The sequence below is a fragment of the Colossoma macropomum genome, unplaced genomic scaffold, assembly GCF_904425465.1.
Source record: "Colossoma macropomum unplaced genomic scaffold, Colossoma_macropomum, whole genome shotgun sequence".
Taxonomy (NCBI): Eukaryota; Metazoa; Chordata; class Actinopteri; order Characiformes; family Serrasalmidae; genus Colossoma; species Colossoma macropomum.
In genome coordinates, this window is record NW_023494799.1 from 11,099,699 (window position 1) to 11,171,458 (window position 71,760).

Sequence of the window (71,760 nt, forward strand, 5' to 3'; positions counted from 1 at the left end):
AAATACTTTTTTGCCTTCTGTTGTGAAGTAGCCATTCAGGAAATACTTGTTTGTTTTTTAGACAACGACAGTATGCTCTTAAAAGAGAACTGTTCTTATAAAAGCGTGCAAATCTCATTGGTAAGGTAATTGGATTTATTTCTGTATCCTCATTCATATTCTTTTAAATTGTATCACTTTGTAGTGCTCATGTGGTTTCATTAGAGGTAGGAACTGACAAAGTTAACTTGTAAACTAACACCACGAGAATTCTGTTTAGAATTAAATATTCCAAGCATCTTGGAGCAATCACATATATAGATATTATGCATAATAATGCTCTCCCAGACAATTACCAACCCAAATCTGTGTCCTTGAGCTTAGTTGTGGACGAACACTGGCAGAGCAGCGAGGCTGCTATGTAGGAGTGGTGTTTCGCATCTATGATACTCTGGGTCTCTATTTCCATAAACCAGTGCAGGTAACATTCCATACTGCACTCCCAGCTATTTCATAGTAATCACAGACTCTCTTAAAGTGATTGTAATAACTCATCAGTTACATTATACCGTATTATAATAATTGTATTACCATTCATAAAGAGATTTAATGATAATGGTAATTACGTTGTAAATGAAGAATGACAAACGTTGTAAAGTACGCTGTAAATGAGAAATGAAGTGTTTCCTAGTGAACAGTACTTTTGGCTGTACTAAGTCATGTTGCGAAAAGGTGGTATTAAAAGTTCAATAGTGAACATCTTACCTCATCTGACAGCATGTGATTGCCATTCATTGTCAGTTACAGTGTAGCTGCAAATATTTTTTTAACCATTTTTATTGTGGTTTTGTTCATGCATATTGTGATGTTTTGTTACATTTAACTTATTTTGATAGTACTTTATTATTATGTAATTGAAAAAATTGCCTTGAAGTTATTTTACCAGATTGTCATGAGTGATATTGTGATGTCTCTTTATTTACTTACTAGCATGCATTTGTAGTTTATGTGTATATAATATGCCTTATCTGCAATTACAATATCAGGAATGGAATCCATTTATCCCCTTACAATTTTGGACACATTATAGCGTAAATAAAGTAAATTACATTATGTTCTGTGGATTGTGCAAGTAGAGCTAGTTTGTGTTTCAGGTAGAATTAATTTATTAACTAAATTAAACTAAATTCATTTTTTTAGTGAATCAGATTTTGGAGTATTTAACCAATTTTATTAAGAGTTAGAAATTGCTTTTTGCTGTTTTTTTTTCTTTATTCAGACCTGCAGCTGTGCTTGGATGTTCTGCATTATTTTTATTTGACAGGAGCGCTTCTGTTTTTTAAAGTGTGGTATTTTTTATTTATTTATCTAAAGTGTTAGCCATTTAAAGCATTCACATTGCATTTGCAGCATGAGCAGTGTTTCTGTGTATTTAAAACTTCCCTTATTCAGTTATGTGTGTACTGATTAATAGATGGCCATGCTGTATTTTGATCGTATTTTGGGAGGACGTGAAAGACCATGACACAAATAAATGTCTCAGGAACAAAACATTTGACGTGTTGATTTCTTTTATGTAAAAAAAAGAAATGCAAGTTTTATGTTAGCCACCATGTCCAGCAGTGAATGAATCATAACACTGAACCTGCTTTACGGTATAGTAGTACGTCTCGGACTGATTTGTGTCCGCTTCAAATAATTATATACAGAAATTACGTCAACAATCACCATGACTTGCAATTTTAATGCAAACTTGTATCTAAGCTCATTCAAATGTATTGTGTGTCAAAGTATTTGAAAAATTGGGCAGCTTTAGAAAAGAACTCTCAAGCAAATGCTATCATGTTATCTGTTCCCTGTCAGAAAAAAGAGTACTGTCCAGGTAAACTTTAGTCTCTCAAAGTACAAACAATCTCAATGTACCCTCAAAGGTGCAACGGGGTCCTTAATGTCCAACTATGTACCTTAATTGAGTTTTAAAGATCCCAGGGGAAAAGGACATGCAGCGTGTCTCAAAAGGAAACACTCATATTAAAATGAAAATGGTTTGGCAGACAGTGATCCAATTTTACACACCGTCTTTGGGGGAAGAGGGGAACCCTTTAGGCCATGTCACCAACATGGAACATTTCTTGATTTCTAAAACTGTCTGCGAAACCATCTTTTTATTTATCTTTTTATATGGGTGTTTCCTTACCTTTGAGACACGCTGTATTTTTATCTTTTTATAACTTACCTTTTTATGTAGAAAAATAAATAAACAGCCTGGAGTCAACTTAAAAAGAATATAACCGCAACACGTGACACATGGTAAAAAGAATGCAAGCACCATTTTCTTGTATTTCTTTATATATAAAAAATCGATTGCATTACCATACATAATAGAATCGGTAATTGCACTATATTTGAGCCAAGAACAGTCGTATCACTTTAACTCTATATAACAGCTTGTATAACTTATAAGGTGTAGATATAGTATAGATAGATAATGAACAAGCTTGAAGTACAGAGTTAAAAAGGAGTATACTTTGGCATATAGATTAACAGTCAGGTCAGAAGACATCTAAATATCACAATCTTGCTGGGATAGCATACTGTTTGGTAATGAAAGTTATGGGTCTACATACTTTCAAGAAGATAGTGACAAAGATGAAAAGGCTGGAGTGATCAGTCGTCTCTTCCTCATCGTTTACTGGATCTAACGAGAAAGACGATAATAATGCACAGATTATGTGTCATTATTTCAATATTTAGAGCACATAAATAACCTTAAAAAAGGCCTTGTTTTTAAGAGGCAGCAAGGCCTATTCAGACCCACAGGCTAAGCAGATGGTGTTCCACGGCTCAATTTTGGTCTCAGCTGGGTTTCTTTTGGAAGACTTCATTAACGGTGAGGTATTGAAAATACCTGGGGAAAATAATTTCTTCAAAGTCTCAAATGGTGAGAAGTTCTTCAAAAGTACCATTAGTACCATATGTACAATCAGCTAGATTCAAGATTCCTCAACAGGGACAGCACAGTTAAGGAACCTTACTTCTAATATCGGAAATATGCAATGCAATTGTACATGTCTTGTGCCAGTGACTATGCCTGAATAAAGCATTGTTTGAGATGGATCAGTTTTACCAGAGGATGTTTGGGAAAGTTATTTTGTAAGGAATTTGGCTAGCCGATTCATACAGGATGACAAATCTGGAGAATTTTTCCAAATGATATCAGACAGCCTGGATCACTGTTACATGACAGGTGAGAAGCTCAATAACAATAAAAACACGGAGCATAACCATGTCCATTACCAGCCTTTGTTATTAGTCTACCATGAGGTTGAACAGGGCTACTTTTACTGATTGAACTTTGGGCTCTGAAAATTACAAAAAGTAATCCACTCTGGAATTACTACTTTTCAGACTTCAATCACTTACATTACAGCACCTCCCCAAGTAAAGTTAATCCAGCTCGGACAGGGATTTACATTACCTCCGACATTACAGGCAGATTCCCGCGCGGATGGAGCCACGTGGTCCTGTGGGCTTTGCCTCTTTGCCTCTGGACCAGTTTCCGTAGTAACCTCTTCACTTTCTTGTCCCTGGGGTCTGCACACTTCACCGCCTTCTTGGTGTACAATCTGCCATGATTCACACAAGCCAGGAGAAAACAATCGAGTCAGGCGAAAGTAACCCTTGTCTCAGCTTACTTATTTCAAACACAACGCATACTGATCCCTCAATCCCGTATGGTTCAAATCAGCACCAGAAAAACTGGCCCTCACAGGGAACAGTTTGGGTATTGTCCACCGAGCCTGAGCGCATTCTTGAGCTGCACTTGCCTCACAATTACTGCGCTCAGTAATAAAAATACGACCTGCAAGGATGGCAATGCCTGGGAGATTTAATAAGGCATAGTTTCCATGTATGTGATCGCTCCAAGATGCTTGGAATACTTGCATGATGGCTCGTATGCTGCAGTCTGGCCCCTCTGTCTGCACCTCAAACTTGAGAACATCTTTGGTCCGCACTTTCCCCTGCGAGTACTGCATACAGCACTGGACGTCCCTCTGCATCTGCACTCCCTTCCCTGCCGGAGAGAGACACACTCAGCAGAAACTCAAACACAATTGGCCGGTTTCCTAGACCCGGGTGCCAGAAAAGAGTTCTTTGGAATGATGGCATAGAATAGGGTTCTTTAGTTCTGGACCTAGGGGGCAGCACAGTTTGGTGATTTTCCTGCTCAAACAGTCCTGTTTGCCAGGTTGAATAGGTGTGTTTGAGCAGGGAGATCACCCACCTGTGCTGGACAACGGCCTTCGAGGACCGAAATTAAACCCTGCCATTGAAGAACCACTTTAGGTTCCCTAAAGAATTCATAGATGAGCTGTGAAAGAATGAAGACTCTTTTTAAAGTATTAAGAACCTTGCACATAATGTAAAAGTTGTACACTAAACAAAGACAGAACTATTGAAATATACATCTGAGCCAAGAACCATTTAGGAACCATGTCCTAGAAACCAGCCCAAAGAGTACAACGTGGTAAGCTTTTAAAAGAACCTCAAGCACTGATTTGTCCACCACTACTATTGGCAACATATGCAGGCTACATTTTTCTGTTAGCCTATAACAAGACCTGAATGGGGAAAATGAGAGATCCTGATGATGTAATGAGGAGGCACAATAAAGGACAAATGCATTATTCAGTAAAGGGAGTTTTTTTCTACATCCACGTGTGTTTTGTTATTGCTGGAGCGAAACACAACATGGCCGATGTAGACATGTGGATTATGACATGACCCATCCTGCAGATATTGTCCTCAGTACCTTGCGATATTACCTTCAGGGGAAGGTATCAGAAGCAAGCGCATCCTAATGACATCACCTAGATTCTCTTGAATAACCCAGCACAGCCCCTTTCTCTCTCATCAGCATGCATGGCATCAAAAAGCTCATCACAGCAAATGGATAACAGACTCTTCTCCCTCCACCATGCTGCCTCCCCTCGACATAACACTAATGCCAAACTCCGGAGCCGCTCAGTGGAACAGTGCCGTTTCACCTTACCTTCCAGGGAGCCGAAGAGAACAACGGTGACGGAGAGCACAGAGATAGTCTGCAGCAACATGGTTCGAGCTTCAGACGGGATTTAATCCACCGTGCTGTCTGCTGTACCTCCGTCTCTTTTATATTTCTCCAGCCTCCCTCACTCCCTCCCTCTGCCTGCTTGCCTCTCTCTCTCTCACTCGCATGCTAACACACCCACATTCTCCCTCATCCACCTCCTCCTCCCTGCTCATGCTTGTGTGTGATCCTTGTTCACTGGTACCTCCTGTGTCCTCTCTCTTCTCACACAATTCACACTGAGATGATGAGAGGACTGACAGCAGAATTGGATGTGGAGGAAGAACGTCTCATTTTTGCACCTGCAATCATTGACCAATTTATTGTTAACACCTCTCATAGAGGTGCACTCTGCAGGTATACAGTTGCTGACAGAAGTTCATCTGTTGCTGCACAGTTTATCACCTTCTACCCCATATATCAATGGAAAGGGACCACCACTCGACAACGTGCTGACTAGATATTATTTGAGTAGTGGACCATTCTTCGCACTGCAATGACACTGACATGGTAGTGGCATGTTAATGTCTTGTGGTGAAGATGTAAGGATGTATCAGACACAGTGTTGCAGGAATTCTTGAACATTGAGAACACATACTGGTCACTTTATTGAAAACACTTACAGGCAGGTGCGAATGCAGATGCTTCCAGACAAGTGTACTGCATGATACAATTACGCAATTAACATCCTACCATGCTCTGTCGCATGTAGAAAAATGCTGAGCAGGCCCCGTTGACCTCAATTTTGGACTCTGAAAGAGGTTCATCATTGGGGCACGGATGGCGCTTCACTACCAAAGGTCAGAAACATACTCAATGCGAGTACGCGAACGCAAATGACAACACCTGGCCTACACATTGCAGACACACTGCGCAAACTCTACGTGCATTTTTACATTACTGTACAGTTAAAACACTCAGTATTCATGGAGGTACAAATCAGAACATCTGTAGACAGGATCTACTGCTATTCCAACAGCCAATACAAATAAGCATGTCGACAGTAGAAGACTTAGTGCTGCTTTACTTCCTCTATTGAATTGAATTCCACTGAATTGAACTGAATTGAATTGAATAGAATAAATTTTATTTGTCCCCAAGGAGCCCTGTCATGGACTGGCGACCTGTCCTGGGTGTTTCCTGCCTTCTGCCAAATGACCACTGGGACATGCTCCAGTACCCCCGTGACCCAGAAGGACAAGCGGCTTAGATAATGTGTGCGCATGTGTGTGTATCCGAGGAGCAAAATTGGGCACAATATGACATAAACATATAACATAGAGACATCTACAGAGAACTAAAGACAAACATCTTCACACATAACATAAATAAATAAAATACATAGTAAGCACATGGCTCACCATGAATGATCACTGATCAACCATCGAGGGCAGCAATAACAGTGGCCCAGGGGCAACAACTCAAAGGCAGAGTGGTGGACATGTGACAGGTCTTTAATGATGATATGGCCTTTTTTAGAGTCTGTTGTTTATATAATAAAGCCAGTGACCTCAGTGGAAGATTGACAATTTTGGCTCTGTAAATGTTTCCTATTTTTACACTCTCTACAGACCATCCATTAATGTGTGTATAATTTTTTAGGGGTGGAAAATCCACAAGTATGTACCATCTTCTTGATCTGCACTAGAAAACAGAGACAACAAGACTGTCATCTGCAAATATGCCAATTTTCATTAACTCCATTGTCTCTCTTGTTCTACAGGACAAAAAGCAAGGGAGACAACATACACCCTTGGGGTATAAGAGAGATCTGTAGAGCTTTCATTGACATGTGCCCTTTGAGATCTTATGGTCAGAAAATCTTAGACTAATGCAGTCTAAAAGCATTTAAAAGTATGCCAGCCAATAAAAAGGGCTGCATTGTGTTAAAAGCAGATGAAAAATCCATGGATGAAATTCTGGCCTTGGTTTTAGTTCTCTCAAGGTCTTTATAAAGTGAATCCAGCAGATAGAGCTTTGCCTCATTCTTCCCACTCCCAGGGTTATATGCAAACTGAAGAGGATCTAATTGACTTTGAGTGACTTTAAGAATGTGAGATTTTAACAACGTCTCATTACCAAAAACGTGGAAGCTATTGGTTGAAAATCATTTAAAGCCTTAGGAAAGGATTTTTAGGCATTGGTACAGCAGTTTAACGTTTCCACATCTGAGGAGCAACACCACTGACCAAAGATTTTTGAACAATTGCTGGAATACAACTCCAAGATGGTCAGCACAGTATTTTAGTGTCCTACCGCAGATGCCACCCAGACCTGCTGTTTTATTTACATCACCAGCATTACAACACCTAGAGACACTGGCTAAAGCAATGATAAGAGATTCTCCAGAGCTTACGTCTTGCTTTCCAAATCAAGGGAACCTATAGCATCTTTTTCAAATCTAGTAAAAAGTTAAAAGTACCAGGTAAACTGTCGTTGTCCGACTATGTCTAATGGAATCTCTGTCCAAAGTAACTGAAGCCATATTTTTAATACCCTGCTAAATGAAGGATTTCCTGTTTAAATTTTTGTTCAACCTTCTCATTAATAATAGCTTTAAGGTCTTTTGTTGCCAAAAGCTTGTTACTAGGAAATATAGTAATAGATTTAAATATTATATTATACTCAACACTAAAGGTAATGTCAACCTGATCACTAAGACTATATTCTGGGTTTCAAAACAGATCCCATGAGATACTTTCAAAACAGACTCTAAGATTGTCAATACCACTTTCTAACCAAAGTTTTCACCACCTTCGTTAGCAGCCCTTTTTACAACAGGTTTGCAGGCTGGTGCCAACAGGACAGAATGAAAGGAGGCAACATAATAGATTTGTAGGCAATAGGAACAGATTAACACATTTCCAGCACCCTATTAAAGTGCCATTGAAAGCATTTATTCAGTATTTTAAATTGTCCTGCAATGTCTATAAGATATGTGACTTTGGTCAGGGTGAACAATGCTCAGATGCACAAGCATTTACATGCACATTTACAACTCTATAATTTAGTCCTAAAGTGCAACAAGCTGTTTTCCCTAATTTGAGGTGCTCATGAATAATTTGATGAGCTCTGCTCTGATTTGCTGGTTTACAGCAAGGCACTCTGATGGCTCGCACAGAAGCAACATGTTGAAATAGACCGAGGCAGGAAAATAAAATGAACCTCTAAGTAAATAAGCTAGGTTATCATGCTATGTAGTTAGCTATGCTAGTTACTTGGAGCTTGCTAGTAGCTAATGTTACCTATACTAGCTACTTGCCCTTGATCTTGACAACACAAGGAAAATTAAAGTACGAACCTAAGCACAACTGCCTGGAGTGAAATGTGCAAAGCAAACTAACAAGTCTGAAATAAAGTTGTCCAGGATCCTGTTAAACATGTGGCTTTCTATTTGCTAGCTTGTTTTGTGAATTTTCTGTTGCACCTTAAATGGTACCACAGTTAACGTACATTATGTGTTTGTGCTGTACTTTATGGCGTCTATATAAACTGTAGCATTTAAGGTGGAACAGAACATTTGATTGAGAAGCTGGCGAAAAGGAGGACAACTTCAGCCTTGTTTGAAGATGAACACCAGCCATGCCTGTTGACAGTTCAGTTCCTAAGAAACGGTATGAAAAGTGACCGACTGTTGTTGCTGGTGTATGTAAATTTTGGGGGCGTAAACGTTAATGGGTCAAGACTGCTATGCAACAGTTTAGGATTTTGAATTGGCCAATTTCACTGCCCTCTTTTGCGTATGCGAGATCGAGTTTGAAGGAGGAGACAAAAGTGTTTGACTACTCCAATACAGTTATCCATTCTATGGCACCTTCAAAGTATGTGGGACACATAATATACTGATAAAAATTCTTGAGACTGTCCACGGAACAATGATTGTCACCAAGAACTAACTTTGGAGAATCAGGAGATAGAAGGTCTGTGGACTGTGTTAACAACATGATCTGAGGCAACAGTTGCATTGGCTTTAGGATGTGTATATACAAGTAAAAAACAACTGGGGGAATTGCCTGGGGAGATAAACAGGCTGAAAAGACACAGAAAAGAGTTCCATGTATCATATGAACTAACCAGTTCTGCAAGAGACTGGTCAAATTGGTGGTCTTCAAGAAATGTAATTGGAAGGAAGCACACTTCTGGTACATGTCGCAACTGTTTCTCAGGTGATTGAGAATGTCAATGCAGGATGTGCCAGCCAGAACAATCTAGAACATTGTTGCAAAAACCACAGGCCCGTATACAGAGATGTGGAAAAACGTGATCAGATGAGTCACACACCATATACACAACATGGGGGAGTGCATGTGCAGTGTACACCAAGAGGACAGTACAGGCCTGAATGCTTGACATCTACAGTGAGGGGGTCCAGTGACTTTGTCATGCTGTGGGGGGCATTTTGCTGGCATGGTTTTGGGTCCACCTGTCCTCAGAGGGAAGAGTCACCACAAATCAATACAAAGTTAACCTGACTGATCACCTTTATCCTGTGATGAAATATTATCCTGATGAGAGTTTTCTTTTTCAGAATGAACATACAGTGGAATATATTCCAGGGTGCGCTGAAGCTAGTTTGGGGCATGTGGTGTCTTATTAAGACTTTGCTTTATGTTGGTCAGCTTCTGACCACAGGCTGCTGCAGTCTGGAATTTTTTGGTTTGCGGCATATTCTCAACGAAACAGTGACCCTGAGGTGTTTGAAAACCCAGCAACACTGCTACACCTGATACACTTATTGTAGTGCACACATCAGTGTCTTTGCTGTGCTGAGAATGGTCAACCACTCAAATAACATGGTGATCCCTTTCCATCAGTGGATTGGGACAGAGGGTGGCTGACAAATGTTGTCCAGAAAAAGATGGGGGACACCAGTACAGTAGTTCCTAATCCTAATCCTGAGAACCCTGCTTTGTACATTTTTGTGTACTTGAAAAATCACCAGAGCACATGAAGTTTCTTGATAATTGATTGAGTGGAATCAGGTGTGCAAAATGAATATTGTATATCTGCACCTACAAGGTAGGTTCCCAAAAACATGGCCTCCGAGTGCAGGTACAAGGTAGGTAGACCTAATTAACTGGCAAATTGGTGTGTAGTGTTAGTACTATAAAGAACTATGCTTTCTACAAGGTAGTGGTTCCCACCTCTAGGTTCTAGAGTATCCCTCCCTTGCACATTGTAGTGCTTGCCCTGCTCTATCACACCCACTATTTGGTATTTACAATTTGGATCAGATGTGTTAGAGCAAACACCTATTTGCCTAGGACAGGGGCACTCCTGGGCCTGGCGTTGGAATGACAGCTGAATAGCAATCAACAGTTTAACAGCATCTGGTACGATCCCTGCCCTCCTATAGTAAACAGAACTTGGGACCACAACTGTTCAGCTGGGCCACAACTTTTACTGTAGGTACTAAGGAGATCATACTATGGATCAGTAAAAAAAAGGCATGCAACGCAGAAGCAAATGGAACTCATTTATGGCACCTTGATCCAGATGGGAGTACCTTGAATATGAAAATTGTGCTCCCATCATATTAGTTGCTCTGACTACAGCAGTGTAAAGCATAAAGAAAGCTGTGATCATTTTAACTTACTACTTAATGTAATACATAACAGTTCAGACAAAGTCCCAGAACATGCTTTGAATTGGATGCAGTGTCAGTATGTAGAAGATAACAGGAATCAATATGACCTCTGTACAGAAATTCAGATGGAAGTCATCTGATTCATGTGAGTAAGTTAGGATGCTGGGGTGATTTGCTGCATACCTGAGGTCAAGGGACTGAAAAAAAATCTGTGTGTGTGTGTACGCTACATGGGGCGGGTATGGAGCGCCTTGCGAGAATTCAGGCTGGAATCTTTCAGCTGCAAAAACATACCTTCCCCATGACTTCAATGTGTCCACGAGGCAAGCATATTTCCTGCATACCTTTTTGGCGATTAGGGGATCACTGAACAGCGTGCAGACAAAAACATGCCAACCGATGTTGAAAGAAATCCGTACTAATTCCCTCGGATGAAGTTCTACATCTTCATGGGAGACTGTAGTTATTAGCAAACTGAAATGACCCATCAAGGGTAAGATTGAGCAGTCGCACAAATAAACACAGCATTTTTATGCAATCTATGATTTCAGTGAACACATTTAACGCCAAGTTTAGAGCAGCATATCTTGGGGTGTGTTGATGGAATTTCAGATGTAAAATGTATTCATTTCAAGTAACTCCTCAAGGAAGCAACCAAAGCAAGGTTATAACAGTAAGGTTTTCCTGTTGTTCCTGGTGGTCCTGGACACGATCTCGTATGGCTCTGTGCTGGATTTGAGCAAGCATGCCGTGGATTAAACAGGCCAAACCCAAAATATTTTTCAACATTCTGGCAGAGAATTTATTCTCCTGGGTGGTTGGTATCTTGTCCGAGGTAGGACCACCAAGGCTTTCCACTCTGGAGAGGCTCTTTGTCACTCAGACCATGGTTTTATTAATCTCAAGTAAGGCCCAAGTTATGCGGTTTTGATTATGGGCGTTCTCTTCAATTCTCTCTGACATGGAAGCTTACAGAAACAGCAAAACAATCCAGACATAATGGCATGTTAAATATAGTCCTTAAGCTTTTGGCCTAAAGACCAAAACAATCGCAGATATTTGGAAGGAAACAAAGAGGAAATGCCCAACTTGCCCCAGGCACTGAGGTAGACAGTCAGTCTGTTTGCACAGACTATTCTTAAACCACTGTCTTAAAAAAAATACAAGATTACAAGGATGTGTCATTAAGTTCTATCATTTATGGCAAATTTGCAGCCTTGCCTATCCCCTTCACCTTCACTGGAGAGCCTGACCAGACAAACAACTCACCTATATAGAAATCAGAATTTATTTCCATGTGTTTAACAAGAGACTAACATATTCACAAGTAAAATTGGCACATCACACAAAAATCTGCACAAAGGTTGGTCAATATATTCAAAGCTGTACATGTTCATATACAAAAATGATGGAAAATAATCCTGTTCGTCTTGACTGTTGAGATCCCCAACCCCAGACTGTACAGAAGTAAATAAAATAGCAGTCTTTTCTTGTAGAAAGAGTATATCATACTTATGAGCCAGCAGTTGCCAATCAGTCCAACGTACCTGGAGAAACATAATTGAAAGACAGCAGTTAAAATGATCAATTCCTATCCAACTTGCAAAAGACAGATAAATAAAAGAGCTACTAGCCTAATCATTTTTCCAAACTGTCACTTCTTCAAATGTCTGGGCTCTGTGGCTCATACCAATCTTGGGTATTTGAGTTAATTTTAGGAACTATGCACTTGTGAAAGATAACGTGAGCAACATGGTCTGTTTTCACTGTACTGCCAGCTCAGGTTGCAGGTGTAACGCAGCAGGTGCAGCACCAAAGCACGATTGTGATAATTCACATCTGTCTTTGTGAACTGGTGACCTGCATTCTTCAAAATAGGCAGAAGATGGTGAGCCTGGTTTGTATTACAATTCTCTGAACAAAATGATTCCATTATATGGTGAATTCTTCTACTTTTTCTTGAAAGAGATAACAGGTTTAGGACCTAGATTAATGATCTTTTTTTCAGCAATTTTTTACTGGCTTTCTTTTCAGTATGCCTTCATGATGTGCAATAAAACGTGATTCCTTTTTTTAATAAAAGAACAAAGCATCATGACTTTTTACTGGAGGAATTCTTCAAATAAATTTAACAAAGAGTTTTGGCAACTTTGGTCTTTTTATTACTCCATAATTTATTTTTTTGGCTGGCCAGTCAGGAGTAGACATTACCAAATAACTGAGCCAAAAACCTAAAACAGCTCCATCACTGTCAATTTAAGCTGAAACAGAGTGGTTACATGTGCTGTAGCTGAAAAATTGTAAACTGGCCTGGTCGGAGACGATGTGCAGCAGCACTTCACAACCTGGCAGCTAAACTTTACTTTTATTACTCTATGTGAACCTGCATTGTGCAATTATTATCTTACTCCATGACGCATCCACATATGGAGTGTTGGTTTATGAGAAAGTTAGAATGCATAACTGGACAAAGACAGGTTTATATCATCTTTAGAGATCTATATGTAAAAGGACTGTAAAATGAACTACAAAATAACTAATTTTCTCCTTTTTTTCCCCCTCATTTTATCCATTTATTTTTAAGGCCTTGGGAGCTTTTTAAATGAGGCACAACACAGGGCAGCCAGTCATAACAGAGCTCATGTGTCAGAATATCAAACTCTTTTATTTAAAAAGATAAGTAAATCCAAAAATTCTGTTCCAAAATAAGGTGCAGGCCACACAACCCAACTACAAAATGAGTACGTCAATATGGCTGCACAAAAAAATCGTATTAAAATCAGGATTTTGATTTGCTACTCAATGCAATTCATTTAAAAAACATTGTGATTCTGCAGCCCAGAGATGAGCTCAGAGGATCACACAGCACTGCGATGGTAGCATGCAGACCATGATGGTATGTCATTGTGATATCCAGGCTTTTTTTTCCCCCCCATGAGAGCGCAGCCAAGTGAAGCACATTCTAGATCAGAAGTGGTCACTACAACACTTCCCCACTGCACTAGCCAAATGCAGCAAGCTTTCTGTATCATTTCTTCTGTAAACAACAGCTGAAGGGACTCTCAGAGCTTCAAGTTTGCCATGAGCTGTCATGAGAAACAGGTAAAAAATGCTCCCATGGCATTTGTTACTTGCATTCCGCTTTGCTGCTGTGTTGCGCGGCATTAATCAAGCTCACGTTAGCCTCATTTATGCTGTTCGTATTATATGTTCAGCAGCAAAGTGCGTGCAACAGACTAACTGAAGTTTAACTAAGTTATGCCGATTTAGGCTTATTTGTAAATTCTGTCTATGAAATATAAAACAAATATTTAAAGTTTTGCTTTCATACCACCTTAACCTATTCTGAGTGTTGAAATGTGGTAAGCCACCGCGGCAGCACACTTTGAGTGGACTTCACAAACAATCTGCATTTATGCTTTTGTTTACAGTTTGTAATGGCTATTTGTGTTGATCTCTGCTTTTAAACTTGTTACAAGGTTTACTGTGTAAGAATTTAGTAAATATACATATTGTTCTTCATAAAATTTGTTTGTTGAAGAATCAGAAGTCAAAACTGTGATCTCAATTCCCTGATTCTCACTTGAGAATCGTGCAGCCCTATTTGTCAGTGACACATTCAAATTTTCCATTTGATTAGAAATATCAAACTTCAATTTAGCACTTAAACTTAGTCACTGGGTTACATTCATTTTTGGAGTAAAGCAAAAGTCACAAAGTTAGATACAGATAACGAGCCATCGCTGATTCTGGAGGCAGGAATAGATATATATATATAACGGTTATGAACATATATTTTCTGACACAGTGAAGTGAAAATAAAATTTGTTAAAAGTCTGTTTCACTTTAAACATCCATTTTATTTTGCTAGTCACTGGGACAGATAGATTAGTATCATTACTTAGTATGATTGGTTTACTTACCCTCAAGAAATGCAAACTCATCTATTGCCTCAATTGCATTGTCTGTGAGAAAAAGATACACAAATAACTTTTGTGGTGATCAAAACCAGGAAACATAAAATGGTATTGAACTTGAACGAAATGTTTTAACTCACCTAGATCTTTCCTCTGCAACGTTTTCCTTTTTCCTTGTTGTGCATAAACTAGCGCATCCTTAGCTATCATTTCCACAAAGAGCTCCTTTAAAGACAAAGACAAGTCATTATTCTCTTGGGTCAGGAAAAGAAGGCTCGGGCAGATCATGACTAATGACTTTTCTGACCTCATAATGACCATTTACACATTGCATTAACATGCGTTTTTTGTGATCGTGTCACATGCAGATTTCAGTTGTCTGAACGAAAAGCACAGCATGGACACATTCTAACTGGACTACAATCGGATCGTTCAAACCACATTCGGGGGAGGTCAGAGACAGAGATGGAGTAAACGCATGGCTGGAGTTATTCCCCAAACAAAGTATCTTCTTGCACTCTGGGCCAATGAAAGTGTTCAAGCCAGGCTTGTTCATTCATAGCATAATAGGGGAAAAGTAAACGGAAGTAAAACTGAAATGATGTATATGTTGATGTGCTTTAAATTAAAGTAAAATCAGATTCGATCTGGTCACACTGGGGACTCATTTTAGTGAAAGGTATAAACATAATCCAGCCAAAGTATAACCATATACTATCCGGATATCTTAAAGGTGAATTTCACGGATTTCTCAGTCAATTCAGTCGTCAAGACGAAAACAAAGTCACAGTGCTCTGAGCTCAACTGGTTCACTGTAGATAAACAACTCAGATTTCATTACAGTGGTGGTGATGGGAACCAGGCATCACAATATCTACAAAGCAAATATAGCCATTTTATTTACTACCCAAACTGATCAGTCAACCTACACTTCTTCTGAGTTTTTATGTGTAACACTGATAACAGTAAAATAGTAATAAATCTGGGAGAAAAAAAAAAAGTTGCCATACAACGTCCTGTTTGTTTCCATAAATGGATTTAAGATAAAACCCACTGTAGGCCAAAACTATTGCAAAATAATGTCTCAGGCATCATATTTGTAACCATTTAGCGTAATGACTTTCTGTGATGTAGTTTTAAGAGGTATTAACCATAAAACATTCTCCGGGACTTCTGGTTCCTATCACCACCTCTGTGAACGATTTTGACTCAGTAAGTTTCCCTAGAACAAAGCATTTCACATCATTTTATATCTCAATGACTGAATTATTCTGAAATTTAGAAAAAAATTGGTGCCATTCAACTTAAATGTGAGGTGTAAACAAGCTTATAGTGTAACTGTACCTACCTGATTGGGTCACAAATTTCACCAGTCAGCAAAGTGTAACGTTATAAAATATCAAACTGTTTATTTAATAGTTAACTACTTGTCATGGAGAACAACAATGTCTGACACTTAGCTAGCTAACTTAGTTAATAAGCCAGAGCAAAAGTGATGTGTATCAGTCAGCCAGCTAACAGCATGAACTACACTTCTGATCAAATCAGTTCTCAGATCAGTTAGACAAACACCTTTCAGTCATATTACCACGTCACACAAAAAAGTGTCCCTACTAAAATCTTAGCCATGGTCCCTGTTTGTGTTACTTTTACCGGAGGGCATGATTTTGGTTCCTTGGACTATCAAGAGAGAGCTGCAGTTACAGCTAAAGCAGTTTAACTAACTTTGCCAGTAGTGATGGCTAATTTCATTCTCTGTGTTAAATATCCTATAATAAAAATGATTATTATAGAGACCTTTGAATTAACTTGTCAGAAATGTAAAACATTTCTCCTCCACAGTTCTGGGCAGACTAAAGAGGAATTCCACCAATTTTTCAAAATGTCTGCACAATTTAATCATTGAGATGTAAACAAAGTCATTCAGAGTTGTTTGATGTGAAACAGTCTGTTCTAGCGAAACTTACAGAGTCAGAACTGTTCACAGTGGTGGTGACAGGAACCAGACTGAAGTGTTTGATTCCTGTAGAAGCTCCCTCACAAAAAGTTATTAGATGAAATGATTATTAATACACTGCCTGATCTCTTAGACATGTTCAAATAGTCCTGAGAGATGTTTTTGGCCTAATATTTATATTATTTTAATCCATTCATGGTGAAGAAGTACATGCAGGGTGTTGTAAGGCAAACTAGTCCCCAAAAAATTTTATTTTTCCAGATGTATCCCAATTATGTCAACATCAAAATTACATATAAAAACTCAAAAGGTTCACTGGTGGTTTTGGATAGTAAATAAAATAGCTATTTGTGTTGTGGACATGACCACTGTAAAGAAATCAGAGTTGGTAAATTTTCCTACAATGAGCCATTTCACATCATACCACATGTGGGATACCATAGCAGCCATTCACAAACAATTTTGAAAGTTTTAGTCCATTAAATCTATACGAGCACAGTGTAAAACGAGCTTAAGCTTGATGTTTATCAGCTCTCTGGCTGTGATGCTTCCTATGTAGTACAGATGCACTTTGTACTGCTATGCAACACTACATGTCCAGTGTGTGGTGGCCTTAAGGGTCTGTATGTGGGTCCACAATTCAATACCTCATTCTTGTAACTACATAAACTTATGAGAGTAGTTATAGAAATAATAAGGCTTAAACCAGTCGTTTGGTGTTATAAACTACTGAGACACTTTGAAAAATTGGTGCAGTTGCACTGTAATTTCCTGAAACTCCTTAATGTCCTGTTTCTATAAACACAACGAAATGTCAATGTTTTAGTATTACTGAAGACTGAAAATGCGAATGAAAATGTGCTGCTGCACAGAAGTTACATATATGTGTTACTAACCGCTCATGAAACAGAGTTATGGGGTTCATCCAGCTGCTGAGCTGTCAGTAACCTGGTGCTCCTCCGCTAACGTTGCTAACGCTAATGTTTCGTACCTGACGTAGCGTTAGCCACGTTAGCTAACGTTAGCTGGTGAAAACCAGCCCTGAACGAAGACGGGTCACTCACCGTCGCTTTGGCTATGATGAACACAGACTCCTGGCTCGCGAGGCTTACGTCCGGATCAGCCTTCATAAGAGCTTTAATGCGGGACAGGGGCAGTTTGGCGAGCCGGCTGTGTGGCCCCGTGGGGCTGCTGTTCTGAGCTCCGTCCTCGTCTCCTCCGTCACCCCGCGGCTCCTCTTCAGCTCCGCTGCGGTCCAGTTCACTCTCCGCAGGGGGGGCACTCACTGCTACAGTCGCTGCCATTGTCGCACCGGTGCCCAATATTCGATGGAGGGAATCGCAATATAAAACATGCGATTGAAAAAGTGAAAACACGGAGAAGCGCTGTAGGGACCACGCGGTGCTTTTCTCCCGCCAAATCGGACTGTAAACACGGAGTGGGGGCGGAGCAGAGGAACATACGTCACCAGGTGACGTAAAGTTTATAAGCGCCCTCAGAACACCTTCACAAGAACTAAAAAACAATCCTAAAAAAACCTTCACAAAACTACAAATTAACAGTTATATTTAACGTCAAACTTTTGCAACAGTCAGATGCATATTGGTTTTTCACATAACACAAAAATATTGATATTAATTTCACTTAAAGAAACACATATTTTGAGAAAAATATAACAGTTTATCTGCTCCTGAGTTAGCCATGAAAATAATATACAGCAGTGATGATGAGTCAGTGACGTCATTTAAGCCTTCAGGGGAACAAATTTCAAAAAGTTCAAAAGCGTCTGAAGAGTTTAATCTTTATTGGAAAACCTGTATTTGCTCAGAGTAATATGTAATAGGAACTAAGGAGACCAAAAAAATATTTCTTGACGTGAAAAAAAAAATCAAATTAACACGTCCATTTGGTTCGTACAGTCCAGTATAGTTTCCACCATAGCACCCATTAGTAATTGTTTAGTAACAGTTCAGAGGGGAACCTTCAGTGTTCAGAGAAGGCCTGACGATTTCTGGGAAAAAAAAATGTAATTCCTTTTTACTTGATAGAATCATGTTTGTATTTAAACATGACAAGTACTGCAGTGCTTCATTATTAAGTTTTGGTTGGACACAGTAGGGTCAAATTCTTGAAACACCCAATAGCAAATGACACAATCAGAATTAATTAAAGTGTCAGAACATAATTAGTAAGTGACAGTTCACGTTTTGATTTACAGCCGCAGGATCAATTTTGTGAGAAAGAAGTGTCTAAAAAAAACACTCTAGGTCTTCTGGAAGTCCCAGATATGTCACTGACCTGTATGAGCTGTAGTCTACCCACTGGGTTTCTGTCAAATGGTAAATAGCCACACATTCCAGAGCTCTTTACTGAAAGATTCACTAGAATTGTGACATACAGGCTTCAAATTAAACATAGAATGTCTTTTACAAGCTTCAAATGTTTAATTTAATCTAGAACTGCCAAAAAATGTTCATGTGAATCATTGCTAGCTTAGCACTAACATACCATAATCCCATAGGAGCGCTAGCAGAAATTAGCATTATCACAGAGATGTTTTCCAGGCCTTTTTAGACTGTGTTTTGATTTTTATGGCCCAAACTGAAGGCCTAGATGTGTGGTTTTCATACAATCATTGTTACATAACAATTTTTACCCACAGGAATGAATGGAGGCAAAAATGAGTACACTCATCTTAAATCATGATGATACAAGTCCACTAGAAACACTCTATTAACCATGTGGGATACCATAGCAACCACCTAGCAACACTCTAGCAACCACCTCGGAAACCATAGCAACCACCTAAAATACTATAGTAACCATTCGGCAACAACCTAGCAACCACCTGGGAACTGCTTAAGCTGCTCAATCACTCTTTATTTTCTTCAGGAGATGCACTTTTCTAGTTTAGAACGTTGGCTTAGGAAAAGACACAAAAGAAGTACCTGAAAAGAAGCTGAATGCTAACATTTGGAATTTACGTTACTGCTAATTGCTGTTAGTCACATACATATGTAACAAACATAGGCTATTTTACATTATTCATTTTACCTCCCTCAGTCATGCTTCACAGTGTAGGTGCTGCTGCACATGGATAAAGCTTGTCTGCAGTGTTTCCACAGGCGTGCGGCGGCTCATTTATTAATACATCCTCCTAATTGGATTGAACACTGGTGATCTACAGAGGTTTAGAGACAGAGCGCCTCCATCCTCAGTGTAGACGGCTCTCTCGCACAGGTACTAGGATGAAGGACCCTCAGCTACCAGGTAATTCTCACATTTGCTTACTTTCTACATACAAAGGAAGAATATAATCAAATGTTGAGGGCCTGTTGAACTGTTTATTTCTGTCTTGTGGCTGAACGCTTGTTTATTTTTTGTTTTTATCTAGATATCATTAATAGTTTGCCTGTGAACAATGTCTGCCACGTTTATGCTGAAAATACTGTACTGATGTGGCTTGTGCTCAATTTAATAGTAACTTTAAAGGGTTTGCTGACTTTGCCAGCAGGTAAACTCTTTTGATTACTCAGTTTACCAGCAATCAGTTTATCAAAAATTAGAAATAAAGGTCATTTCTACTCTTTTATATTAGGAGGAAAAGAAACAAAAACACATGATTGAGGAAATAGAAAATAGATTTGTAATTTGCTTAATTCATCTTAATTTGTGATCATTTTTAGAACGGGACAGTTATAAATAATTATTGAATCTAACAGCAACAAGTCTACATGTTCTTACTATTCAATAAACTCAATATTCAATAAATTTGAAATAAAAATGAGCTAAAAGTTAAAGTTGAGCATGTTAAACAGCGCTGCAGCATGCGCTGAAAGTAGTTCAGTGGATTTCCTGTAATCTATAATTAGAAATAAAGCCAGTCTGCAGCCTGTGATTCTAAAACTGGACAATAATCCTGAACTGCTGCAACATCGTTTCCCCTTCAGTGATGCAGTCCTGCCCACGCATGCAAAAGATAAATTAGGATTACGGTGGAAGCAATGGAACATGATGAACTATAAAAATAAAAGGAAAGCTTTAAAATGCAACTTTAAGTACGAGTACATATCAAAGCTTGTAATATTTAGCAATCTCATTTGGGTTTGATATGAAAACTATTTGTTTTTATTTAAACTAATATGTCTAAAATCAAAACATTGGAATCACGGCGCTATAGCTAAGTCACTTTTCATCATTTTCAGTAAAAATTAACTGCTGTAGCTGTTTGCATCCATATGAAATGACATAAATCTTTAAGATGATCCATTTTAAATACAAGATCCCTTTATGTGATCCATTCCCTGCATAAAACACTCCATTGAATCATTACTAGTAATAAGGAAATCTCTGAAGGCCTAGTGCGAAAGGTTAGGGGTGAAGTGAATTGTGTTTTGCTGGGCTATCCTGACCTCACTGTTAATCCCTCAGACAGATGGCTGCTCCTTCAATGCTGTCACGCTCATCCATATTGACCCAAGCTGTCTCTAATGGATGGTCAGTCATTCAGATGAAGCAGTCAGTAGCTTCTGAGATAAAACAATCAAATTGGCAATAGTTGGTCAGTTTATGGAGCTTTACAGACTCTAATGTTTAGTTTATTAGTCAAATTTCAAAATGATTTAAAAATGTTACCATACATATCACATTTATTGCACTCAAATGCGAAAATGCAGTGTTATCTTTTAAATACGAGAATGACATCAGTATGGAAGCCTATTTAGACCAAGTAGGGGATGAAAAAACAGAAAGGTTTTTCTGTTCCTGGCAGCAATATGTCAAAAGTTTGACTTAGCATATCTAATATGACTTATTTTTAAGAGGTTTGAGTTGGTAAACATGAAATTTCAAGATGTCGAGATAACAAACTATTAAATTTAGAGAAAGCCATTACTTCAAGGTAAATAAGTCATTTTTGAGAAACAAAGTCAACTTTTGAGAGACTAAGTCATTATTTCTGACATACTAAGTCAAAATGTTCAGAAAGTAAGACTTTAATTTGAGATACTATGTCTGTTTATTAAAAGAAATGTCATTTTTTGATGAGATACTGGGTCAAAATGTTAAGATGAGAAGAGATACTGAACATTTTGAGAAATTAAGACCTTAATTTAAGATCATCATCTTAAATTTTGAAAAATTTAAGCTGACCAACGTGTAATAATATAGGACATTATAACAGTACACACTGCATCTGGAACGCTACAGTTCCTGTGAACTCCAACAGTTGACACTGATACAGGACTTTAAGAGTGTGGAAAGACTGATAGATGCTAATCCCATCATTGTTGTTCCACCTGAAACTCCAGAAATAAGTCACGTAAAGTCGAAAGGCATGTAATGAGCCCTTTAACAGCATTTAGAAATGTAGAAATAGTGAGTAAGTTTACCAAATACATGTTTAAACTGTTTGCACTTGCAGATATATGATTAACATACACGAGATGATCTGTGAGTGACCCACACTGACTTAGTGATGGGCAGCATTAGGCTAGGTCATCCTCATGCTTCCTTCAACTGTCTTTTTGAGTTGTTAAACACAGAATTCAAAGATGTCAAGATAACAAACTATGAAATTTAGAGAAAGTAGTAACTTCATAGCAAATAAGTCATTTGTTTGAGAAACTAAGTCAAATTTTTAAGAAAATCTGTCATTATTTCTGAGCTACTAAGTCGAAATGTTAAGAAAAAAGGCTTTAGTTTGAGATACTACATCAATGTTTTGAAAGAAACATCATTATTTGATGGGATACTGAGTCAGAATGTTAAGAAAATAAGCTAATACTATGAGATACTGAACATTTTGAGAAAATAAGGCCTAAGGCCTTAATTTGGTGCTCCTATACTTCATCAGTGTAACATAAGGGAATCTATCTAACTGTATTTAAAAGCATCCTTTGCTCTTAGTGTTAAAATAGAGAACACTATAAAAGCAGTAGACATTTCAGGTGCAAGGCCACAGTTCCCGTGAACTCCAATATTTGGCACTGATACAGGACCTTAAGAGGGTGGAAAGACTGATAGAGGCTAATCCCATTATTGTTTTTCCACCTGAAACTCTAGAAATAAGTCACGTAAAGTTGAAAGGCATGTAATGAACCATTTAACATCATTTAGAAATGTAGGGATAGTGGGTAAATTTACTAAACATATGTTTAAACTGTTTGCACTTGACTAGCATGAGATGATCAGTGAGTGACCCACACTGACTTAGTGACGGGCAGCATTAGGCTAGGTCATCCTCACGCTTCCTTCAGTACAGCTAATACTGTCTGAGCACTTTCATTCACATTTGTCCTCACTGACGTTCTTGGTTACTGATGAATGTATGACTCTCTTTGTGGCACTGATTCATAAATAATAAACTAATCTGTATCTATAGTGTCTCCATATGCTATAATGTAAATATACTCCAGGAGTTGTTTAACTTAATCTGTATCTGAAGCACCTGTAGAACATGGTTGATTTCTATGAACAATAATTTACCCATTGACTTGAAATAAACATGTAATAAAAGCCAATCAGAAGGCCTGTTTCAGAGTATATGGCCCTGGATTGACCAATGACTTTTACTGACCTCACATCTTTTCTTCTCAGGAACCAAATTCCACAAGGTCTGGCCAAAAAGGCATGCGGATAAGAAAACAAAGAACGAAATGGCGGTCAAAACCACCAGACCTGCACTGCCGGCGTCCAAAGTACCAGCTTTAACAGCAGAGCAACAAATGAAGCAGACGCCATTTGAGAGGGTCGTCTATGACATGTCCCACAATGAACGAGTCGTCAATGACATCATTCTGGGCAAACGGATAGCCTTCTACGAACTCCGAGGGGAAATAGGCACCGGCAATTTCTCTCAAGTCAGACTTGGCGTTCATGCCTTAACTAAAGGTGAGAACTGTGGCATTTTATACTGTAAAGAGTGCTAAAATTACTCAAGTTACACCTGTAGTCAATCAAATTTGATTCTAACAAAATAATATTGTTTTCAAGGAACTTGATTGATGCTTTCATTCTTAATGCACTTAATCCGTTTAGTTGCACTAGAATTAACTAAGTAGAAACCAAAATACTGCCTTGTGGCTCCTTCTATGCGATTGGATGTGATTTGCAGTGGTGATGGGATTGGCGCCGCATGTTAAAACACAGGAACATCCATGCAAATCTTGTCTTATTTGTACAACAGTGCATTTTTAGCAGTATACAGTCTTGAAAGCTGGTTGTTTATTTAACTTTCAGTCAAGCAGCCATTAAGCACAAGCTATTCATTTTTCAATTGATATTTCTGTGGAGATTAGATTATCTGCTTGCATAAGGAAGAGGAAAGCCAAAGGAAAACAGGAACTTCCAAAACTGGAGTTTAGGCTATTTAGTAAATATGGCTCCTAACAGCCATGCAGACCTGGTAGACCACCAAAACTCACCATCAGATAAACAGCACTTAAAGCTTTCATCTTTGAGAGAGAGGAGAAAATCTGTGGATCTGAGGAAAATGTGGATCTGAAAAATTCCACACATCCATCTTTCCACTGTGAGAAGATGACTCAACACTACTCAGCACAGAAAGGTTGCACAGCTGTCAAGAAGCTGTTACTAAGGAAAAGAAATAGACAAAAAAGAAGAAAAAGGAGCCGCTGTTTTTTTTTCAGAACAATGGACTGACCACCCCAGAGTCCAGACCTCAACATCACTGAATGTGTTTGGGATTACTTGGATTGTGAGAAGCAGAAAATGCAACCAACTTCTTAGACTGAACTTTGGAAGTCTGAAAAATTTCCCTGCAGATTTATTTGAAAAACTGAAATCAAGACTTTTGAAAAGAATGTGAGCTGTAACAAAGGTAAAGAATGGACACACTAGATGCTAAAAATATTTGATATGATATTTAGCTATTGTTACATATAAGCAGAGGTGTGGTTAGGACTTACTAATGGGGTGGCCAGGGAAGCCCCAGAGATATTATTGGGGTGGTGCACTGCTAGGAAAAAAATAGTGTTAATGTATTAAAATGACATAAAAAGTGATGCATTATTTTTTTTTCTCTGTTTATTGCATGCATCAAAAAAGTTATTTATAAAAAAGTTATTATAAAGCCAAAAGTAAACTAGTAGACCAAACTGTGTTGTTGATTCATATTCTAATCATTCATTAGGAAATTCTGTTATTGCTAAATTACAACACATGCATGCAACTGTAAAAAGTAATTAGCATGATAAATGATTATAACTGACTAATGTTTGATAGTTAATTAATCTTATCATCACACAGCCTACGTCATAATGTAGCTATGATATATTATGAGCAGCACTGCCTGTTTGCTCAGGAAATTAGCCAATCACAGCAAGATATTAATGAAGCATCATCAAACTCTTACAGCTGATTGGTACCCTGATGGCAGGTTTGCACTATAAAGCAAAACTGATGTTTTATTAATGATGTCTGACTGTCACACTTTCACTTGCTGGGGTGGCCAGAAGCTAGCTGGCCATCCCTGGCCACCCTTTGGCTAGGCCTCTAAATCTAAGGGTTCTACTATTGCACTGATGCTGAAAAATGAAAAACTTGTGCTCAGTGACTGGAAATTACATAAATGACAGGTGGTCTCTAATGTTTGGACAATACTGCATGGAATATGTTAAGCACATTCTGCTGTTTAACCTACTTTAAAATTGTGCTTATAAAGAGTTTGGAGTCCCTCTGGTTTACAGGCCCTGACAATAGTCAGTACATTTCAACAGCAACAGCACATATCCAGGACCAGAGGTGATCTGCTCACATAAGCGCTTTGTAATCACATCAGCTTTGCAGGACCCCCTTAGTGAACGCAAACATGTTTTCTACATCTCTTTAATCTGTTTGGAGGCACTGTGCAGATGCCTGGAGGAAAACTGGGGGAATGCGGGGGTCCATGACTGCAAACCCCTATTAGGCACATAGTTTGCTGAACTTCATATTAAAAATTGGAGAAGATTCCAGTTAAATTGGCCTTGTGCCCCCCCCTCATCATAACTCTCTCTACCATACCTTTGTATAATACGGTCACTTGTTTTCTCTGCTAATGTTGCCCCCCTGCTTCTCTCTCTCTCTCTCTCCCCAGAGCGTGTTGCAGTCAAAATTCTTAATAAAATGCGCCTGGACAAGAAGACACAGACTTTATTTGCTTCTGAAATCTCCTGCATGGAAAGACTGCTGCATCCAAATATTGTGCGTCTTTATGAAGTGATAGAAACAGGTAAGCACTTGTACCTGGCTATGGAGTACGGCAGTGGAGGAGACCTCTTCTCACGGATCAGCACCAGGGGGCGCCTACCAGACCTGGAGAGCAAGCTCATCTTTGCCCAGATCATCTCTGCCGTCAAATACATGGTAAGAAAAGCACAGTACTCCCATAAAATGTTTAAACATTTAAATCCTGACACCAAATGTAGTATCAACATGGTTAGTGCCTAAAGTTTGCCTTTATAGTTTTGCCCCAGATCTATGAGGCCAATGTAGCTAACAAGTAATGCAACACCAGTTAACATTGTGCCAAACTGAGTGCTTAAATCAGTCACATTAAAGAGTTAAGTGATCTCAAATAGGCTAGTTTTTTCCTGATACTGATTTACATACTGTTTTCCATGATAACTGACAAAATAAAGACAAAATTCAGATTTACAGGAGCGCTGTGGCCAAAATGAAAAAATAACACATCAGAATCCCAGGTTTATTACATACTAAGGCTTATTATTCAGTAACTACAGGTGCTTCAATGTAAACTGGCTCATGTATTCTTAGGTTATAGAAGTGTGAAATAACACTTTGGGCCTGCTGGTGGGCTCTGGCCTTTTAAGGGGCTAACTGTTGTAACTATGCTTACTCACCTCTTACAGTCTTGTGAGTAAGATTTTCCAGTTTAAAAACTAGAAAAAACCCCTTCAGATGATGTGTCTTGAAGGTGGGGGGAGATTTTGCATTGTTTTCATGCTAGCTAGCTAATGCAGAAGTCAGATGGCTAACTTTATTTGCCTGGATATCATGTCTGTGGGGGATTTCCAATGCGATGCTGTGATAAAGAACATACATAACTTAGCAAACCACATGTTAAATGCTATTTTTAGGCTGCAGCGCTCCATTAAAGGAGTACTTGTAGATAGATTAGATAGCAATATGGAATACAGTGTCAGAGACAAGAAAAGCAAGTGTACTAGAGATTATTTAACAAGTTGATTCGGTTCGAGGCAAGTTGGATGATGCTAATTGGTGGGGCATATGCTTTTGCCACTCACTGGCTACGTTAGCCTTTATAGCTCCAACACAATACCAAGGAAAGCAAACTTTGGAAGAGAATTAGGTTACAGGGAAAGTAGTGTAAAATTAGCCTTTAAGGGGATTATTTCACTGCTACTGACCAGAAATCCTTTACAGGAGAACAGACTGACTACAAATCCTTAACTGAGAGACGGGATGTCAAGTTGTAGTCAATCTAGACTAATGATCTTTTAGTTAAAGTGCACTGAAATTAGTAATAAATTCTTTTCTCCCATTCCAGCACGACAGCAACATTGTCCACCGTGACCTGAAGGCAGAAAACATCTTCTACACCACCAGCTACTGCATCAAATTAGGCGACTTTGGCTTCAGCACAGTCAGCGGGCCGGGCGACATCCTGACCACGTTCTGCGGCTCTCCCCCTTACGCAGCACCTGAGCTTTTCAAAGATAAGAGCTACATGGGCCGCTATGTGGACATCTGGGCCCTGGGAGTTCTGCTGTACTTCATGGTGACTGCTGTCATGCCATTCCATGCGGACAACCTGGGCCGACTGAAGCGCTGCATCCTGCAGGGGTCGTACACCATCCCCCAGTACGTGCCTGAGCCGTGTCAGCAGGCCATCAAAGGCATGCTGAGGCCTGTGCCTCCTGACCGCAGTAGCATTGCCCAGCTAATGACCTGCTCCTGGCTGAGTGGCATCGACTACCCCAAGCCTTATCCCACCCTCAGCCTGACGCCCGACCACTTGGTAGACCCGTCCCACAATCTGTGTGCAGAGGAACAAGAAGTGACAAAAGCGCTTAAGGACTTGGGCATAAGCAGCTCACACCTGCAGAACAACACTTGCACAGACTTGCGGAGCCCCATCACGGGAACGTATCGCATCCTACTACACAGCGTTCAGAAGCAGAGGTCAGTGGAGGCGGTGGGATATTCTGCACTGTATCCCGAGGACTTCAGGGATAGCAAGCACTGGGACAGCAAGCACGACCCGTCCGCTGTCTGCACTGTGCTGTAGTGACTGGCTTCAGTGATGCATTATGGTTAAGTAGGGTGTGTTTGCGCTGTCCTTGTAAACTCGTAAATTTCTGAGGTTACCACAGGATTGTGCTGAGAAAGTCATAAATATACATGTGGTGAAATGGGGCAAGTTCCACATTACTCACATGTTGAGACATATCACCAGCCAGTACATTCGCTGATAGCACGTAAACACCATTTCTGGACTGTTTCTGATTATTTGGGGGCCCTAAGTGTCATTCTACTTCTACTAGGACAGTTTAAAACTGTGTTTAAACACTAAAAAGCATTACCTTGCAGGGGCTCCTAGTGACTTGCAACTGCCCATAGCAATTCCACTTGTGGCAAAAAGCAGCCCTGTGAAAAACGTGAACTAAACTGAAACTAAGACTGGGGTTCAAGTCCCTGCCCAGGCAAGCACACCACCCTTTATGAGTCCTTACCTACTGTTCACTTCCAAAAAGTACATATGTGAAAGCTCCAAACGCATTTTCTCATGTATCTGCAAATTCAGCCTAAAGCAGTCAAGCTCGCCCATTCATGTTGAAGTTATAAGGAAAACAGCACAATACAGTCCAGCCAATCAGAGCAGAGGTCCTTTACATATTGTCGCTTTCCAAAGAAAAACAAGTATCTCCAAATTGGTAACTTTACAAGATAAGTGTGACAGCCAAGAACTCTCTCTTTTTGCCCTGTGTCTGGACATTTATAAGCAACTCTAATATTGTCTATATTATTACCCTAATAACTGTCTGTAAACTGAAGTCTTCAAAAAGAATTAAAAGAATCAAAGAATATCAACAAAAATGAAAAAGGATAAAAAGGAATGAAATGAGTTCTTGTGGAAGGAAGGAAAAGGCCTTCGCTTTATTGAGCATCACATGGCAAGTTGGTTCCTGGTCAACCACAATGAAAAGAGCATCTTAAAACGTCCCTTTTTATTCCCCTCTGGGGTGATGAGGTGATTTTCCCACCCCTTTTACACAGTTCCACACCATTTTAGTCCCCATCATATCCAAACCTTACACTTTTTTTGGTAACCTTTAAACCCAAACGCGTCTGATGTCTTTTTTTTAAAAAACGCACTCTGGTCTGACTCTTACCAGATTGTTCTCTCCTTACAGGGCCCTCTTGCGCAACTCTCCATAGGGCCATCTTACACAACTCTCCATATGCATACAAGAGTGAACCTCAGCTATAACTTAAACTGTCATCTAATCCCTTCTGTGAGCTCAGACGTTCACCCCCATTAGACGGTCCAATGCATACAGTCCATAGTTTGCTTCCCTATATTACCTTTTTAGGAGGGCTCCAAGCTCTCTAGTCAGCCAATGTTTCATTCGGTCTTTTCCATCACAAAGCAAAAATGTTCTTATCTTTTAATATCAGTGTGAAGAGGTTTTATTCCAAGCACTTTTTTGAGCATTTCTGTTCAACCATTCTTCATTAAATTTCCATTTCATTTTATTTTGAACACAAATGATGTAGAAAATTAAAAATCACAAAAAGTTGAGAAAATTGTTTTCTTTTGTTTTTGTTTGACAGTGACAATATAGCAGTCTGAAAGGCACGGTAAGAAAAACAGCTTGTTTGTTAGGGATAAAAAAGGATGGAACATGATTTTTTGCTGCACAAAAACTTTAAAAATGGAAAAAATACATACTGGAAAAAGTGGGGGTGGGCTTTTAAATAGAACAATGAGACATCTTATCTTTTCAATTGGGTTTATTTTACCTGATAAAGTAGCGGGTCCAGTGCACCCACTGCTTCCACCAAACCCTATGCTGGAGTACCCATATGTGGCATATTTTAATGTTTTTTCCTGCTAAAACACCAACTTCAGCTCAGGAGCTGAAAAGCTCAAAAGTTTGTTATTAGGTATGTTAGAGCAGAGGGAAATCTAATAATACACAGGGGACAAGCACTCAAGCTGCTAAATTATCGGGAAGTGAATGATTCACTTGTTTCCTGCACAGGAAAGACGTGAGAAATCTCATTTACTAGCACACTCTGGGGAGCTGTTATATGTTGAAGCCAATGTAAGAGACAAAGAATCAAATGATTTCCTGACTTTTCAGCTCTTTACAGCAATAAGCAGGGATGCACCTATATGGGAAATGTGGGCCGATGCCAATATCTGATACTTTGATAGTCCAGCGTCTCCTAAATATTCTGATATCATTGTGCATCCTTATCAATGGGGGATAATTGTAACCAATTAAGAGTCTTATGGTGCTTTTAAACTTTTAAAATGCTATATTTTAGGTCAGGTTATATTAATATTACTACTGCGCATAGAAATATAACTTCATAAAGTATGATATGGATCCGTTATCTATTAGGGAAGATCTGGAAACATTCTAAAGCAAACTAATGACTGACCTATTATAAAGACTTAAAAACAAAGCTGCTAAGTTTAATGTTTTAAGTTGACCTTAGTGTCTTGTATCTTTTGAGTTAAATGGATATGAAGCCTATTAAGTAGACTGTATGTTTCTAAACAGAGTTTTATATCGTACCACATATATGTGGAGTGTGCAATCCCTTAATGAAATTTCCACCAAATAAGCCAGAGTGTAGCTTAGTGGAGGCCCAGAGTCAGTTATAAAGACGTAATGCCTCTTAGCGTGTTCAGGACTAGAGGCTTACAGCGAGTGAGTGACGCACAGGATTAATCACCGTGGTTGTCCTTCAGCACAAATTAGTGCAGTCATTTTGTGGCTGTCAGCTACTGTGTCAGTTTGCCAAGTCATGCCCTTGTGATGAATTTGGACTGTTGGTTTAATTAATAGGAGCTTGACATATTTTAACAGTAATATTAGTACTTTTAAACTTACACTTTTGTCACTTTGTAGACTTGATGTGCAGCTGCTAATGCCACCGGTCAGATACCAGTGGTCGGATTTGCAGATGTTATTCAGTTTATTTTCAGTTTTATTTGCACAAAAAGCTAATTTCATTCATTGATTAAAATGGCCTAGTGTTTGGTCATGCAGTGTAATGTGTAAAAACCATATATACACACACACACACACACACACACACACACACACACATACATATATATATATGTGTGTGTGTGTGTATATATATTCATATTTTCTTATCTTTATGCAGTCATGTTCCATCAATATTAAATTACTTTAATTTACAAGATGATTTTTATGAGCAATCGATTGAGAAGCTTGGCAGTTTTTATTTTTGTATTGCTTAAATACTGTGTGTTGCTATGTTGTTGTCGTGTCACTCATTGTATAATAAATTGGAGCCAAGCTTTCATTAATTCTCCATCTCATTTTGAAATCAATTGATGTTTGAGGTGTGTTTTGCAGTAAGCTAACATTTCCTTTTCGATTAATGATTTCTGTTGTTATATATACACTGAGTTTCCAGCTTGACACCTAGCTTGTATCTACACTCATTGGCCATCATATCAGAAGACCTACCACAAAGATCCACTTTCTGACTATATAATTTATCATCACGCTCTGTTATGTCCATCAATGGGATTGGACCACCATAGGACCACCACTGACCAGGACCAGGATGACTAACACAAAGAGGAGCCTTAGTCTCTAACTGTAAACTTACAAGGCGGACCAAAAAGGCATGTGTTTCTAATTTCTAACAATGTTAGCGCAAAGCTAACGGTGGTGTATGTTCACTTTCCTACACTGGTTTTAATCACAGCTCTAGCTTAAAAATCATTTGAATCCTGTATAACCTTAGAGTAGCATATTGAGAACTGCATTACCTTTGTATGTTGCAGTTCTGCAATAAATCCTTCAGTTAGTACGACACCTTAAAGCTTAACTCTAAATACAATTGAAGGAGCCTGTTAACTATCAGTCACAGAAGGGTTCAGTTGCGGCCCCGCAGCCGAGCTAATCAGCCAAGTTCAGGGGTGTAACTGATTTTGAAGTGATTATGTGAAATGTGACTCATGTATTAAGTATATTCCTATTTAAGTGTTTGCTTGCTCAGAAGAGAATTTGTGAGACAAACTAAAAAAAAACCTATAAATTTCCAGTTTTGTTCTTTTCATGTTCTTTACATATCAAATAAATCCAATGACAGCATTCAGAAATCACTTAAATGAGAAAAGCAGATTGAAGAACATAAATTTCCACATTTAAAAGGGTTCATATTTACCGAACTAGTGAATTTGCTCTGATAAGAAGTTGGTGCTGTGAGACCTCAGTAGCTTGCACTTGCTTTAGTTTCTCTTCCCTCCCCTCCTCTGAATATTTATTATAGCATCCATGCTTGTTTCATGTGTATTGATATTAAATTCAAACTCAAGCTCAAAATTTTAAGGCAGCATGATGCATTGAGAATACTTGAGTTTTCTTAACAGGTGCTTTTATAGTCATCTTTACTTATTTATTTTGTTAAACCATCTTAGATTTGTTTGTCCAATGATAGGTTGGCAATAAAATTGAACATTTCTAGGAAACAAAACAAACAAAAAAGCATAGTATTACGCCATTTAGCAGACACTCTTATCCAGAACTGCTTCCAGTCAGAGGTAAGCTAATGTAGCTTTAGGAGTCTTGCTCAGGGATGTTTATTGGTACGGTTATGATGTGCTTGCCTGGGCAGGGAGTTTTGGCAAGGTGGCGTGCAGGGGCAGGGGGGTTAAGTTGGAAAGCAGATTGCTGATAGTGAAACAAATTTCCACCTAAAGGCGCAAACACCTGGCCCACAGCCAGGTGGAAAGCCTTTGACACCTCGCATGGCTAGGTATATACAAACCACAAACAAAAGACTGCAATGGTTATGTTTTATGGTCACATGCACCACATCTTGAAGTACTTCAAAGATAAATTCTTGTCTTTGGCTTACTGTTGGTATGGTGTAGTGGGTTACACCACTGCCTTCCACCCAACAGACTGAGGTTTGATTCTCTGTTTGGGACAGAGTCCTAGTGCTATATTGGTTAACTCAGTAACTTGGTTAGACAAATATAAATGTAGTGTAGGCCCTTTTAAAAATGTTTTTTTGACAGCCTTATCTTGGATAAAATCTTAGTTGTGTTACCATTACCATCTCGCTGGTGCTCAGTGTTGCGCTTGTGCTTTATGGCTGTAGTTTCAACTAAATTAAATGCCACCATCCGGCAAAAGGAAAAACTGTGATGTATCCCGGAGAAAAGAAAATGTCCTAAATGAGACCTCTTAATCTCATAAACTAATACTAGACATTTCATATCCTGTTTGAAATCAGAGTGAGACTTAAGCCGTTTTCTCCTGTTTCTCCCCAGATTTTCTCACTTTGATCAACATATTCTCACTCATCTCATTCCAGTCTTACCTGAATAATATTTCCATAAGAAAGTGTAAAGGCCAATTTATGCTTCTGTGTTGAATTTACGCTGCAGGTAAGACATGGTTCCACATGGTTCCGCAACAGTGATTGGTTCACATGTTAGCATTGCATCTCCTCCTACGCATTTCTGGCCTCTCTTCCTTTTCCGCCATCTTTAAATTCAGTTGAGAGTTGGACAAGCATGGATCAAGTTGAGGAGAGATTAACCGACTAACTGGTGTTCTGCTAACATAAGTATAGATGATAAAAACTTATAACAGTGAGAACAAAGTCAACTGATTAGTTTTGGAGTGACAGAAAGATGAAATCAAATCTTTCCAGTACTGTTTTAAGCCTTAGCCTGCTAGGTACTGAGCCTCCCACTGCAGTATAGGCTTGATTCTGCCTAACTGATGCCTGAAAAACACTGTTTGGAGAATAAAGACTCAAGTCTTACAGCAGAATTTTGGTGTTGAAGTGACAGAAAGATGAAAAATAGAATTAGTGTAAGACCAGAGCTACAGATTTACAGACACACCAGTGCACAAGTATAAACGCTGACAATGGCAGAGGTGATTGACACCTCTACCAACCTATAAAAGACAGATAGGAACCAGACAGGAGGGGATATGTACAAGACAGATAGAGGATAAGGAGAGGGCAAGAGAGAAAGAGAGAGATAGAGAGAGAGAGAAAGAGAGAACAAATACCAGACCAGTTACCCCTAGTTGAGCCTGGACACATCACAGTAGGCCGCTTTTATTCGCTACAGTGTAGACTTTGCTTGATTCAACGCAGTCTAATGGTGTAGAAGGAGAACTCAATGTTTTCTCATTAATCAACAGAACTTCTTACAATGAAATGCTTATGTTAACCTCCTCTTTTCTCCTAAGGGGTGTTTAGGAGAAAGAATTCAGAGATCAGTGATCCTTCGTTAATACAATATGGAGATCTGCTTTATTTCTTTGAGACATTTTTTTCCTCTGGGACTGGCTGGCTGTTCTTAAGAAGAAATTTCTTCTTAAAATCCACTTATGCAGTTTTCACAAAGATTCTTCGTAGAAGTAAAGCATATATTTGCGGACATTTCTGTGGTTCAGAAACACATCATGAATCTGATGTAGACTTTTTTAGCACCTTCCTCAAGAACAACAAATTTAAGAAAAACTTAGGAAGATATTGGCGAATGAGGTCCATTGTTCTTATCTAGAGTGATTTTAATATGGTTCCATGCTTTTTACCTTTTCTACACTCGATTTGTGACTGCTAACATGCTTGCATTCTTCATATCTTGTTGGTGTGGGTTCATACCATTTTCTTGCTTTTTAATGAGTCGCATAAGATCTCTAGCTGAAAGCTCCCTCTTGTGGAAATCTTTAGGTGTGGGCAATTTAGGGATATGTTTTTTGAAATACTCATGGACTTTCAGAGCAAAATCACAACTTGCACTGTACAATTGTATTATATTTATTTCCATATAAAGCTCCACTTAAATCTTTCATGTCACTAAACTCAAGGCTCATCTATAATATACCAAACAACGATTTATGCACATCTTCATTTTGTGTGCAGTTTTCCTGTCTACCTTGTTTTAAATCATTGTTTTTCCTCATGTCTTTATGTGAATACAGTTGTATGCAAAAGTTTGGGCACCCCTGGGCAAATGATGTTTTGTTGATTAAAGTGCAAATACATGAACACCTCCTCTACAGAGAGCACATTTCTGCACATTTTAATGCAGAATGACTGTTTATTTGCTAAATTTAACATATTTGTGTGTGGGGGAGGCATAATATGTGGCTTGTGCAAAAGTTATGGCATACTTTATGTTTTATTTTAATATGTTAAACTCATCAAATAAATACAAATTGTGTATTACAATTAGTAGAAAAATGCCATATTTAAGTTTCTTTACTGCAGAGAATGTACAAACTTATTTTGACTAAAAAAAAACAAAACTTCAAACTTATACATCAGTATATGGCCTCAAAATGACAAGTAATCCAAAAGTCACGTAATTTTGTTACTTCAAAACACTTGCAGGATTACTAGTTACTAGTAATCTGTACAGGTAATCAGGAATCTGTACAGGAATACATCTTTAAAGAAACCCTCCCCTCCCTGTCTGTATGGTATCTGACAATATGCCAATTAGTGTATGTGTGTAAACATTTGCTTGGGCATAAAAAGTAAAATTAGCATTTTTTCCCTATTTTCCCCACTAATTCCCCAATTGTAGCGTTTAAAAAACATAATCATGATGAAACAACAGAAAGACAGACTTCTTTCATCAAGCATGACAACAGCTCCATCTCTAGGTTTCCTGCAGAAAGCTTTTAAAAATCTAGCTCAGTGTATCCCACCTCCAGTCCCCCACTCTTGCTTGAACACACCTCAAAACGGATGATGAGACTGTTGGGATGTTGGGAAAAACCCTATATGGTCCTTTAGGATTGAGAACTACTGTATTACATAAATTAAACTGTAGTAATATAGTAGTAATGTAGTAACATTAATGAATGTTTTCAATAATATAAATCCAATTTGGTTGTAGATAAATGTAAGAAATGATTCTAATGTGCTACTCCTTCAGATTGTTATTATTATTATTATTATTATTATTAGTAGTAGTAGTAGTAGTAGTAGTAGTTTACCATTAATAGTATTAGGCTAGAAACAAATTTTAGATGAAAAAAAAAAACAATTCAGTTCTGTCAGTTGTGTGAAGGTGACTGTAGAGCTGTAGTGACTGAGAAAGCTTTGAAATAATAAGACTGAAGTTATATTAAAATGAATATACAGAATAGATACAGGGCTCGGGAATGTGATGTCATAACATAGTGTTTGATGGCTGATCCGCCATTGTGGCAGGGTTCATCAGTCTAGGCTGGTTTAGAACAGTAAAAAAACAACTAACTTTTCTACCTTTTTCTGGACTGTGTGGGGGTTAATATTGTACAGTACATCAACAGTCTCATTAGCTCGCTAGCCAGGCAAGCAGAAAAAGCTACCAACTCAGCTACTCAGTAACTGAGTGAAATCTGCTGAAGAATGTTGGCAGTTTTGAGTCCATTATTACTCATTTTTGTAAAAATCTCACATGTTGGAATGTTCTGTGATGTGCAGGTTTTATTAATACAGTTCACCAATCATGCTAATCCTCTTGGTCATTCTAGTCCATTTTACCTGGTCTTCATCCACCTGGAGAGTTGCAGCTTCAGCAGCAGTGATGAGACAAGCTCTGTCAGAGCACAGTCAGCATCCTTAACGACAAAATTCTCTGAATAGATCATTACAGTATATTTTATGTGATTTAAAGGGCTTACATTTGTTTCAAATTTTCCCATAAGAACTACTACTAACATTTGTGTGGGTTTAAGTCCAGATTGAAAACATTCTTGTTTTCTTATGCCTTTGTTTAGCACTGATCTTTATCACTATTTTAATTTTTTTTAATCCCTTATTTTAGTTGTTATTTTATTGTCTTTTATCTTGAGCTCTTGAATTTTTTTTATTTTAATTCATATGAAATTTAAATGTTCTCCTAAGCTGTATCAGCTCTTCGGAAGTTTTAAACATTTGCTAGCATGGGTGTCCCAATGATTGATTAACAGCTTAAAACAGGGGTGTCCAAACTTTACAAAGAGGGTTAGATTGGAATATGTCAAAATACCTGAGGGCCAAAATATTATTTGCAAATGATTAAAAATATTACATTTTCGAAACAATCAAAATATAACCATACCGAGTGATTACTAGCACTAAGCGTTTTGCATTCTGCATTTGGCATTCTGAGAATTTGGTGATGACCCCTTAAATGTATATAAATCTGCCACCAGAGGAGTTACGGCGTGTGCATGTTCATGCTGGTCAGAGTGAAATGTATCAGCATGTAACTCACTATATGCTGCCATGTTTCTTATCACTGTATGAAAGATGCACAAAGCCTCTTTTATTGATAGACTGCTCATTCAGAGCCATTTGGATCATTGATTTGATTGATCATTGCAAATATAATTTGTGAGATAAACCAAATAAAAGTGTATAATTTTTTGGTTTTGTTAGATCTTTATAAAATAAATGAACAACCGCATTCAGAAATCACTGTAATAAGTGAGAAGGACTGATTAAATGGCATAAATAGTTGCATTTTTGTTCAGCCTTAAAGAGTTAATGTTTATGGAGAGAGAAAGAGGGAGAGAGATTCTCACTGGCCACTTTATTTGGTACCTTGTTTCTACACTGTGTCCATTTTAGCAGCTCCATTTACCATATAAGTGCACTTTGTTGTGAATTTGCTCAAATCGTTTATTGTAACGTCCGTGCTTTGTTTCATGTCTACTAATATTAAATTCATTAAAGTCTTTTGATATGAGACACATGCATTTGATGTGGCTCTTAATGAAAAAGTATGCACATATCCATCTCACCAAAATCGCCAGTTCTCAATGTCAGGTTTTCGCTTTATGGCTGCAGTCTTAAATAAACTACATGTCACCACCAGATGAAACAAAACACTGCAACATATTGGCAACCAGGCCACTTACAACACACTTTAAAACAGAAGCCACAGGCCACTTAAAATCTGTCCGCAGGCCACATTTGGCCCTGGGGCCAGACTGTGGAGACTGCAGGGCCTGAGAGGTTGATATTTTATTAGGTAAAATTTAGTTCAGTTGTGGCTGGTACTCATTGGTTGAAAGTGGTAAATTTTGATGCTCTTCCTCACGTAGGGCGCTGGGAACAACTAGAGTTGAATTGCAATTGCATTTCTTTGTAAATATTAAAGCCTCTCTATTTTTAAAATATTTTGTCATCTTGTATGTTTTTTTTATTATTTTCTACTTTCTTTTAATTAAGCCTTTGTAATTATCTGACATCTCAGGCTGTCATAAGCTGTTTTATTAGCTAATGCTTTTAAGTTTCTGTGTTTATGTAAAGCACTGTGTATGAATGGTGCTACACAAATAAACTTGCTTTGCCTTCTAAAAACAGCCATAACTCATTTTTACATGACTGTTTTCCAAACTCACTTAGTATTTCTCATTTAAACAGTATTGCTGTTTCTGTTGTAAATGAGCTCTGCTTTGACTGGCTATCCTGTATTGTGCCTCATCAAAAAGCCCTCTGGGCTGAAACACTCCTCATAACTGCAATGTGATTTGGCAGAGCTAACCTGCTGGAGGCTGAATTGGCAGATACAAATGTGTCAGTGTGTAAATGTGTTGCTTTTTGTGTTGTAAATGTGTTGCTTTACGTGACATCACAAAAACAATACATTTTAAACAGGTTGTTTTTGCAGCGTAGTTTCCATGTATAGACTGTAAAGACTGGAGAATAAAGGGTATGTTTGGTAACCTCAACAATGTTTACATTCTAAATCAAAATCTTTTAATAATTAAAAAAGTGAGGAGAAATCACTTTTCGATGATATGGGTCCATTAATAACTTAAATTTAATAACTTAAATTAATATCTCAAATGTAATAACTTAAATTATTAGTAAAGTGTGCGGATTAGAGCTACCTTTAAGGGTGGAAAGTATGGCATTTAAAAGTGATAACAAAATAGCAACAAATATTACGTTGATTAAATTGATTCCAGACATATTTCAGTATATGTCTAAGGTGTGCTTAAAAAGAGTGACCCCTCAACAAAACTAGCATCAGATACCAAGTACAGCATTGTGAAAAAGTATTTGCCCCGATTTCTCCTATTTTTGTTTATTTGTCACACTTAAATTTAATATAATACAAATGCAAACTGTGAAAACACAAAACACAGTATTTAAATAATGATTCCATTTATTGAAGGAAACCTAATCTGTGTGAAAAAATTATTGCACAAAAACTTTTTGGAAGACAGGGGTCCTGTTGCATCAGCATTTAAGAACATCATACCAGCAGTCAAACATGATGGTGGTGGTAGTGTGACGATGTGGGAATGCGTTGTGCAACAAGAAAACAAGTCAGTGAGTCAGCTGCTGAATGGCTCAAAAGAAACAAAATTTTGGTTTTTGGAGTGACCTAGTCAAAATCCTGACTTGACCTCCGCTCTGACTCTTTGTCAGGACCTTGAACAGGCAGTTTATAATTAAAGCAATTCAGAGATTCAGAGCAGCAAAGAAGAGCGGGCCAGAATTCCTCCACAGCAATGTGAAAGAGTGTTTAGGGAGGGTGCCATTACTTTTTCACAGGGTTGAGATAGGTGTTAAAAACTTTTTTCTTTCAACAAATGAAATGATCATTTAAAAACTGCATTTTATGTTTCTCTTTGTCTTATATGACACAATGAATGAGGATCTGAAACCATTTAGTTTGGCAAATATGCAAAAGAAGAGGAAATCAGAAGGGGGCGAATTCTTTTTATGGCACTGTATGTTGCTTTTCCCTTGATTTCCCTTGATTATTGTAACTATGATTATTATGAGTATGAGTTATTATGTGTTTTATGAGTATTATGTGTACTATTACAGTTTATGAAATGCGCTGATGGTCAGGTTCATGAGAAAATGATGACTGTGTTACGACTGTGCAGAGACTGAAACCACTGAAAAAGAAAAACACGACACAGTGGCAGCCTGTTATTAAATAACAAGCCTTAGTATGTAATAAGCCCGGAATGTTAAGGGGTTATATACGTACATAATTTGAGCGCATGCATAAAATAAATCAACACAGTTACTACATATTTACAGGGTACTGAATTTGTATTTGATCACTGGGTGTCTTCTGAAAGAGCTGACTGTGGTGGAAAACTTCTGATGCTGTTTCTCATACAACACATGTCCAGACCCCTCGAGAGTTCCTCAAGTTCAGACACTCCTCTTCAGCTCTGCAGATTCTCACTAGGGTTAATTTACGGCAGCGTTCTGCAACAGCTTTGCTTGACTGAGGGAGTCATTTTGGGGGGTTCTGGAGGAATGTTCTGGAAAAACTATCCTGCATGAAGATCTGATAAGAGCCCAGCTTGAGGAGCCCTTCAGGAATGACTGGGATCATGTTTCGTTTTGCTTTTTTGTTTTTTCCCTTTCCTTTAGTGTGTTGTATAGCTTTTTTTCAGGTGCAAAGCTGAAGGTACACCCCACTGTCTCCCACAGAGACCATGTTTCTCAGCTGCCTGAAACGCCTCGTTGGAATTCCAGCACTTTTCCTTTGTTACAAGATGACACAATCTTGGAACATAATGTTTATTGGCCACCTGAAGGGGCAGAACTTGTAGCAGAATGCCACTCTGATCAGGACCGAGTGGGTGAGCTGACCAATCAGAGTACACTGGGCTGATCGGGAGGTGGGGCTTAAAGGCACAGGAGCTCTAACAGAACGGTTCCAGGCAGAGGATGAATAGAAATGTACAGTATGAGAAAAATAATGTGTTTTTGGAACACTGAAGCATGTAAATCTTTTCTAATAGACCCCTAAAATAAAATTATGAACACTAAAAATTAACTTGAAAAATGAAACAACAGATGCACCAATTTCTATCTTTATTCACATATGATCTATATCTGTGAATGTTGCTCGGCTGGATGTATTCAGAACATCAGCTTTGATTTCAATTGGCAGCTGAATCGGATGCGTTTGACTGAAGTTAGAGCCAGGTTTTTACAGTAAAATGTATGAGAGAAGCTCAAACAAAATGCTCAAAAAGAAACTGAAGTACCTTACAAGAGCAGATGTTCATTTTAAAACCCCCAAAATAATGGGATTTTTTTAGTTCACTACAGTTGTGTCCCAGTTCAGGGGCTACATCCTGAAGGATGCGGTCCACAAAGGCTGAACCGAAATGAGACAGCCTGCTCTTTGGTGGATTTCCTGTTTGTATCACAGCATGACTGTTCCTGCCCTTACCGCTGCATCACGAAACACCACTCCTGTCAAGTTCTGTTAAAAGTTCTTTAAAGATGGAGCCAAAAACTTTGATTTTAGTTTTTTTACATTTTTTTATTTATTAGAGCTGGAGAAACGAAAATGAAAATGTTAGCGTAAGTTTTGCTTCAGACCACATTGGCTTTTTTTAACATTTGTATTCTTAGCTATTCGACTCAGTTTAAACCCAGTCCTTACATTTAAAATGTCTCCTCAGCCACCATTCGCTCCTCTGCTGACGCCGCCATGTTCTTAAATACTCGCTGGCACGCAATCAACCTTAGGATATGTTGGCTGGTGAAGGATTCACCCGTTGCCATGGAAAAGAAGGACACATTTCTCTGCCGTGTATGAAGGAGTCTTCGAAATGAACGGCCTAGTCAGCCTTGAAATGCAGCATCCGAAGGATGCAGCCCCTGAATTGGGAAGCTGCTTATCTGTGCCATCAACTTCAACCAGCGCAATCGTTAGCGATGAGATTACTATAGCCAGAGTGACATGTTAACATTAGACTGACTGCTATGTTTTTCAGCAGTGATGTGGATTGAAAGTGACATTTTAAGAAATGGGACATTATTAAAGCAAAATGAAGCAATGTTTATTTATTAAAAGAAGAGTTTTGCAGTGTTTTAGTGGTGAAAAAGGGGTCATTTGCCCCTTGTGCATTAAGATGATCAAACAATAGACCAAAGTTTGTCATAGACCTCAGTGTTTTTGGTGAAGTAAATAGTTTTACAGAGTAAACTCTTCTGCACACTGGTGGAGAAGCACCACAGTGTTGTAAGATACAACATGAAATGTGACCAGGTTAGTAACGTTAGCTGAGGTGAAGATGGTGAGGTGAAGTAATGAGCACTTTAACTTGACTGCCTTCTCAGTGTAAATTTCAAACCTTAACTGACTATGGCTTTGACTGGTCTGATTCTGGGTTTAAGGTAATGCAGCGAAGTGCAAGTCGCTGACTGGTGGCGGCAGTGTGAGCACCTTCATTAAAAACAAAGGTTGAGTTTTCGGACTCTGTGTGTCGTTCGGTGTGCCTTAATGTCAGGCATTGGTTCTGCTGCTTGCCAGCCGAGTGACCACCTCTTTCCATGTTTACTAAATCTGGAGAAATTTGTCCACATCGGTCGAGTTTATGGATTTTAAATAGATCCAAAAGGCCCACAACCACCTAAAGCCCCAGGGCCCACTAGCACCACTGGGAAAGGCCCTGGATGAGGCCTTGTTAAAACTGGTATTGAAATGGGAAGTGGGTAGATTTTCACTCTGAAATGAAAAAGTCTGCTATCTTTTTTAACCCCAAATACTCTCTGTTCTTTAACAGTTTTCAATCAAGAGATTTTATTTGCTCTCTTGTCCAGGAAATTGTCTACTGTAGTTAAAAAGCTTGTAACACCCATACATTTAAAGGTTTTCCCAACACGTCCCAGTTTGTAAACATCACTAGTATTAAAATGGTAAATGAATGGGCTTAAAAGAATGTAGAAGCTAAACTTACGGATCTGGACTTAGATGTGCACTGTTACTGAACAGTTTTCTGCTCATAACTTTGCTGCCTGACTTTTAACCTGATTAGAGCAGGATTTTATTAGGGATGCCAAAAGCTTTTTATTGTCACATAATCTTGTAACTGTAAGTCCATACAAGCCCATGCCCGGAAAGTGGAGATGAAACACAATGGCTGTGTTTTTTATAATTTCCTTCCCTGTTTGGCAGCAGTATATCCAAATTTCGAGAAGGAGAATTAATGTCTTCCACATACAATCCTATCCAAATCTTTGGGCACCCCTGGTAGACTTACATGTTTCATTGATTTTCTGATGTTTAATACATTTAATGTATTTACTGAAATTTATTTTAATAAGTTAAACTCAGCAAAAAAAATGGAAACTGTTTTCTACAATTTCTCTGTAGAGGATGTGTTAACTCATGTTCACTTAAAGATCAACAAAGCATGTCATTTGACCAGGGGTCTTCAAGCCTTTGCACATGTCTGTATAACAGCACAGTATTTCAGTGTGGAGGGTTATTTTCTGGATGATCAGTCATCTTTTTATGCACATACACAATATCTTCTTAGAGCTTCAAAGTCTATTTTGGTCTCACGAGACATCATTAAAAGATAAGAATAAAAATAAAGCATATAAAAATGAATATATTCAAGACACAGAGGAAGATTTTATTACTTAAATATTAAGTAATAATATGAAACAGAATAATCAAATGTGCAGTAAAAGATACAAGAATAAAATCAAAAGATATTCACAGCAAATTTTAAGCTGCTTTTCAAACATTCTTATTAAATGCCTGATAAATGGGCCGGGGTCTTGTGGGAGAACGCCATACTTTAACACTAAAGACAAGCTTTTGTATTGTTAGCTCTTGGTACATTAAGCAGAAGATATTAAGCAGTGCTTTGGGATGTATTCATTTATGCAGCCTGTCCTGTGCAAGTGTGCTTTGCAATAGCCCTTTACTGCATGGTGTTGCCTTATGGCAACAAAATCATTTGTTTATGGGCTTTATTTTGGGAAACCTGGTTTTTTGAATAACATGGCATACTTTCATCCAACCACGTGCCTCCCCTTTTCAGTCTGTTCAATTGAATTATATACATTTTAAATAAAACTATAAAATATAATTGTTGCCATTTGGCAACGGCTTACAACAATGGAACTGCAATCTGCAATGCAGTGGAAGTGGAAGTGAATGAATACGTTTCCATTGGACACAGTGAACACTGGTAGTTTCACATCATATTTCTTGACATTCAAAGTTGACCATTTTTTGATAGTCTTTTTGTTAAAGTTGATAGTCTTCCTATGTTTTGTGTCCTATGGCAGTGTAATGGTTCACTAGCATTGTGCACTTCAAATTACATTAGTCATATGCTGTTGCCATATGGCAACAAAATGTAAAGTACCTCCCCTAAAGTTATTTCTTCATTTTTATTTTTTACTTCTAACATGTTTCATAATTTATGCAGCGGCAATGGGCTAATGACTTTAAAGTTTATCTTAGAAGAAACAGGTTGCTTTTGAAAATGTGTCAGAACAGGTGCAAAACGCTCTTGTGCAATCACCCCAGTAGCTGCATTTACCACCTACATTGTCCATTGTTTTATATGGTAACCCACTAAACAGTGAACTGCGATAGCAAAGTCTGTTAGGCTCGAAGGAATTATTTCTTTTACTTTCAGTTTGACTTCCCTAACAATTCCCCATCATTTCTCAGTAAAAGCTTACTTTTACTCTGTTCTGCCAGTTTATGCTTGTAGCTTTTTTTTTATGTTAGACTGGCAGTTTGTCTTATTTGCTTTTGCAGTGTCATTCCTTTCGTCATTCCTTGCCTGCACAGACAAGAACACTCTAGTGTATGCACTCAATGACTGTTGAATGTTTTTTTGGAAGAAAAAACATCACGCAAAATACGCCCCGCTGCTTGTCTTTGCTCGTCTTACGTGACCTAAAGATAAGTTCACATCCTGTTCAAGATTATCTTATTAGTTCATTTTTCACAAAATACTTTTTTAATCAATGTGTCCTACTTTCTTTCTGAGTTTTGTCTTTGAGTTCCTATAGTAGCAGATCGTTGCCTCCCTGTGACATATAAGGGTCATCACTCTAGAAAGCTTGTGCACATGTCCTCTGATGTGTTTGAAGCCTGCCACTATATCTTTATGTCACACAAAAATAAACATGTGACCTCAGACATGAACATGCATGTTCTACGTAGTCCACATACACATGGGGGCAAAATCAGAGAGAAGGCCGCACCTGTCTTTACAAAGGCTGGATGAGGTTAACTGCATTCCTGAAGATGCCTAGCCGGTGATGACACATGGCACAATTTTAGGGGCGTTTTCACATTTGGGCCGTTTCAGCATTTCATTTGATCTCAAACTGATTACTCAGAGTTTTTTGTGCATTTAGTTGCAGTAGTGCTAGGAGACTTTTATATTGTATAAAATACATCTTCAAAAACTCAATATGAAATCTACTTACCTTCTTTATTTGTGTATTGGTTTGTTTTTTTAGGTCTACTACAAGCATTTGACCTAGGCCTCCTGAGACAAAATGAATGGACACCCTGCTATACAGTGGTAATGACGCAACATTGCTTTTATATATTTTGAATTATATATTTGACCGATAAAAGGGTTGGGATGCAGTGGAATACACATATTGAATATGTATTCTGAATGCAAGATACAGTTTGAAAAGGCAATATTCAGAATACAGTTATTTTTACATTTTTAGGAGAATACTTTTAGAATACTTACCCACTAAATAAAAATTATATACCATCTTTAAAAGAAAAACTATCAATGTTTGTTTATTAACTATTTTAGAATGAGGGCACAGCATGTAGCAAACATGCTTGTTATATGAATTCTAAAAACATAAGTCAACGTTTTCTTTACAAACACTGAAGTTCCTACTAAAGCCTGAGTAGACTGATAAATCAATGTGATGATCAGTTATTAATCTCTTATTAATTAATTTTGAAGAATGTTAGTTTGATCAATCTCCTCAGTCGTTGGACATGTTTGTGAGTGATTAGTTTAGCATCAGTGTTGTACTGGACTCTTGCTCAGGGTATTAGGGGAGCAGCAGTGGACAGAAGCAGGGAGTGAGAGAGAAAAAATGTTGAGAATTTTCAGAATGTCTTTTAAAAGATAAGCGATTTTTTAATGAAATTTATTAACAGAATGATTGCATTGAAGACAAGTGCCAACTAGTAATAGTGAGGAACAATGTGAACAGTGTGAAAAATTGTGCCTTATCATCAAGATGTATTGTAAATGTATTGTAAATGTATTCTGAAAATACATTTAGGACTGTGCATTCAATATTTAGCCATGGGTCACTAAGGGGTTTGGATTTGGTTTGTTAAATCTATTTTGTGCAATGTACTCATGGTCTCCAGGACCTGGCAGTTCAAACTGTTTCAAAAGAACATATTATATTATATACATAACTGTTGTTAATTTGCTGAAATAGAATGTAAATTCACAAAAAGAAATCATCACTTTTATTTCACAAATAATCAAGTTTATTTTAATGGTTGTTGCTGTTATGAAAGTAAAAGATGTCAGAATAACTAGCTGAACTAGTGAAACTGTTGAACTACAGTAAAAGGCAGTATTTCTAAAAAAAAAATAAATTACTGTAATTTTACAGAGTTTTACCATCATAGAGAAAACATACTTTTATTGTAAATGAATGTGCCTGGCACTCCTGCATTGACAGATTTGTAACAAACTAATATAGCATTAGGAAGCAGTACTTCTGCACGAGAAGTTCATTAATAATTCATGCGACCCTAAATCTAATTCAACACTTATTTGTTTGACAAAATAGTAACAAAACAAGACATTCTTTTTACTTATTACTATGTTTATGCCAATATAAATAGTTTCAAACAAGTCAAACAAACTCAGACCCCCCTAAAACGACTCACTCAGCACTCAGCACTCAGAACAAAAGGTCCGAGAATAGTTGGTTTGGGGGTAATTTTGCAGCCAAACGAAAGTAACATGTTGTAACATGGCCATCTTGAATGCATTACTCATAATTCAATATTACACAGCTGGACACTGAGTTCTTCTAAGGGAGTGAACAAGAGAGCTGAGATCTCATCAGAGCTGAGGAGGACCAGAAAGAGGGGCTGCTTATATGGTGAACGCAAAAAACACTAAGCTTGTGTAAAGTTGTACAAAGAAACAACCCAATAGGTGAAGGGGGGCATTGACGTCAGAAGACAAGCACAGACTGTACCTGTGAATGCATTATGGTTTATTAGGCCAAACCATGCCTCGTTAGCTCCCAGATGACGTGACTCAGTGTAACCATCATGGCTTCATATGGGCCTGTGGAGATCAATTGTGCGTGCAGTTCAAAGGCCACTTTGAGTCATTTACAACAGTTTCTCAAATTTACAAACTATAAAGAAAACATATATTTAACAGAAGATTACAGACTTTTATTTTCAGTAGTTAGTGTGTGTACACTTTGCCTGATTGGGAGTCTTGCTTCAGATTTTCATCAAAATCTGCATGAATTTTTCCATACCTCCAAAGTTCAGCCTTAGAAGTTGGTTACATTTTGTGCTTCTCCCAAAAACACTCAGTGATGTTGATGTCTGGACTGTGAGGTGGCCAGTCCATTGCTCTGGGAACAACAGCAGCTTCTTTAGTTTGCAACTTTTCTTCTATTTTCTTTTAGAGTAACAGCTTCTTGACAGCTACACATCCTTTCAGACTCATAGCGCTCAGTTGTCTTCTCACCGTGGAAGGGTGGACAGAAACACCTGTGGATTTTTTCAGATCTGAAGCTAGAAGAGAGCTTGATTTTCTCCTCTGGCTCAAATATAAAAGCTTTAAGTACTGTTTATCTGATGGTGACTGTTTTGGTGGTCTACCAGGTCCTGCACAGTTGTTAGGAGTCCGATTTTTGATCTTTTAATCATTCTGGAACTCCGATTTCAACTCCTGTTTTCACTTATCTTCCTTTGACTTTCTTTCTCTTTATAAAAGTGGACTTTCTGATATCACCTCAGAAAAAATTAATAACTTGTATTAACCATTTGGACTGGAAATTGAATAAATGTGTGGTCTCTGACTTTTGCACTGTACATGTGAAACCATCCTTGACATCCTGTAGGCCTGTTGTAAAAAAATGCTTATCTGTCACATATTCATGATAAGAAAATTACTTTCCATTGCTGGAACATTGTGCAGTACCTGCACACACATGCAGTACATGAGTAATCACCGATCAGATCAACCCTTCGTAATGCACGCAGTAAGATTAAACTGAGTAATGAAATTGAGCCAGTCAAGCAGGTACGAATCTACACTCCAGGCAGATTTTGTCAAACTACAGTTGCCACATGCACAGTAGGCATGTCCAAATGTGCCAAATATACAGCAAATCACCAAAAGACTATCCATTTAGGAAAACTGCTAATTTATCTTCCCACAATATCAAGTGCATCCCTACAATGCAGCCAATAAGGGGTGATGCATTCAAACCCTACCATGTTGATCAGTGTAGCCTTTTATATCAGGTGTACACGACAAGCAGTAGCAGCATAGGGGAGTGCAGAGAGCAACCTAACACGGGGCACAAATTAACATGGACGTTTTACGTTGTTAAAGAAGGTCAAAAGGCTCCCGAGTGGCGCAACCGTCTAAGCGTTGGCCCTATCATCAGGAGATCGCGAGTTCGATCCCTGGTGATGCTACAGCCATCCGTAGCCGGGAGTCCGAGAGCCCTCCTTCTCCCCCCATCACTCAGCGCGATGCTAGTCAGCGCAGGCGTCTGTTAGCTGACGTAACAGATCTGGCGGTTGGCGCTTTCCTCCGAGCGCGTTCGGCTGTCCAGTGACGTTGCGTGAGCGGCAGTTCGAAAAGAAGCGGTGGCTGGTTTCACAGGTCTCGGAGGAAGCCTGTGCTAGCCTTCGCCCTCCTAGCGTTGATAGCATCGTGTGATTGGGGGAGTCCTAACTAGCGGGTGGAATTGGAGACGACTAAATTGGGGAGAAAAACCGGGTAAAAATTAAAAGAAGGTCAAACACCGTTAGCTTCACCACATCACCACATTTCCTAGCTATGGCCTCCCACCAAAATTCACAGCAATTCGTCAACGTTTTAAAGAGATCTGTGACAAAGACTGTTTACAGGACATGTTAGTAATTTTTTCAACACAAGTGTTTTTCGGTGGCTGAGCTGTTGAGCTGTTTGTGTAAATCACAAAACTTAGTCTCATATTACTTTAATCACCATCTTGTTTCCTACAACGTAGCACCGTTTTCAAGCAGCCGACAAGCTCACAGCAAGTGCTAGCTAGGCTTAAGTACAGCCTCTGTACTGCGGAAGTGGTTGTTAGATGGCGTTACAACTAAGATACCTTTATATATATCGCTGCTGTCAGAACAAAACCTTAGATCTCCATTTTGTTTGTTTTTCAGTTTTTCAGTTTTGGACATATTTTGAAAATGCCTGTTTCCCTTTACATTGTGTGTAAGTCTCATGATTAATGGACTAAAAGAAATGACCCATAATGACTTGGAAAAAAGTCTGGTTCCATTGACTTACATTAAAAGTAAAATATGTTTTTCCTTTTTACTGTAAAGTTATCATTATGGAGAATTTTCAGAATTTTCTAGCAAGAGTTACATCTAAAACTCATGGGGTAAATTGTAACACAGCGCTTCCCATCATTTTTGGTAGAATTGTACAAGAATGGTAGGTGCTAGAAACAAAGTTAAAGTGTTTGTAGCAGATATGTGTATGTTGCTTGTATGAAAGTAAGACTATGCCTTCTTAAGTATTTTTAAAGTTATTTAACAAAAACCAAAATGTGTTAGGTTGTGCCCCGCTCTCCCCTACATGAAGTTTGGTTTCACTTTGTTTTTTGCTGCCTACCATTATAGAAATACGTATAAAAACTGGTGGGTTGGCCTGCGTTCTATGAAAACTATAGGCAAATAATTCAATTTCAAGTTGGTCAGAGTTAATCTAAACAAGTATGATGAATACAGAAAAACACATACAGCAGAGCAGTGCACATATTTAATGATTTTGGCTGTTCCAGAGTTTATAGATTAATGGATATCATACTTTGCCTTTCAGAAGTGCATGAGATGAGTGAACATAGTGAGGTCATTTGAAATGGAACTCTTTGCCGGCAGTATTTACTGGAAGGTGTATGAATATTCATCCAGGCATGCACCAAAATGAGCTGACCAGGGAGAGAAACATGAACTACTAGAAAAACAGACTAAGGAGAAGGGCTAACAAAAGAACATAAATACACAGAATCTTGGCCAGGAAAAAGGCGACGGGAATCAGACTAGGAAGAAAACAAGGATAAGTGTATGAGTGTATAAGTTTATGCATATTTTTACAATCATCATTTAATCGTGAACCTTTTGGCAAAGTACAGCATGTGAAAGTTTAGGCGCCCCAGGTTTTACACTTACACTTTTTTTAATTTTCTAAGTGAGAAGAAGTTAATGCCATATCTGCATGGAACAAATTTGAAAGCATAATTAACATTCGTTTTGCTGAATTTAACATATTGAAAGTAAAAAGTAAAGTGTGCTGTGTGCCAAAGTTTGCATACCCTTTCAGTCCACTCATGTTATTTTTTAAGCTTATTGGACTCATTAGGCCTTAATCCACATCAGATGTAGCGAATTCCAGAGCGTCAATTATGTAACCCTTCAAGCCTCACAGTGTTGTGCCTTCATTCAATAGCCATGGGCTCATCTAAGCAGTTGAGTGAGGATCTGATACTAAATAAATGACTCTTATAAAGAAAGAGATTATAACACTGTCCAAAACGTCATTAAAAAATGGAAGTCAAGGAGCACTGTTGAAGTCAAGACAAGATCTGGAGGACCAAGAAGAACTTCAGAAAACACTGCTGATAGACTGTTCAGGAACGCAAAGCACAACCCTCACATGACTGCCACGGATCTACAGGAAGATTTGGCTGGCATGGCAACTGATAAACCAGAGACATTTTGGAATCTAATGCTGTGGTCTGATAAACCAAAAACTGAACTGTATAGGCAAAGGCATGTTTGGAGAAAAAAGGAGCGGCACTTGATGACAAGAACACCAGGGCGTGGGGGGGTGGAGGGTGTTGTGAAATACTTTTAACCCTAAAAAAACAGGTGCACTATGAAAACAGTTAATCCCTGATCTGTGAGTCTTTATTTTTAAGACTGTAAGAGTGTAGCACTTTGAATTTTGGCCATAATACTCTATTTTTGTCTTAGCTGACCACAAAATATTTTCCCACATCTTGGGTCATTCTCATACTTTTGGGAAAACTTTGGGAAAGGTTTCTTTTTTCCATCCTCTCATACTGGGGTGCCCCTGGGCATTAAAAGATAAAGTGGTCTATCACTTACAATAACCTAAGACCATTTACTGAGAAGCTCTTGGTTTTGCTGAAGACTCTTTCAATCGTTTCTTCACAAAATACCTAAACTGAACATGATCAGTCAGTGAGACCAATGAAGATCACTGTAAGATGACAAAACGATCCTGTCTATGTTTTACCCACACAGACACCACTGTATTCCAAATTTACACAGCGATAGTGCTTTTGGATATTTATGGCTGGATTATCAGACTGACTGATCCAAATCATTTAAAACTGGACTTTTTTGAGCAACCTTTTGGTGCCCCTGGACAGTCATCCATATGGTTGATCCCATGCATACAGGCCAGGGGTGCGTTCATGAAAAGAGACAACACTAAGAGTCTGTTCAAACGATGAAAACTATTCTTGTAGTTATTAATCCTACTTACATTGCATCATTTTTGACTGTCTCATTAAATAAAGAATATAAAAAAAGTGATTATTGCCCTGATTTTCTAATGACCAGGTGGTGAAATAAAGCTTCCACTTATTCATTACTGATTGTACACTTTTCCAACTTTCTGCATTGGTATTTGTATTTATCCCATTGTTAAAAAGAAGATATGGATTGTAGAATTCAATTATGTTCAAGTAAAAGGCATTGTGTTCTTGGTAATGATCTTTTTCTTCTGTCTTTGGAGGCTTGAAACCTCCAAACCACAGAGGTTTTAACCCTTAATCAACAGCATATTTCAGTGTTTCATTTTCTTTAAAACTTTGCAGACAGTTAACTTATTTTGACTTTGGAAATTTAGAGCATATGAGTTCACAATGAAAATACTGATTGGAAAAATATGTGTATTATTTGTGATTCAGAAAAGCAAAAACATTTAAAGGCATCGAATACTTGCAAGGCACTGTCAATCTACATTTCTCAGAAATCAAATGCACCTTGTTTGGCATCGACACAATTATAAATTTTCTCATGTCTTCAGTCTTCAATGATGTCACAGACAAGTCTAGAGATGATACTGATACCCTACATAAAAGTGAGAGTGATTTATCTTAACGGCAACAGAACATCATGTCCAACGTCAATCTCTAATCTCAGGATTACTCATTATGCACCACCATGATGTGGGTGACAGCACTATTATTTGGAACCACAGCAGAACAATAACACTTTTTATCAGAATGCTGTGGACAGTTAGTTTGTCTTTCTGGGGGAAGTCCTGACTCTTAGCATGCAGCCGTCTAGAAATAAGTAAACTTCAACAGAATATTGCTTATTAGTTTTTGGACCAAAGCCTAAAGTGTTATCCCCCCTAAGTAAGACCAGATGGGGTTGATGATTTGGATACTGGGAATTTAAATCACAGCATTAAAGTCAGAGGAGAAAAAAAAACAAATCCAAGTCTTACTGTAATCCAACTCCCTCAAGCAAGCTCAACTTTCTTTGTCACCCTTCACAGAAAAAAATGGCACATATGACTGATGGAGAGAAATAAACTGGTGGGGCCACTCCAATAAAACCTCTGAGCATGAACTAACATGCAGAGCGGCTTCAAATCAATAAGAGTCTCACATGTCAATGGAACACTAAACCAATTTGCGTCTCAGTCCGTTTTGACTGCAGGCAGTGAGGGATGTCAATGGGGGATAGAGAAGTTTACACAGAAGAACATTAAAAGAATGTGATTTCGCAACCAGACCCCTTGCTCAATGGCAAGAAACCTGGCCATGAAACTTCTATATTCCCAGATTACACAACAGAGCAGAATTTGGCATTAAAATATTTATGATAAGCGTTTATTTAGACAGTACATGAAAGCTGACATGATTTACAACTTCCTGTGATAAAGATTTGGCCTCCCACGGAACGGTTCTTTGTTGTGCAAGCTTTATCATAAAGGCATCACAGATCCAATCTTTAAAAAAACTGCGGCAAAGTGACGCCATAGAAGAACCACTTCTGGTTCCCTACAGAACCATGTCTGAAAATGAGGTTTGTGAACTTGAAGAACCTTCGCATAATATAAGGATCCTATATCAATCTTAGGGCCTTTTGTATTATGTGAAGGTCCTTAAAAGTTTAAAAAGGTTCTTTACACTCTCATATCTCGAACCATCCAGTGAAAGGCTCTTTTGGGAACCAAAAGTGGTCATTCTTTTGGGATTTTGCAGTAATAAAATGAATCTGAAATGAAACATAAATGAATCTGAAGCCCATCACTCACCAACCCAGTGTTCTCTTTTAACAACCAATAAAACCAGTGCCTCATTTGTTTGTGAATACTAGGATGTATTTACAGTGTTAACCTTCATTTAAACTGGACCCTTTGGCTTATGAGTCCCCCCTCAATAATAAACATTAGAAGGGCAATTAACTATTTGCAAAATTATGATTAACACACCACTTAGCCAATCACGATCATCTCTAAATGCTACTTTTTCTATCAAGAAAGGAAAAACTGACAAAAACTCATCAGAACAAACCTGCAGTGAGAACGACGATGGTAGTAAATCAGAATTATTAGACTAAGAAATGGAGGAAAGGTGTCACAGAGGAACACAGAATACCTGACATATGCTGTCCTGATCATCTGGGTGATATTGTTTTAATTTCTGAAGCTTAAAATGTTTTGGATTAACCCCTTAAATTGCCAGGGCCCACTGCCAATTTATTACACACTTCTATAACCTAAGAATAACTCAGCTAGCTTGCATTAAAGTCCCTGTAGTTACTGAATGTTATGGCTCATTATGTAGTAAGCCTGGGATTTTAGGGGCTTAAACCAAACTCACAGTTCAAAGTCAAAACCTAACATGCAGAGACACGCTTGCTCCAAGGTAAACTAAACAGTTACTGTGTTTGCTAAAATCATTTAAGATGATGTCTACCAATCAATAACATTACAATTGTTAAGATCAGTCAACTAACGGGTTTTTCCTAACTTAGCTGCTGGCAGTTAGCTTTGTAAATCTGTCAGACTGAAGAGGGCCGTACAGTGCTCACATTCAGGATGTAAAACATTTTGTGTGTGTAACGGTGGAGACGTGGAGGCGGAATGCAAATGCGAGTTGCTTTTATTGAATGTAGAGCTAATTGAGTCCCGAGTTGCAGAGGTTTGAATAACAGACAAGTTCATGACGAAAGCAAAACCAAACTACAAAATGTACAAAAACAAGAGACACGGTAACATCAACAGAGTAACATCCACAATGCAAGCCAGAGACTGAACAAACACGGAGGTATAAATACACAGAGGGGAAACGAGAAACACCTGGGAATAATGAGGGGCGGAGCACAGACAGGTGGAACAGATAACAAGGGGGCGGGACCAGGGAGGAGATACAGAACAACAACAAAAGCACATGGTACAAGAAAACAAAAAGGCACATGGCTACAACAGAGGGGAAGAAACAGACAGTCAGAGGGACAAAGGGAGAATCTGTGACAGTGTGGAAATAAATCTGCACTTGTACATGTCATTCTTGATACTGTTCAATTAAAGTTTGCTGAAAGAACTTGTGTAAAATATGGGAAAAAATAATATTTACCAACAATATAATGTTTCATCTCCCCTTTCCATCACCCCCTCCTATCATCACCTAGAGTCTCTCTCTGATGCTGTGTTTCACTTGGAAATGCATCACGGTATAGAAGGAAAATGCATTTTGATTTCTGATTCAACTCCACTTTAAACATCATACACTCTTAAATAAAATGGGGTTTCATGGGTTGTTTAGCAAAGGCAATGCTTCTACACTCTCAGAAAAAAGGTACGAAACAGTCACTGGGGCGGTGCCTCTCTTGTCACTGGGGTGGTACCCTCAAGGGTACATCTCAGTACCTTTAGTCAGGGAACATAATATTCTAAGTTGTATTGACTCCACACACCCCGCCTTGTGTCAAGGCTTTATATGCTATTGTTCTGTTTAAAACAGTGGGTTATGGAAAAATACAAATACATACTTTTTTACCTGGGAAAAATGTATTTAAGGTACACAATTAGACCTTAAAACCATAAAACCACTGCTGTACCTTTGAGATACATTTACATTGTTTGTACCTTGATGAACGAAAGATGTACCTGAACAGAACCTTTATTTCTAACAGTGTATACAGAACCATGAGTACTCAAAGAAACATTTACAGGGCTGCCAATTTTTACATTTTAATTATGGTGACATTCCAGCAGTCCGGGCCTGTAGAGCACCAAGAAAGGCAGTACTTATTAGCCACTATTGCTTAGTATTATTTAGTATTATTACAGTATTACTGTTAAGTACTGTTAAATACTGTTAAGAACAAAAACACAATGTTTCCTTTTTCTAAGGCTCACTATGTGTTCTTGTTCTCCTTGGTGACTTGAACCTTTTGTCAGACAAACTACAGCCATCCTGCCTCCTCTCACTGTTATCCTTGGCTTCACATTCAACCAATGTGGACGTTTCTGGACCTGATCTTCAGCAGACCTATCCCAGCACTGGATATCACAACCCCCTCTTCACTGGTAAGAACAAAAATACAGTGTTTCCTTTTTCACATGCTCACTATGTGTTGTTGCTACTTTTCCCCACCCTGACTCATTTTCTTCTCTCTCCCCAGATACAACTTCAGATACTTTCCTTTTTCACTACTTTCACTCTCATCTGCAGTTAACCTCCTGGGTCCGTTCTCCTCCAAGCCAGCAAGACCTTCCCCACCTGCCCCCTGGCTGACAGGTGTCCTGTGCAGCAATGGGAGAGAACCAGGAATGGCTGAGAGCAGGTGGAGGAAATCCCAGGTTGACTCAGATCTTTGCTCCCACCGATCTGTCCTTCCCAAGTTCTCACTTGAAGTAACTCTTGCAAAATCCTATTTCTACAGAGGAAAACTGGAAGCATCAGCATCTGTTCCACTCAAGCATCTTCTCATCTCTTCGTAACCCTCCTTCTCCCTTACCCCCTCATCTCTTACCCTGGAGGATTCTCTCACCTTCTTTGAGGAGAAGGTTAATAGAATCTGCCAGTCTTATTCCTCCACTCCCCCATCAGTCCTCATCCTCTTGCTCTTAATTTCTTAACCTGCTTTTCTTCTCTCTCCAGAGATGACATCCTATAGTTACTCACATCCAGCAATCCAACCACGTGCCTGCTGGATCCCATCCCATCTTCACTGCTCCAGTCAATATCTGACTGCCCTTTATCACTTTCATCATCAACAGCTTCTTGTTATCAGGTCATGTTCCACCAGCACTCAAGACTGCCAGGGTGATTCCCATCTTAACAGCTTCGATGTCAGCACCTACTGACTGATATCACTTCTTTCTTTCCATTTAAAAATTCTTGAGCATGCAGCCTATAATCAATTGTCTCTCTTTCTCACTCAGAACCAGCTCCAGGACCCTAACCAGGACCTTCAAACCAGTGCACTCAACAGAAACTGCCCTCATAGCTGTGACTGAAAAGTTCCAGGCAGAGAGATTAACCAAACTATAATCAGTTCTGATCCTTTTTGACCTCTCTGCAGCCTTCTGTGTGGTCAACCACAAGATCCTCCTGTCTGACCTCTCCAACCTTGCATGGGTTCTGCATGGAAATGATTTGAGTTCTATCTGAAAGGCCTCTCTTCTCAAGTAAGATGGAGGGGGGCCACATCTGTTCCATGCACGCTCTCCGCAGGTGTCCCACAGGGCTCAGTGCTGGGTCCCCTTCTCCCTTCTCTCTACACTAATTCTCTTGGTGATGTAATATCCTCTAATGGCTTCTCTTACTGCTGCTATGCTGAAGACACCCAACTAATGCTCTCCTTTTCACCTTCTGATGCTCAGGTTTCCAGTCGCATCTCAGCATGTTTGACTGACATCTTGGTGTGATTCTGGATGGCCAGCTCATATCTCAGCTCATATTGCGAACCTGACTCAGTCATGCAGGTTTCTCCTCTACAACATCCAAAGGATACAACCCTTTCTCTTTTAGGAGGCACCCCAGGTGCTTGTTCAGTCTCTTGTCATCTCACGGCTTGACTACCACAACTCCTGGCTGGCCTTCCTGTGCAGGTCATCAGGTCCTTACAACTGATCCAGAATGCAGCAGTTCTTTTATGTCACTCTACTGCTACAATCCCTTCACCTGATGCTTGCCTACAAAGCCTAAAATGGACAAGCCCCTCCCTACTTTATGGCAATTGTCAAAACTCCATCTGTACCTTGAGCCCTTCGAGCTTCAAGTGCAGCTTGACTTGACTGGCCATCCTTTAAGATGCATCAAGACTCTTCTCTGTCCTAGCACACAAGTCGTGGAACAAACTTCCACCTTCATGGTCTTCAAACACAATGCCATTGAATGCCATTAAATAGAACTGTTGAATGTAGAATATTTTCAAATACAGAAGCTTTTTATTTCTGTGTAACTCATTCCATGAGAGCAATTTGGGTGCACAATATTAGTATTTCTAGGAATATAGTAAATTCGACAAACAATTCTCTCAAATATTAATAAATAACATTTTATAATGCAAATATAGCCATTTTTATTAACTAACCCAAATGACCAGTGTATAGAATTCCAAAAAAAAAGTTTTCTTTGGGAACTATTTTGCCTTGCAAATCTCTTCAGTGTACCTCTCTGCTTTGAATGTGTTTAAAAAAACCTCACCTCAAATATATCATGAAACAATGTATCAGACATCAGTCAGCGTATTCATGACCATTTCATGAAATGTCTTTCTGTGAGGTAACTTTTAGAACCATTAAACACTTGAGACATCTGGTTCCTATCAACACCACTGAGAAAAATTCTACCTGAGGTTTCTTTAGAATATAATATTTAACATCTCACTATCTGAGTGACTTTGTTTTCATCTTACCCACTGAATTATGTGGAAATTTTGAACAGCTGGAGAAATTTCCCTGTAGTAAACTAAGGTAAAATGCAATAGCCTATGTACAAATATATTTTGCTTACTTACCTAACTTAATTACCCATAAAATAATATTCTGTCAGGATAAGCAGCTTGATGAAGAGTAACACCATTTTGCTCCCTCAGAGGAGCAAAGATGGAAAACTAGTAAGTTCTGCTTTTGATAATTTGTTGTTAGTTCTACACTGAACTGGTCAACTTGCTCTACTGAGGGCTGAATACAGCCCAATTATAGAAAATAGATTTTGCTGCATATAGTCATGAACATTGCTGTCACTCTTATCATTTATTTAAAAACACTTTTGTTATTGATAACGTTCAGTTTACCAGACAAAGTCTTTTTGGCATTTGTTTTATGAAGGTTTTTCTCTGCTCTCAGACACACACCAAACACGAGTGCTCAGTTTGCATATTGTCGCTGTCCAATGAAAAACATGTTTTTTCTCCATTTTTTGCAATTTTTACTTTTCTGCATCATTTGAGCTCAGCAGCTGTCCTTTACATTATGTGAAAATTTCATAATGATTGGACCAATAGAAATGCTCCAAAATAGCTTAGCATAAAAACTTGTTCCATTAACTTACATTGAAAGTAAAGAACATTTTTCCTTCTCCTGTAAAACTATTTTGCAGATGCTTATTTTTCATTGGACAGCGACGATATGAAAGAATGCTTCACAGTCACAGCCTCACAGCCTCATTGGTCTCCTGTTGCGTATGTGAAAATGTCAAGACAAACATCTGACGCTACTTTAGTGAATCAAAGATAACACATGAATGGACCATAAGCATTTATTGTGCCTGCTGTGGCAATATATTTTTGGTTTCGGTTTAGTTTTTTTAATTTGCTGTGTTGTTTTTCCTCATCTTTGTTCAGCCATTTGACTTTAACTTATAGCGAAGGGTGTTGCAGTGTTTGTTGTTTTTATGTGAATCCAATATTCTGAATGATTGCCGAGATAAGTGATATTTTCACAGGGAGGAAGTGATGGAATAAGTAGGGTGATGACTGCATGGCTGTCACAAACAGGCTTCAGCCTCATATAATGACAGTGCAGGACTCTCGCAGTAACTTTTAACATGCTATCTAAAGGCTATCACATTAAAAGTCCCATATAATTCTACTGGTAAAAGGAGGTTGACTTTTTTATTTAAACACTAAAATATTTATTAAAACATGCACTTATCTTACTCCTACTAGTATAATTATCACTTTTTCTATCTCTACTACTACTACTGCACTTACTGCTAATAATAACAACTATTAACCGTTAGTTATTGACTTAAGACCACATTCTTATATATTACTTTTCCCCCAACATGTTAAAATCAGCTATTAAACAGTAATTGTGCACTGAAATGAGCAGAATATGTTCTCAGTAGAGGATGTGAACTTTGATTTGAAGATTGACAAAACATGTCATTTGACCAGGACCAGCCAAACTTTTGCACGAGTGTTTATGTTATGTTGTGAAAATTGATACGTTTGAGACCCTTTTCCCTGTATTTTTCAACTGCCCCCTTCCCTTGCAGAAGACCACTTGCCTTATGGCCCACCAATGATTTGAGTTTGAGACTCCTGCTATAAATACTGATCAATTTTTGAATTAAAATGTGAGATCACAATAATATTTTAATGGAGTAAATGCTTTATTATGAACAATAAACACATTACAGGTTTCTCTTTACAGGTTTCCCTTCTTCTTCTCTTTCACATATATATACACATCCTTACACTTACACAGTACAGCATTCTTAAAATTCATTAATGCATATGAAAGAATACACTGATCTGCATAAAATAAAAAAGCAACATCTGTCTGGGAAAAGTCTACCATCTGTCTGGCAAACAGCACTCCCATGTGAGTCTCACAGAACAACATTCAGATAAATGCAGCATATAGAAGGCGCGTCTTTCCAACACATTGTGCGCAGTGAATTGCAGTATAGACATTTGTGGATGAACTGCACTTAAAAAATAAAGACACTAACAGGCTGAAAATACGTCAGCAGTGAATACATTATGCCAAAGTCCATATATATGCTTACTCTATTCACTTGAATGGAAAAGTGTGGCATAATTAAATCACATTCATACAAGGATCTATTTATTCTTGTGTGTATACTTGGCTCAGAGTGAAGCTCAAAGAAGCTGTCTTGTGCACTTACAACCAACTATGATCAGTTCTCGCCTGGCTATAAATGCCTCACAGTGAGTAATACATTAAGGTTATGAGCTGCAGGCACCCAGTCATACGTAAGAATGGTCTATCTTGATGGCACTACTCTTGGTGACCGTGCTACAGCATAAAGACCACAGGAGTGCTCTCAAGAAATCTGTTTTTCATCATTTTGGCTCCAGAATAGTCTCCTCAGTTCAGTTTCCCTGCTTTACAGTGTTCATCAGATCTTGCACCCACTGCTGGCTGGGGTCAGCACAGAACGTCTTTGATCTCTTCGTCTTGAATCTTTATTGGAGACACAGAGAGAAGATATTGTAGATATAGTTCTACTGAGGCTTAAATTCAGACAAAGCACTGAGCTATAAATGGCCTTGCAAAAGCATAAATATGCACTGAAAGTTTAAAATAGCAAATTCATGCATTAATTGCAACATGGCTGTAGTTACATAGTGATTGAATTCAATCACAGACTTCCTGTGGAGGTTCAAGCAGTATTTTGGAAAATTCTTCACTTTCCCAGAACAGCTTGGGAAACTAGCCAGAACTTACACAATAGCTGGGATGTTGCATCCTCCATCAGTCTGCTGAATCCTGTAGCTCACAACTTTTTTTTTGATGGAATTTTTCATCCCACTGCCGTACCTCAAGCAGCAATTTTCATAAGTTCCTGTTGCAAAAAAAAAATTACAATAAAATTTAGTTTTAAGTAAATGTGCCATGTTTTACTGTAATATGCTGACAAATGGTTCTGCATTGTTTAAGAATTTGCCATCCTGCTGAGGTGCAAATGCACATTTCACAGCACTTAATCCAACAGAAAAACTACTGTACATTTTAAGTGACAAAACACAAGCGTGTCACAAGGGTTGTCTAGGAACCACTTTTCGTTCTCTAAAGAACCTTTCAAAAAATGGTTTTTAGAGAGTATGTTTTGTAAATGAGATTTGTGTGTGGATCGAACCTTTAAAAGGTTTTGAAAGAACCTCCACATAACCTATGTGTAAGGTTTCAAGCAAGAATGTTTAAAGTGGTATAGAAGCTTTAAATTAAGTTTAAAAGGTTCTTCACAATCACAAATGTCCTTTTCAATATATGGCACATATATACATATATACATACATATATATGTGTGTGTATATTGCTGCTGTCTGAACAAAACCTCTAAAATAGTTACTTTAAGTAAAAAACATACTTTACTGTTAATGTAAGTCAATGGAACCACACATTTCCGAATATTTTTGAGCCATTTCTTTTAGTCCAAAGATCAGGAAATTTACACACAATGTAAAGGGCATGTATGTATAGCAATTTGCATAATAAAAGTTATATGTGTAAATTATACATGCACAGAATAAACAGAATAATATACAGTTAACACATCCTCTTCTGCACATTTTAATGCACAATTAGTCTTTGCTGAATATAACATATTGCACATTATATATATTATATATTGTTTTTCCCAAACTCAGCGTACACATAGAACTTGTACAAAATTTTCAAGTTAGTTTACTGCAGACGATGTGATTTTCACTTCATCAACAAAATGTAATTTGTTCAAACTTTTGCATACAACTCTACACGAACTGATCAAACTTTATTCTGTAACATTGTGGTTAGAAACTTTGGCTTAACTGTAAATCAAATATGTTTAGAAATGATATTGCACAGCATGTGGGACAGTAACATTGAGACAATCAACAGTGAACTACTGTTAGTCATAAAGAACATCTGAGTTACCGCTCGAGCAAATTATAGTAAAATAAGCCCTTACCTTGTGCCAAGCTTGGACACATGCAAGCCAGAAGCAGGAGAAAAAAGAGAACATAGACCTTCATGGCTTCGCTCTGTTGTGTGATCTTATCTGAAGAAGAAGACAAAATGCACAGTTGACTTCTCCTCACAAGCCAGCAAAAGTGGATCTGATCCCTTTGAAGTGCAAACAATGTCTGCAGGTGGGATAAAATGAGCCTGGAAGACCAAATGTGGTAAGATTAAGTCAGATGGGAATACATACCGTGACAATGTCAGTGTCAGTGCTCTTGCTCAGCGTTTCTGAGAACCTACTGCACTTCTGGTCCTTTTGGGGGAGCTTTGTCCTTTTATGGCTTCTGGCAGTCCATGGCTCCTCCTCACATTTCACATCAAATTATGTAGATCAGGGGGTTCTCAACCTTTTCCACCCCATCTCTCTTTAGTTTTGAGGGATTTTGTAATTCATTTCAATTACTCAGACCACACTCACTGGGTTTTTGGATTAGATCACAATCAACAACACGAATAAACCTTTCTTGAAATCTGCTTCTTTGTCATTGGCTGATTAACTTGAATGTAACCACTCAGGGCGCTGATGCTTGCGTTTAATCAAACGTGAATCTTTGCTATTATTTTTAAAGCTTGCCTATCGTTTTAAAAGGAAGGACATGCGAGCAAATGAGAGTCTGTAAAGAGTCAGACATTAGGGCAGGCAGATTATGCTGATTGTACGGCGCTGAAAGTGCTGCTAGAAGAGGAGGAGAGCCAACTCTGTTGATGAATTCCCCCATTTGATCACAGAACACATTACCATCAGCAGTGAACTGAACCATGGTTTGTTTTAAGCAGACCGAGACCCGTTTTGCCGGAGCAGTTCAGCTGTTTGTTGCAGACCTGAGTACGGGTGGAATGTTCATACATGTCAAAACACAACAAACTAAAGAAAAGGTGCGATAGGTTGACACCAAACAAGATATGTGAAAGCACCCTAAGGAATTCCTGAGACAATGCAGCGCCCGTGGTTGTGTGGTCTCAAAGCGGCGATGGTTAATTAGCCTTCTGCAACATTTTTATTTGCATGCATATGTTTAAATAGTTTTTAATTTAAAAATGTTTGATTTTAGAGTTTTTAATTTTTAATTTTTAAGATAATCTTTTTTCCACTTGTGTTTTTATGATTAATGATGTTACTGGCCCATAACTACTGCCTCCCCAGAGTACAGACCCACAGGTTGGAAAACCTTGACGTAAACTGAATGAACCAGTTTCTCTTTCTAAATCCTGATGGAGCAAAAAAAAATGACTAAACAATTTGCTACCACCATAAAAAATCTGGTTATGCCACATGCTTGCCAGCTTTCGGTCTTCAATGGAAAATTACCCAATAAGTTTGATAGGGTCAGTTTGGTACCTAAAGAGGTTCTAAAGAGGACCTCAGTTAATGGCTTCTTTACAAATACTGAAGCTCCTGCTAAAGCCTGAGTAGACTGATGATGAATCAATGTGATGATCAGTTATTAATCTCAGCGTTACTGAAGCTCCTGCTAATGCCTGAGTAGACTGATAAATCAATAAGATGATCAGTTATTAATCTCAGCGTTACTGAGCTCTGCTAAAGCCTGAGTAGACTGATAAATCAAAGTGATGATCAGTCATTAATCTCATTGTTACTGAGCTCTGCTAAAGCCTGTGTAGACTGATAAATCAATGTGATAATCGGTCATTAATCTCAGTGTTACTGAGCTCTGCTAAAGCCTGAGTAGACTGATAAATCAATGTGATAATCGGTCATTAATCTCAGCGTTACTGAGCTCTGCTAAAGCCTGAGTAGACTGATAAATCAATGTGATAATCGGTCATTAATCTCAGTGTTACTGAGCTCTGCTAAAGCCTGAGTAGACTGATAAATTAGTGTGATGATCAGTTATTAATCTCAGTGTTGCTGAGCTCTGCTAAAGCCTGAGTAGACTGATGAATCAATGTGATGATCAGTTATAATCTCAGTGTTACTGAGCTCTGCTAAAGCCTGAGTAGACTGATAAATCAATGTGATGATCAGTTATTAATCTCAGTGTTCCTGAGCTCTGCTAAAGCCTGAGTAGACTGATAAATCAATGTGATGATCAGTTATTAATCTCAGTGTTCCTGAGCTCTGCTAAAGCCTGTGTAGACTGATAAATCAATGTGATGATCATTTATTAATCTCAGTGTTACTAAAAAAATAAAAATTAAAGATTAAGAAAATGCCAGTATGGTGAGGTAATTAGGTACAGAGTAAGGTGAAAATAAAGTAATAAGCAGTAAGATTAGTTCTTCCAAGAAGTATTAAGTAATGTAATTCCATTACATTTCGAGAAACATTGTTAGTAAATGGATTACATGTCTTGAGGAATTATCCCAACTCTGGAAAAATCTAAACTAACCTTATGTACCTGTTCAGCACTTTGACTCACTGAATAAAACAGAATTAGCTTTGGGAATGTAGCAACAAACTATTTGCTTTCCTCCATTTCTTTCTTTTTGTATTTTTTGCTACACTTTCTAACTTTGATTTTTAACTCGCCAAACAAATCACACCAAACAACCTTCTCTCCATATTGTAGATTTAGTTAATTGTCTCGTACGTACCAGTCTACCTTCATGCAGTTTTGTCATCACATAACAACATATACAAAATTTGTCAGTAACCTGGACACCCAAATTTGTAAATTTATTGTGAACTACTCTAAATGGTAATGTATGCAGAGGGAAATTATATGAAGCTAAATTCAAAGGAATAACTCACTTTTTAATTGAATTCATAGACAGAAAGCAATGCAAAAATGTCTAATGTTGATAAAACCAGAGGTAATGATGTCTTATGGTTTGAAATAAAAAAGCAAAAAATCATTCGCATAAAGTGACACCTTCTGTTCAATACCGTCTCTGCAAACTCCAGAACTCTTAGGCTTAAAACATAAAGCTACAGAAAGGGGCTCAACGGCAATGGCAAAAAAGCTGAGGTGACAAGGGGCAGCCTTGCCTAGTGCCTTGCAAGAGTGGAATACAACTTGAATATGTATTGTTAGTTGTAACAGATGTGCATGTGGAAGAGTACAAGACAAGGTTTTGACAAAATCCAAACTTCTCTAATGTATAGAAAATGTACTCCCACTCCAGATGGTCAAATGCCTTCTCTGCATCTAAAAATATAAGGACCTCTAGAAGAGTTAAAGATGAAAGACTATAGATTACATTAAGTAAACATCAAATATTGAAAAAAACAACATCTATTTTTAACAAAACCTGTTTGATTTGGAATAATTATGGAAAGAACAGATAACACTTTAGCTATCAATTTTGCTTCTACATTAATCAAAGATATTGGCTGATATGAACTGCACATAAGGAGATCTTTACTCTTCTTTAAAATTACGGTAATTGATGTTTGTGTCAATGACTGAGGCAAGCATTCAAATGATTCACTGAGCATATCAATTAAAAGCAGAGATAATTTATCCAGGAATTTCTTTAAAAATTCTACAGGGTACCCATCTGACCCAGGGCATTGCCACTCCGCATACTGCAAGGTGCCCTTTCTATTTTCTCAGATGTAATGGGCTTTTCCAGTTCTGAAGCTGAGGCTGCATTAAACATAGCATAGGAAGAGTATTAAAAATGCTTCAATTTCCAAAGAATCAGCTGATAGCTCTGAGTATGTAAAGAATTATAATAATCTTTTAACTGATCATTTATCAATTTCCAGTCAGTTGTAGTGCCTTAAAGCGTTGGATGTATGTGTCTGTCTGCCCTGCGATGGACTGGTGACCTGTTCAGGGTTTGTCCTGCCATCCTCCCAATGACCACTGGGATAGGCTCCAGCTCCCCCTCTGACTCAGAAGAATAAGCGGTTTAGAAAATGTGTGTATGTAGTGCCTGAAGGCATTTTAATTTGTAAAGAGGATTTCTGATGTAATTGATGAGCTAATTGTCGACAAAGGACATTATTGCAGACTTCAGAAGGACACAGATTCCTCACACCCCTCTGCACATCAACAGTATAAGGGTGGAGACAGTGCACTGCTCCACGTTCCTGGGAGTGCACGCCACTGACTGAATCTCTCCAGCACCTCTTCTTCCTAAGGAGACTGAAGAGGGCAGGCCTGCACACACCCATCCTAAACTACTTCTACAAAAGCATCATAGACAGCATTCTGACCTGCAGCATCACTGTCTGGTATGCAGACTGTCTCAGACAGGAAAGCACTGCAGCAGTCCATCACTGTGTCAAGCTTCCCTGCCATGAAAGACATCTACAAAGAATGGTGTAAAAAAAACCATGTAGCATCAGAAGGGCTCCCTCTCCTCCATCACATGGACTGTTTACACCACTCCCATCTCATGTACAGTGTCTTCCTTCCCTCAGGCAGTCAGACTGTGAATGGATCTACGTGATGGACCTTTAAACACATGAACTGCTACTTGATCCATACTACTCATTTTATCTGCTGCACTTTAACTTCTGCAGTCATCCAATCTTTGTGGTTGTATGAGTAAATATTATTGTTAATTAGTGCATTGATTAACAATATATGCACAACTGTTATTGTTGCTGTGGACCAACAGCTGGACTATTTTCTCTATTATTGTGTGCTCAATAGTTGAATAGTTGTAGTTGTTGTATATTTAAAGAAGAATTTATTGTATAGTGTTTGTATAGTTTGTCTTTATTTGTTGTATCTGTTTGCACCTTTGTCTGCTGCTGTTCTGTGTTAAATGTAGCACTGTATTCTGGATAAACTACATTTCACTCCTCTCTCAACACATTTGTGGTGAGAAGGAATGACAATAAAGCTAACTTTGAATACTCATACTAGTACAGTTCTACTCCTACTACTCCTGCTACTAATAATAATGATTATTAATTGTTAGTTACTAATATAACTTTGGCACAGACCACATTTATGTTTTATTTTCCCAAATATGTTAAATTTAGCAAAAAAAACAAAAAAAACCCAAAAAAAAAACAGTAATTGTGCACTAAAATGAGCACAATGTGTCCGCAGAAGAGGATGCGAACTCAAAATTGACAAAACATTTTACCAGGGCACCCAAACTTTTGCATACAACTGTACATGATATGTTGTGAAAATGTATACTTTGGAAAAGACATGAGACCCTTTTCCCCTGCATTTTCTCAATCTTAGAGAAGACCACTTGCCTTGTGACCCACCAGCAATTTGAGGTTCAGGTTAGGTTGAGGTTAAAATGTAAAATCACAATAATATTATTAACAATAGCTTAAAATTTGTCTTGAAAAACCAGAAAGGACTGAGCACTCAAACGTGAGTCTAACAGAACAACATTCAGATAAAAGCAGCATATAGACGACACATGATCTTTCTAATACATTGTGCGCAGTGAATTGCAGTATAGACGTTTGAAGTGGATGCACTTAAAAATAACTAAGAGACTAACGGGCTGAAAATACATCCTCAGTGAATACATTATGCCAAGGCCCATATATATGCTTACTCTACTCCATTTACTTGAATGAAAAAAGTGATAATAATTAAATCACATTCATACAAGGATATATTTGTTTTTGCGTAGCTCAGAGTGAAGCTCAAAGAAACTGTCTTGTGCACTTACAACCAACCATGATCAGTTCTCCACCTGGCTATAAATGCCTCACAGCAGGGGTGCTCAGTCCTGGTCCCTGTTATCTACAACCCTGCAGAGTTTAACTCCAACCCTAATCTAGCACACCTGATCCAGGTAATAAAGGCTTTCAGGGTCATCTGAATATTAGAGTCAGACATGTTGGATTTGAACTTCAGGATGGAAGTTCTCTAGGACCAGGATTGGGCTCCCCTGCCTTATAGTGAGTAACAAATTAAGGTTATGAGCTGCAGGCACCCGGTCATACATAAGAACGGTCTATCTTGATGGGACTACTCTTGGTGACCGTGCTACAACATAAAGACCACAGGAGTGGTCTCAAGAAATCTGTTTTTCATCATTTTGGCTCCAGAATGGTCTCCTCAGTTCAGTTTCCCTGCTTTACAGTCTTCATCAGATCTTGCACCCACTGCTGGCTGGGGTCAGCACAGAACGTCTTTGATCTCTTCGTCTTGAATCTTTATTGGAAACACAGAAGAGAAGATATTGTAGATATAAGGAGTTCTACTGAGACTTACGTTCAGTCAAAGCATTGAGCTATAAATGGCCTTGCAAAAGTATAAATATGCACTGAAAGTTTAAAATAGCAGATGTTATCACTTCATGCATTAATTGCAACATGGCTGTAGTTACATAGTGATTGAATTCAATCACAGACTCCCTGTGGAAGTCCGAGCAGTACTTTGGGAAATTTTTCACTTTCCCAGAACAGCTTAAGAAAATAGCCAGAACTTACACAATAGCCGGGATGTTGCATCCTCCAAGAGTATCCTGAATCCTGTAGCTCACAACTTTTTTTTTGATGGAATTTTTCATCCCACTGCCGTACTTCAAGCAGCAATTTTCATAAGTGCCTGTTGCGAAAAATTAATAATTAAAGTTTAGTTACAAGTAAATGTGCTGTTTTATTGTAATTGCTAACAAATGGATCTCTAATGTTTAAGAGTTTGTCGTTTTGCTGAGGTGCAAAGCCAAATTCCACAGCACTTAATCCAACAGAAAAGCCACTGTAAATTTTAAGTGACAAAAAATTCTATAGTGAAAGTAGTGACAAATTTGTTGCCTACACTAAAAGTGCCACAAGGGTTCTCGGGGGGATGCCAGAGAAGAACCACTTTTGGTTCCCTAAAGAACTTTTCAATATATGGTTCTTTGGAGAACCATTTTTGTAAATAAGACTTGTGAGTGTGAATAAGAACCTCCATATAATGTAAGGGTTTCAAGGAAGAACACTTAAATTGGTACAGAACATTAGGTGAAGATTTTTGAACCTTTAAAACACATGTCAGAATCCAGTCCTTGGAGGCCAAAACACTGCAGACATCAGCACACTGCCTCATTAAAAGCATCTGATTTAGCTCTTCAGTTAATTAGCAAGGCCTTCATTAACTGAATTCAGAACGTTAGATAAGGGTAAATGCTAATCTTTGAAGCACTTTGGCCTGGAAGGTCCCCAGTTGACATGTTGGCTTTAAAAGGTTCTCTACACTCACAAATCTTTTTTTCAAACAAAATGGAACCAAACACATATTGTCAAAAATACACTTATAGAAATGTGTGACAATTTATGTCTATTGAAATAATAAAGCTATATGTTTACAATTACGTGTTATAATTTACATAAGGTTATATTTGTAAATTATACACATACATACAATATGAAATAAACCGCACAGTTCTTCTCTCCCATAAAAAGTTACAGGTGGAATATACAGTTGAACACAAACGTTTGGGCACCCCTGGTCAAATTACATGTTTTGTGAATATCGGTTAACATATCCTCTCCAAAAAATACACTACTGCACATTTTAATGCACAATCACTGTTTGCTGAATTTAACATATTGGAAAACAAAATCAACATGAAATGTTGTTATGGCACCTTTTACATTACATTTTTTTTAAGTTTATTCCAGAGGATGTGATTTTCACTTAGAAAATCAACAAAACTTATTTTGTTCAAACTTTTACAATGATATGGCACAACTCGTGGGACAGTAACATTTAAACAGTCAACAGTGAACTACTGTTAGTCATAAAGAACATCTGAGTTACCGCTCGAGCAAATTACAGTAAAATAAGCCCTTACCTTGTGCCAAGCTTGGACACATGCAAGCCAGCACGAGAAAAAAGAGAACATAGACCTTCATGGCTTCGCTCTGTTGTGTGATCTTATCTGAGGAAGAAGACAAAGTGCACAGTTGACTTCTCCTTATAAGCAAGCAAAAGATGGATCTGATCCCTTTGAAGTGCAAACAATGTCTGCAGGTGGGATAAAATGAGCCTGAAAGACCAAATGTGGAGACTAAGATCAAGTCAGATGGGAATACATACCGTAAAAACTGTCAGTGCTCTTGCTCAATGTTTGAGAAGTTTGCGAATTACGAAAGGAAATGACGCTTAACTTGCCACTCTTTTTTTTTCATCCGTCTCGTGTAGGTCACTATCTCAGAGGAACATATTCGACTTCAAGCAGACTTCCTCATATATTGTTTAAATTATTAATGTTTTACACATTTGGCTGACGTGTAAAACGACATATTTCACAAACATTCGATATATCCTAGGTTGATAACAATGTCATATGTCAGTGACATCAAATGACATCGTAGATACACGAATAAACGTCTTAGGAAAGCTGCATGCTTTCAGCACTGTTTTTTTGGAGACTTTGGATGACAAAGTCAAATCCAACACTGAATATTTTCTGTTATTATTCATTAAACATTTGATATGATGTATGTTTTTTACATTAGTAATTCATTTTACACATAATTTGGTAATAAATTATTTTTAAGCAATGAAAAATCTGAGGAGCCACTTGGGAGCCGAGAGAGCCGGCTCTTTTTATTGAGCCGAGCCAAAAGAACCGGCTCTCTAAAAAGAGCCTGAATTCCCATCACTATAACAAACGATATTTTGGCTAAAGGGCTAAGGCTACCTGGGCTAGCAGTGTTACTGTATAAAACGCCACTGAGTAGTATACGCCAGTTTCGAGTGCTGGTCTTATAAAATCTCTGCTCAGCATGCCACTTCTGAGTGGCATACACCAGTTAATGAAATATAGTGGCTGAGTGGAATATGTTAAAAAAGTGCCACTTCACACAGCTTAATGTGGATTAAATGGCTTAGAGTCGGTAACTTTATTTATGTTGATTACAGCAGTTTAATTTTTTTTTATTTTCGGTCTTATAAATGTGTCGCTGCCCCACACATAAGTGGGAGTAGGAACTGTGACATTACATTGTGTTAAATCTGGTTCTGGATCAGTCATTCTGACAAACTTTAACATTTTGAATCAGTTCCAACCTGTTATAGAAACCAGACTTATATATTTAGTTAAAAATGAAGCAGTGCTGCAAAGCAGAGGCATTCATAGACTATGTCTTGTACGCATGTTTTTAAGTGGGCAGAGGTGGACGCATTTGTAAGTTTATAAAAATAAATGCAAGAAATGATTACAAAACAAATCCCGGGACTCACACATGAATGAGCAGCTTTACTGAGGCCCACAAGTGTAACCCAACTGGGGCCACATTTGGGGCCCCATTTCCGGAAAAGTTGGGACATTTTGTAAAATGCAGTTAAAACAAGAATCGCAGATTGGGTGGCGACAACAAGAGCTGATTTAAGGGGAGACTGGCCACTTCCTATTTCTCCTGTTACATCAAAAACATGACTGCAAAATGCCAGAGGGCACCCACGAGTGATTCTTCAATTAATGGGGGTGAACTGAGCTAAATGGTTAAAAACGAAAAGTTTAAATATTTCTCCCCACTTTTCCAGGACCTTCCTTTAATTTTGGAAAGTAGAAGGATGTATTTCACAAAAAAAAATGAAAGAAAAAAACTTACCTGTATAGTTTCTTTTTTCTACAGCAAACGAGTTTTACTGCTACTGAGTGCTCTTTGGTTAGCATTACTGCTCCTGAGTACTGGTTGGTTGGCATTACTGCTACTGAGTCCTGATTGGTTAGCATTACTGCTACGGAGCAGTTCTTTAGAAGCACTTTGCGCTCATCGAATTCATGAATGTAGATGAAGCACTGTTTTAAAATCCTGGAACTGGAGTTTAAAAATGCTCAAAATTCTAAAAATTAAAATGTTTTATGCTGTTCTGTGTTTAGATAATGAATGCCTTCTTCTATATAAAATATAATAAAATACTTCATATAAACTCATTTCGGATTTATTTTGGACTCACTCAGGAGCGCCCTGTAGCTTTAGACAAACCCATAACACCTTTCTGAGCAGCAGTTCTCCTCTCTACACATTCTCTGGTGATAACTGCTACTGCATTTATGGCTTCTGAGAAAAAACACAGATCCTAAAAGTAGTCCATGCCTCCCCCTCACATTTCACACCAGATCCTGCAAAT

General features: G+C 38.3%; 5 protein-coding genes across 5 annotated transcripts; 1 reads left to right on the plus strand and 4 right to left on the minus strand.

The window, feature by feature from the left end:
* Positions 1–2,316: 2,316 nt before the first annotated feature.
* ccl44 (chemokine (C-C motif) ligand 44) lies at positions 2,317–5,200 on the minus strand. The gene is made up of 4 exons (XM_036586751.1): positions 5,033–5,200; positions 3,925–4,054; positions 3,458–3,605; positions 2,317–2,677 (listed from the first exon to the last, which is right to left on the minus strand). The coding sequence occupies exons 1-4, from the start codon at positions 5,091–5,093 to the stop codon at positions 2,669–2,671; spliced, it is 348 nt and encodes a 115-aa protein (XP_036442644.1). The 5' UTR covers positions 5,094–5,200; the 3' UTR covers positions 2,317–2,668.
* A 6,748-nt stretch (positions 5,201–11,948) lies between these two features.
* Positions 11,949–17,970, minus strand: pole4 (polymerase (DNA-directed), epsilon 4, accessory subunit). The gene is made up of 4 exons (XM_036586689.1): positions 17,615–17,970; positions 14,734–14,818; positions 14,600–14,641; positions 11,949–12,223 (listed from the first exon to the last, which is right to left on the minus strand). Exons 1-4 carry the CDS (start codon positions 17,852–17,854, stop codon positions 12,210–12,212), a joined length of 381 nt encoding a protein of 126 aa, XP_036442582.1. The 5' UTR covers positions 17,855–17,970; the 3' UTR covers positions 11,949–12,209.
* Positions 17,971–19,798: 1,828 nt separating this feature from the next.
* LOC118819255 (serine/threonine-protein kinase NIM1) lies at positions 19,799–27,822 on the plus strand. Its single transcript, XM_036586966.1, has 4 exons — positions 19,799–19,820; positions 23,148–23,441; positions 25,648–25,916; positions 27,082–27,822. Exons 1-4 carry the CDS (start codon positions 19,799–19,801, stop codon positions 27,820–27,822), a joined length of 1,326 nt encoding a protein of 441 aa, XP_036442859.1.
* Positions 27,823–60,131: 32,309 nt separating this feature from the next.
* Positions 60,132–62,110, minus strand: LOC118819107 (C-C motif chemokine 25-like). The gene is made up of 4 exons (XM_036586753.1): positions 61,986–62,110; positions 61,743–61,832; positions 60,518–60,635; positions 60,132–60,253 (listed from the first exon to the last, which is right to left on the minus strand). The coding sequence occupies exons 2-4, from the start codon at positions 61,804–61,806 to the stop codon at positions 60,163–60,165; spliced, it is 273 nt and encodes a 90-aa protein (XP_036442646.1). The 5' UTR covers positions 61,807–61,832; positions 61,986–62,110; the 3' UTR covers positions 60,132–60,162.
* Positions 62,111–67,720: 5,610 nt separating this feature from the next.
* LOC118819106 (C-C motif chemokine 25-like) lies at positions 67,721–69,769 on the minus strand. Its single transcript, XM_036586752.1, has 4 exons — positions 69,718–69,769; positions 69,473–69,559; positions 68,121–68,238; positions 67,721–67,842 (listed from the first exon to the last, which is right to left on the minus strand). The coding sequence occupies exons 2-4, from the start codon at positions 69,531–69,533 to the stop codon at positions 67,752–67,754; spliced, it is 270 nt and encodes an 89-aa protein (XP_036442645.1). The 5' UTR covers positions 69,534–69,559; positions 69,718–69,769; the 3' UTR covers positions 67,721–67,751.
* Positions 69,770–71,760: the final 1,991 nt, after the last annotated feature.

What these genes read in the sequence shown, in the direction of transcription:
- ccl44 (XM_036586751.1), bottom strand. Translation starts at nt 5,093, where the DNA reads ATGTTGCTGCAGACTATCTCTGTGCTCTCCGTCACCGTTGTTCTCTTC. An exon ending in TCTCTTCGGCTCCCTGGAAG is followed by an intron (nt 4,055 to 5,032) that starts GTAAGGTGAAAC and finishes TCTCTCCGGCAG; the next exon opens with GGAAGGGAGTGCAGATGCAG. An exon ending in TGCAGCATACGAGCCATCAT is followed by an intron (nt 3,606 to 3,924) that starts GCAAGTATTCCA and finishes GAATCATGGCAG; the next exon opens with ATTGTACACCAAGAAGGCGG.
- pole4 (XM_036586689.1), bottom strand. Translation starts at nt 17,854, where the DNA reads ATGGCAGCGACTGTAGCAGTGAGTGCCCCCCCTGCGGAGAGTGAACTG. An exon ending in TCATCATAGCCAAAGCGACG is followed by an intron (nt 14,819 to 17,614) that starts GTGAGTGACCCG and finishes TTGTCTTTAAAG; the next exon opens with GAGCTCTTTGTGGAAATGAT. An exon ending in GTTGCAGAGGAAAGATCTAG is followed by an intron (nt 14,642 to 14,733) that starts GTGAGTTAAAAC and finishes TTTTTCTCACAG; the next exon opens with ACAATGCAATTGAGGCAATA.
- LOC118819255 (XM_036586966.1), top strand. Translation starts at nt 19,799, where the DNA reads ATGAAGGACCCTCAGCTACCAG. An exon ending in GAAGGACCCTCAGCTACCAG is followed by an intron (nt 19,821 to 23,147) that starts GTAATTCTCACA and finishes TTTTCTTCTCAG; the next exon opens with GAACCAAATTCCACAAGGTC. An exon ending in TCTCTGCCGTCAAATACATG is followed by an intron (nt 25,917 to 27,081) that starts GTAAGAAAAGCA and finishes CTCCCATTCCAG; the next exon opens with CACGACAGCAACATTGTCCA.
- LOC118819107 (XM_036586753.1), bottom strand. Translation starts at nt 61,806, where the DNA reads ATGAAGGTCTATGTTCTCTTTTTTCTCCTGCTTCTGGCTTGCATGTGT. An exon ending in GTGTCCAAGCTTGGCACAAG is followed by an intron (nt 60,636 to 61,742) that starts GTAAGGGCTTAT and finishes TTTTTGCAACAG; the next exon opens with GAACTTATGAAAATTGCTGC. An exon ending in TGCAACATCCCAGCTATTGT is followed by an intron (nt 60,254 to 60,517) that starts GTAAGTTCTGGC and finishes TCTCCAATAAAG; the next exon opens with ATTCAAGACGAAGAGATCAA.
- LOC118819106 (XM_036586752.1), bottom strand. Translation starts at nt 69,533, where the DNA reads ATGAAGGTCTATGTTCTCTTTTTTCTCGTGCTGGCTTGCATGTGTCCA. An exon ending in GTGTCCAAGCTTGGCACAAG is followed by an intron (nt 68,239 to 69,472) that starts GTAAGGGCTTAT and finishes TTTTCGCAACAG; the next exon opens with GCACTTATGAAAATTGCTGC. An exon ending in TGCAACATCCCGGCTATTGT is followed by an intron (nt 67,843 to 68,120) that starts GTAAGTTCTGGC and finishes TTTCCAATAAAG; the next exon opens with ATTCAAGACGAAGAGATCAA.